Here is a 69,857-nt window from a genome sequence, read left to right on the forward strand (position 1 = left end):
CTCCCCATCCCAGTGCCTAATTTTTCTGCCTGGACTGGTCTCTTCTCTTTCTCCCACTGAGTAAGCGATGCTCTCCTGTTGGCTCTGTGAGACCTTCCCTAGTATTTGCTGCATGGACTTAAAGACTCTGCAGACTCTAAACATAGTTTAAGGGTGGACACAACATCCAGGGAAGGGTGGGGGCTTACAACGGAGGAACTCTGAAGTTTTTTGTAGTGGTGCTATTGCTGCAACCTCAACCCTGCTTCTTAGAGTACTTTGAAGATGGTGAGTGTATATGGATCTTGTTCGTGAGGTGAGTTCTTAAATCCATATTGAGTGTTAGAGTAATTGGTTGGAAATTACTGTTGAAGGAGGGCACAATGGTACTGCCCTGTATGTTGGTGGGAGTTGTCATGAACTTCTAGTAGACAATATTTGCCTATCACCATTTCTTTTCCTTTTACAAAATCAATCAACAACAAATAAAACTGTCTTTCAGATTTGGAGAAGAATAAAACTTGAACTACTGTGAATTGTCTTATCAGTGACATACCAACGTTTCATCTGTTCCAACAATTTAAGAACCTTTTGTTTTACTGTTGTTTGCCTAGATAAGAATACAGATGCTTACATTCTTTGTTTGTTCCCTTTATAAAGGAAATGTGCCCCTGAAGTCATGAACCTGCTCTGAAGGACTCTTCTTTGCATACATGAATAATAGTCCTGAACACTGGGCCAGTAGCATCGCAGTCATTCCCCTATTTCAATGTCCACTTGCAGGTGTCATGCCTTGCACTGTTACCTGTCTTGGTATAGCATCGAGCACTTGGGGTATCACATCCAGGATTTAGGTTACAACTCATAACAGTTGCAGGGTTGGTCACAGTTAATCCACGGCATCTTTGATGCATATTCAAGACTTGCTGCTGTCTTTTGGGAGAGCTACCTTGCAGGGTGATTAAAAACACTGCCTACAGCAGCAGGAATAACTAGCAAGGAACTGTAGTGTGTGAAGTGATGGGGCTGTCACCGGAGACATGCTGTGTTGCTCAACTCCTGCTACATTTCTGTGGATTCCAAGATCAAATTGGCAAACACTTTACTCTTGTGCACCTAATCCACCTTCCTAGTGCTTGGCGAGTCTTAGCAGGTAGTGTCATTTAACTTTGGAGAGCATATAATAACTGATTATAATAGTCTGGCCTTTCACACACCACACCCCCATTTTTATTTATTTATTTATTTATTTATTTATTTATTTATTACTAAAGATAGTATTTTCCTTGCTGCTCCTCCTTCTTCCCTCCTAGTCCCTTTTCCAGGAACTTCACATATTCAGGCACACGACTGAAAGCAGCTGGATAACCATGAATTACACTTTCCTAGTAGCGTGCAGTATTCCCGTTTGTTGGTGCTCTCCTGTTGGCTCAGTTTTAAGATTAAGCCCTGGGATTTCAAGTTCTGTGAGAAGCACCAGACAACTCAGCAGTGCCTGAAGCCATCAGGACAAGGACTCTGTAGCTGTGCGTTCTGCTTTTATTGTACAAAATGTGCTCTGGCGACTGGGGCGTGGTTACTGAAGGACAAAGTGCCTGGAGGGGGGCAGCTACGGGCTTCCTAGGGGTGAATATTTTCTGGAGAGGCAGCTTGGGCTCATGACTCCTGAAGTGCGTTCATCGCCTGGAGCAGGAGTCAGTCATGCCTGAGGAGGGGGAGCGGATGGTGGGGCAAGCACCGGGGAAACTTTTCCTTAGAAAAACGCCAGAAAACTGGCTGAACGCTCGCTGCCACCCTTATCCACAAAATACTCAGTGCGTGTACGTGTACGCTTTGTGTGCAGGTGTATACACGCAGGGTAAGGACACACACAGGGCCCGTTCCCCTCAGCACCATGGCGAGGGAGGGGCCGTTGCTGAGGGGGGCGGCTTCCGCCGGGCCCCGCGTCACTGCCGTGCGCCGCCGGGGGCGGGGGCGAGCGGGGAAACGAGAAACGAAAGCGGCGGGGCCGGGAGCGGCCGCAGGGGACCGGGGGCAGGCGGAGGGGGCCGGGGGGCAGCGGCCGGAGCCCCCCCCGGCTGCACGGAGGAGGAGCCGAGGCCTCGCTGCCCGCTGTCCCGCCGGGGCTGGCTGCTCGCCCTTCGGGGTTTGGCGGTGAGGGGCTGCGAGGGAGCCCCGGGGGGGTCGGGGTTTGGGGTGGAGGTGGGTGTGGGGGTGGCTGAGGGGCTGTGGGGGGGTCTGTGTGGTGCTGAGCGGCTGTGACCCGCTTCTTGCAGGCGAGATGAAGAGGAGGAGCGAGCCTGGCTTCGGCAGCCCGCAGGCGAAGCAGAAGAAGAAGGTGGAGGACCTGGGGCTCACCCTCAGCTCCACCTCGGACGATGAGGCGCAGCTCAGCAATCACACCACGCAAGGTGGGCGACCAGCATGGGTCTAAATCCTCATCTGTGAGGTGTAGAAGGTGGAGGTGAACGACAATTGCATGGTGGATGAGAATTGCATGCCCCAAAGCTGTGCAGTTCTGGCTGTGTGTGGACAGCGTTAGCCTCCTCAGGCTCAGGTGCTACTTCTGGTTTGGAAACTTTCAGCACTAAGGGTCTGTACGGTACCAGAACGTGATGCTGTTTAGGAGATTCTTAATTAAGACTGACTTATTTAATTTAAAGAAAAATTTCTTCTCAGAAAGAGCAGCCAGGCATTGGGACGGGTTGCCCAGGGAGGTGGTGGAGTCACTGTCTCTGGAGGTGTTTAAGGAGAGGTTGGACGTGGTGCTGGGCGACGTGGTTTAGCGGGTGATACTGTTGGTAGGGGAATGGTTGGACCAGATGATCTTGGAGGGCTTTCCCAACCCTAATGATTGCATTTTGGAGGTGTTTAAGAGATATGTGGATAGGGCACTAAGAGACATGGCTTAGTGATGAGACTCGTTAGGTCAGGTTGATGGTAACACTTGATGATCTTGAAGGTCATTTCCAACTAGATAGTTCTATGATAATGCCTCATTGTATTAAAAAAAAAAAAAAGGCAAACCAAAAAAAAACACACCAATATTACTGCCACATTTTTAGCAGATGGAAGAAATTGAGACATATAGAAAGGGTATGTTAGGCTGGGGCTCTTGTGTTGTAGCTCCATCTTTTTTGCTGGTTCAATGTGATTTTTTGTTGTTGCTGTTGTAAGCTGTGGAAGCTTACAGGTATTTGGTTTCAGGAAGAAAAACTGCTTTGGAGTTAACTCAATTGCCTGTTTTTTTTTTTTTTTTTTTTTTTGTTTGTTTGTTGGAGTTTGCTTTCTCACTCGGAGTATTCCAAAGATGAAGAGGGTGCCCTACACAATTGCTATCCCTATTGCAGAGCGCTTTAAACTCTTCCAGGGTAGTGGTGCTTTATGTTGCCTCATACATGTGCCTGCTGCTTCTCGGTCTTGGGATTTCTCTTGGTGATAGTATTAGTGAAAAAGGGCCTGAGCACAGAAAGAAGCCTTCCTCTTGTGAAAACAGAAGGGAATGTGTATGGAAGATGAGTGGTCAGTTTGGGAGGAGGTGTAGTGACAGGGTATGGTGTTTGTATGCCTTGCAAGACCAGAGGTGAATGAGGAGGTAGAGTTGTAGGGTGTCGGAGTTGGGATAGAGACTATCAGGAATTGAATGCAGGATTTAGGCTGAAAAATTCAAACATTTTTTTTTTCTTTTTATTATTGAGTTCAATTATGGGTCAGGATAGGCTGTGAAACTTTATGGAACAAGTCAATGCATTTCAAGGAAGACATTCTGGATAGGTTTAAATGCTTGGCAGTCTGTTACGCCCATTGTGGTTTCAGATGGAAAAAAGTAGGTTGGAAGAGAGAAGTGTTTTGAGATGTATGTATTTACTGATCATGGCCTAGTGAATGTTAAAAGTAAGAAGAGTTGTGAAGGAACTTTCTTGAGGTTTTGTAATGGGTATTGTGTTTGAGGCACATCACGAGACCTGGAAAACAAAAAATGATAATAATAAAAAACAGCTCAAAAGCAGGCATTAAAGACAATTGAAGCTGTGGACTGGAGAAGCAGGAAGCACTAACTGTTCCTAAAGTAAAATCCTTTTTGATCTAGTTCATCTCTAAGAACTTTGTGAAGGAAAGGGAAATGTAGCTTTTATGACAGATGCTTGGAAAGCAAGATGGGCATGTAATATTGCAAACATGCTGTGTCATAGCTTTCTTTGTCTTGAGCTGGAAGTTTCAAAGGTTGGTACTGTAAACTCTAGTACAGAAGTTATCTTAAAGAGTGATAGTTCAGCTGCAGGGGTTCAACACACGTTGAAACAGTTTTAACTACAGCTGCGTATTTCACTGCGATCTCTCACTTTCTGACCTGTTGTAATGACCTTTGCTAATTTTCCAGTTTTTTCCTGTTACTCCACTGATGCTCTGTTATCCATAGCAGGAAAATAGAGATCTGTGCGTTGGGAGAGGAATATTGTGTTTTTTTCTTATATCAGAACAAATTTAAGAAGAATTCAGTCCTTTCTAGGTTATGCCACGCTTTAAACATGTGCAGCTACCTAATTTCTTTTTAAATGATAAACAAGAAAAGGTAAACTCTATTAAAAACTTTATCAACAGCAATTTTCTGCATTATCTCATGGCAAGTTAGGTATATTTCAACCTGTAGTCGTGCAAAGAAGTACAGGGTGATTGTACTAGACCTCTGCGAACAAGGGAGGCTTGAAAGGCAGAGATGCAATGAAGAGCGTGGCTATACTTGTGGTTTGCTGCTCCAGTAGTCTTTATGGCCTGCCCCACTGCTGGTGCTAGACAAATTTCAGGAAGGATGAAGCCGTTGCTTCATCCTCGTTGTGATCACACCACAGGAAAAGGGGGAGAACTCCCTGGGTTGTAGGGCCTCCCTCCCTACTCACCTGCAGGGCAGTCTGAGACAGCTGTGTCACGCCTACCACCTGATTCCTGCCCAGATCCCAGCTACACTCAGAGGAAATATGTTTGGGCATCTCAAGCAAAGCACTATATAGCTCATCCAGGCCTAGCTTCTTAGGCCAAATAGGTCCCAGGGTAGATCTGGGTGTGGGCAGAGCCCAAAGTTTGGTGGTCACAGAGGTTCAGCTGCATCAGTTTTAGGTGGCTTTCAGGTGACAAAAATTGGGTGTGTGCTGTGTGTGGTGTTCCATTTCTGCCTTGATTGGTTCATTGACTTCTTTAACTTCTTCTTTGAACCTTGGTCATTTTTTTTTTTTTTTTAATTAGATTGACGTTCTTTTGCATGAATTTGTATGCATTGGTAAACTTCTAGAGGTGAAAAATGGTCTTTTTTGGTAGTGAACTTGGGGCTTTCGCTGCTGAGGCGGGTGATGGAGTCAGCTGAAGTTTCTTGTGGGGTGCTAAAAAGGATGCAGCTCTGTCTTTCTGCATTATTGGCCATTTTGTAGATGTCTGTGTACTTGATTTTTGTTCAAGTCAGGGTTGCACGTGCCTCTGTAATTAGGTAGGGAAATTAGGAGAATCTAACACTGTGTTATCAAGGTGTCAGAAACTGCCATTTACCCTCAGGAGGGAAGCTCTGGACTGTCTAGGATTATTGTAAAGCTCAGACACAGCACAATGTACTATTGTGGTCGTGCCGTGGCCTCTTGTGCTGCTGGCATAGGGTTTGCCAGGCCCTTTGGGGTACGTGGCATCCATCATCTGAGAGAGGTGGTGTGCAATCCTGAGACAAAAGGGTTGATAACCAAGTGTTGGTTCCATGTGGTATTATATGTTGCACCTGAGTGCTTCCTGTAACACGTTTGAGTTTCTGAAGTGTGCTGTCAGACTCAGTGTTCGTTGAGAGGATTTAATGAGTCACACTGCGTATAGCTCTTGATGTGATTACTTGGTGTCTTGCTTTTCCTCTTTTTTATTTTTTTGGTATTTATTTCTCTTGCTTTTCTTGTTTTCAGAGTCTTCCAGTAGCAGCAGTGGGTCTGAGAGTGAGAGTGATGAAAAAAGACCAGTCTTCAAACAAGACTCTCTTGTGGAGGGTACTTCATCCCGCTACTCAATGTACAACAGTGTCTCCCAAAAGCTCATGGTAGGTCAAAAGAGGTTTGGTCCAAACTATCGAGATCTGATGAGAGCAAACTGAGAAGACCTCAGTCTGTTCTGAGATTTTTTCACTGTGATTTTGACCATCGTTATAGTGAGGTTCTCTGTTTGATCCAGCTAATAAGCAGCTGGGGGAGGCTGAGAGAGATTTGTAGATGGGGATTTGGCTTTTTTAAAAAAAAAATAAAAATGGGGGGGGGGATTAATGTTCCAGGCCTTGGAACAGCGAGGTGAATGTGAAGAGAAAGACTTCTGGTTCAGGCAGTTTGCTGAGCTAGAAAAAGAGAGTCCTGCCTTGTGTTATTTTGCAATTATGTATGGTTGAGTTAACAGATCTAACAGATGCCCTGTAAGAAAGGCCTTTACAAATTGTAGGATTGACATTAATTCCTTTTGGTCTTGGCAGTTGGCTGGGCTGCCCTTGCAGAATTATTACCGTAATTGTTAAGGTATTTCTTTCAAGCAGTGTTGCTCTGGTTTATGTAGGGCCAGAAGTTTCTTGGAAACACATGGAGTTGTGAATTACAGTAACTGTGACAGCTAAACTTTGAAGATGATCATCAACCCCTTCGTTACAGAGTGTTAGCATGGGGAAGAAAGAATTTCTAGGAAGTTTTAAGAAAATTGTAGACTCTTTTTGTCATGGTAGTCCCAAATATGGCAAGTTTTTTCTGGGTTTAAAGGCAGTAGTAGGTTGTAGAGAAGTTTCCTAGAGTCTGTGCTGTTAGAGATGTTTCCCAATGCAAAATTCATCACTGTGGTATTGTGAGCATCCTAATCCTGAGAGCATTGCTATTCCTGACAAGAAAAACAAAAATGTTATCGCCAGGGGCAGCAGGAAAGATGAGGCAGAGTTATGTATGACTTGAAATGTGACAGGAGGTCTAGGATTTGAAGGAGGACTGAACTCAGGTCTCCCTTTGTGCTGTGCTGCTCTCAGAGGAGTGAGGGTCAGCAGTCTTTCCATGCTGGTTAGGTAAGTAAAAGGAAAATAGTTCTTCATTACTAGACGTTCAGAACTGATGTATTGCAGGCTCCGTGGCTGTCACATTGGATGTACATATTTCAAGGACTGCCTTTCCAGGTAGCAAAGGCAATGGGTAAACTCCATGTACCTCTGTATAAAAACTGATGGATATTGTGTTGCTTCTCATGCAGGTTGATAACAAGCAGCGTCTTTGTTGCTTTTCACAGGAGGGAGCATATGGATGATTTATTCATCCAAGCGAAAGTTCTTAAGTCTGTCATTTACTTATTGTTCTGTGGATAAATATTGGAGGGAGTAAAATTGGCTACATTCATGCTTTTTTTTTTTTGTTCTCTTACTGCTAAAAATAATAAATAGAAAAGCTGTTAAAGTAGCAATTAATGAACGTCATCCCTTCAGTTCAAAAAAAAAAAAAAAGGAGTGTGTTTCAGGAGCAGTGTGTCTTGCATCCCTCCTCTGGGTGTTAGGTGAATTTTAACTGATGCTTGCAATGTGTGTGACTGCATATTCACAACAAATAATATTACAACAACATGATGTTTTTCCCTCATGCCAGCATCTTTTGATTTATGAATTTAAAAACCCACTGAATGCAGTGGTGGATGCGTCCTGGCTTCTTGCTACTTCTCCCTTGGAGCAGTCTGTTCCTGAATTTTTCTAATTTGTTCTCTTTTCAAACATCATTCTTTAGATCCATTTTTTTTTATTTTTTTACCTTCCTGCCTCAGTGGAGTGAACTCAGTATTAACTCTTGAAAGCCACAACTGGGATTAAAGTTCTCAGTGGCGCCAAGTCACTTCAGTGCGATGGCTCTTTTCTGGGCTAGTCTTTAATCCCAGTAGCTACATAAATTCAAATCTACTTGCCTCAGTGTGCTCCCTTTGTTTTCTTTGTAGGCCAAGATGGGCTTTCGGGAAGGAGAAGGTCTTGGAAAATACGGCCAAGGCAGGAAGGATATTGTTGAGGCCTCCAATCAGAAAGGAAGGAGAGGCTTTGGGCTGACCCTCAAAGGATTTGATGGGGAGCTGAATATTGATTGGCAGGATGAGCCAGAGGTAAGTATTTACTGTTTTGAATCCCTTTTCCATTGCTGTGTTCAGGATTTGCCCTCTGGGAACGTTTTTTGAGTGCTGATATAACTGCTGCTGTCAAGTGGTAGACCCAGGCCCAACTTTGTCCCCTGACAAAGCACGTCAAAACTTGTTTGATGTCACATTTATTAATGGTCTGGCACCAAATCTTTCAGGTAGAGTGTTGCTGTGATCTGTGTGATTTGTTTCTGAGCTTGTAGTAGAGAATGTGATGGGAAGCTGCTATCAAGCTGTTTTGAATTTACCCTTTTTATGTTGTATGTCATTGTTCTTCATACCTGCGTAGGTGGCTTTTTTGTAAGTATTTTTCCGGGTGTGTTTAGCAGTCCTATCTAAAATGCTGTGATGTTTTATTCCTGTCTCTTGACAAACTCTTCAACAGGGAAGTAAATTGGAAAGTAGAAGTTTGTGTTGTCAAGAAATTAAAGCCCAGTACTGGTGTTATTTGATACAAAACAGCTGCTGTATCCTTGTTTTCAAGAGAAAAAGAAATAAATAACACACAAACAACAAACGGAACACTGAATCCTAAGGAGCTGGTCAAGCGGAGGCTGAGCCAGAAGGTCACAGTCATTGTTAGTGAAGGGCAGCAGTGCTATTGACTGACATGGTGTGCTTTATTGCACTTGGTTCTCCTTTCCTGGTGTAGTTTTCAGCAACTGGAAATAATAGCAGGGGTTATTCCTCCAGAGCCAGGAATCTGAAATCTGTTCTGTAGGCTTGTTGGCTTAGGGCTCGTTCTTCACCGTGTTTCTGCATCTCACAGCAATTCTTACCTATGCTTTGCTCTTGTGGATGATGCTGCTATAACGAATGTAAGAAGGTGAGTAGATCTTAACAGCCTCTCTTTGTGAAAGAGTGGCATCACTCTGGCCTTTACTGCCATAACAATTTCTTCCCAACATCAGAAGGAAATGTTTACATCCTGAATTAAGTCATGGAATGAGGGAGTCTTTCAGAAGGAACTGTGTGAATGGATGTGTAAAACACCATCAGGAAGTTTTTTTTTTTTTTTTTGTCAACTGTCTCCTTTGCAACGTCTCTAAAATGTACCTTGAGAGTACTAGGCTTTAGCTTTATTGGTTGTTTATCAGATGAGAGAATAGTACTACTTTTTTTTTTTTTTTTAATCTGATGAAATGAAATGTATTTTAGGCAAGGAGGAAAAACTATATGGCCCTAAAGTCATGGCATAACCCCCTATGGTAGGATTGGTTGCAAACCTTTTGGGAGCAACTGGTAGTTATATTTTACTAGCAAAATCGTACTTGACTCTTCCTATGTTTTGTTTTTGCAGCCCAGTGCCTACGAGGAGGTGGACTGGTGCCTTGAGTGTACCACGGAAATCCCCGATGCCCAGGAGCTGAAGGAGTGGATGACTGTGGGGAAGGTAGTTTTTTAGATCCCAGTACTTACCAGCCTAAGAAGATGTGGGAATGCTCAGCCTGAACCAATTGCCTTGTCAAAGAGTTGTAGAAAATCTAGCCTGGAGGAAGCCTCTGGAGACTGCTCCTGCAGCTCTCTGCTTCGAGCACATCCAGCTAGATCAGGTTTCTCAGGGCCTTGTTGGGCTGAGTTCTGAATATTTCCAAGTACAAAAAATCTCACAACCGGTTTGAACATCTGCTTCAGTGTTTGCTAACCCAATTAGCAAAACTATCCGTATAGCTAATGGGCATTTATTGCGTTGCACTTTGTGTCTATTGTTTCTTGTCCTATCACTGTGCATCTCTGAGAAGAGCTGAGGTTCACTTTCTCTATTCCCTATTTCTCTATTTAGGTAGATGTAGATAGGAATAGGATCTTGCCTTTGCTGTCTCCATTCTGAACAAGCTTTTCTATCAGTCTGTTATACGTCAGATACTTTTGCACCCTTGTCATCTTGGTGGCCTGTTTGCTGGGCTTGCTCCAGTATGGCAGTATCCGCCTTGTACTGGGGAGTGCTAAGCTGGATAAAGTATTGGTGTGTGGTCTGAAGATGCAGAATAGGAGAGAATTGTTCCTCTAGCTGCACTCCTGCTGATTCCACCTAGAATGTGGCTGACTGACTTCATCCTTCACAAGTTCGTGTTGCCGTATTTGCTAACTGTTGTGCGTTCTCATCCTCCTCCAGAGGAAGATGGTGATTGAAGATGAAACAGAATTCTGTAGCGAAGAGCTTTTACGTAATGTCCTGCGGTGCAAGGTGAGTGCTGCTCCTTAGAGAAGAGTGGAAGTTTGGGGGGAAGCAAATAAAATAAATAATTGAAAGGGTTGAGTAAATGACTGGTGATTGGCAGGAGCTCAGAACAACTTCTGTCACCTCTGTGCCACTGGTGTGACCTAGAATCCTGGTTGCTACTGCCTGTTTGTCAATCTGTTTTGTACCTCAGCCTTCAAAGGGATGAACAAAATCAGTGGTGTTCCTTTCTGGGTTAGTCCAACTGAAAGGCTCTAGGCTTGAAAGAGCTAAGGACCCAAACTCCCTTTTCTCGTGTTACATGTTTCCTCCTAGATTTGATCATGCCCTTGTGAATTGCAGTGTGTGTGTGTGTGTGTATCTGTGAGAGAAATACCTTCATCTGTGACTGCTTTTGAGGTGGCAAACCATGTTATCAGGCTCTGGAGCTATCAGTATAGAATTCTTTGGTGTCACTAAATTTGATTAACAGTTGGGGTGGCTTAGAAGAAGAGTGCTTATTATGTGACAGAAGAAAATTCATAGAGCACTCTAAGGAGTGAGAAGCTTGAGGATGGGAAATGCTTATGCTTACCTATCTCTTGAGCCTATGTCAAGTCCAGGTTGGTTTTATTTCTGTTTGTGCAGAGCGTGTTTGACGAGCTGGATGGCGAAGAAATGCGTAGAGCCCGAACAAGATCCAACCCCTATGAGATGATCCGTGGAGTCTTCTTTCTGAACAGGTCTGCAGAACGTCTGGTTATGCAGCATCTTTCCCATTTATGTCCACTTTCAGCCATGGGAGTCCAGATTGAAACTTAATAGGTCCCTATTTATGTGTTCACAGAGCTGCAATGAAGATGGCAAACATGGACCATGTCTTTGACTACATGTTTACAAACCCGAAGGACTTCCATGGGGTGAGGGCCTCTCTTTAATTTTCAAACAGCTGTGCTTTGTCAGAGTGGAGAAGGTGGAGGGAATGGAGAATCCTTAGGATACTGGCTGGGAAAACAGATGCTTGAAAGACATTACTCTGGCTGAGTAGTGCAGTTGATGGTGTGTGTGGTTTACCTGAGGGGAGCTGTTACTGGGTGAGTAGAATTTCCTCAGTTTCCTTTTGCAGAGGCCCTTGATAAAGGAGCGAGATGCAGAGCTGCTCTACTTTGCTGATGTGTGTGCTGGTCCTGGGGGCTTCTCCGAATACGTCTTGTGGAGGCGGAAGTGGCACGCGAAAGGATTTGGCATGACCTTGAAAGGACCAAATGATTTTAAGCTGGAGGACTTCTATTCTGCTTCCAGTGAGCTCTTTGAACCTTACTACGGTATGTAGTGCCCGCATGAATGTTACCTGATGTTTTTGCTTGTGCTCCAGCTTCTGTGTCAGGAGCGCAGCTGGCATTTGTACCAGCGTGGAGATCTTAGAGAAGCCTGTTTCTAGAGAACCACTTTGCAAAGTAGAGGTGGGCTGTCATCTGAGAACAGGGTTGAGATCGGTGAGCTTGCATATCAAGTCACGTTTCTGCACTTATTTCCATTCTGCCAAGAAGACGTGTGTCCTGTTGGAATCCTTTGTACTTGAGCTTATCTGAGAAGTGCAGAGTGCTTTAAGGTGGCTTGACAATAGTTCCTCCCACTTGACTGATGTAATTCTGAAACACGCTATCTGTGTAGGCTCATGGAGTAGGAAGGGGAGATACAAGGACTGATGCTCTTCCTGCTGCTTATTTCAGGCCGTGTAAAGGAAACTCAAGTGTGACTGTCCTGTAGAGATGGTAGCCAGTTTGATTTTCCACTGGCAGGTTTTTCTTTATCCTGCCACCACTGTGACTCTTGATGTCTGCCACTTTTGACACCTAACCACGAACTCTTAGAGAATGGCTAGTGCTTCAGGATTAGATATGTTAAAGAGAAGGCTTGTGGCAAGGGCAGCAGGGCAGACAAATGCCTTGTTTTAATGCCTGCAGCATTTGGATCTTCATAACTCACTAGTGCTTTTATGGAGAGAAAAAGATACCTAGAGAAATGAATAACCCAATGACTTTGATGCATTTTCTTGATTCCCTTTCTGTCTGTTGCCCTATAAAATCTAGGGAGATGTATACAACTCTCTTCCAGTGACGGGAAGGAAGCAGATTGCTGTGATATTTGTGCTTTGAAGAATAGTAACAAATCCTAGTGTCACTTTGCTTACTGACAGGGAGATTGACGAGGAATTTGGTTATCAAAGTGCTGTCGTGCATCCTGATCTCTGCTGTTTTCTAGTCTTGCAGTTGTTCAGTTAATACAAGCTGTAGTTTTAGAAGATTTATAGGGAGTAATGCCAACTAGAAGTTCAGGCTTCTCTGAAGTCAGAGTTAGTAACCTCTAGGACACAGCTTAGATGAGCTTTCTAAAACACTAGCCTGGGGGACAAGGAGGCTCTCTTTAAAGAGCCTTATGGGAAAATTACAGGCCTTCATGCAAACAAATAGGAATTTCCTTTTTCCTTCTCTTTATAAACCTGTTTGCATGTGAACAATTTTTGGGGCTGTTTTTCTTAACTCCAAATTACATTGTGTTTGGAAGTAGGTGGTTATGTTTCTTTAGAATTATACTAATTGTTCGTAGAAGGTTTCCAAAGCACCATGTGAATTGTTTTGCCTTTGCTGTAAAAAGCATGTTACTAACAGGTGAGCTGTGCAATGGGATTGAATCTTATGTTTTTAGTGGTTTCAGCTATTTGTCATTTCTATTTGGGTGAGAATATTATGTTGTAATGCAGTCAGTTCCTGACTCAGAGGAGGGCAGCGAGTGATTTGTCATTTGTTGTGGCTAATATACAAGTCATCTTTGGAGCGTGGTTATTGTACGGCTTTGTTTAGCCATGACCACAGAAGCTAAATAGTTTTTCTAAATTAGCAACCATCTTTGGTGGTGAGCTAGGGAATATATTAATGCTTAGTCACTTATTGAGGTCTGTGTAGTTTCTGACTAAATGTTAATTGCATCCAATAGATCACCTGTTTGTACTGATCTTTTGTACTGATCTTTGCAAACACGTTAGTAATCATCTCTTCCTTTCCCCTTAGGAGAAGGAGGGATTGATGGAGATGGAGACATTACTCGCCCAGAGAACATTACTGCTTTTCGGAATTTTGTTTTGGACAATACGGATCACAAGGGAGTGCATTTCTTAATGGCTGATGGGGTTGGTCCCTTTCTTTTTCTTCTTGCACTAATGATCAAAACTGGTACCTCATACCTCAGTCTACATATGATACTTGATGTGTCTGCGCTTAAAACATGAAATTCATTAAGGCTTGTCATTAAAATTCCTGGTGGCAGTGTTTTGTATCATTTAAAAAAAGTAAATCATGATTTAACTGTACAGAATTGTTTGCTTGAGCAACAGATTTGTGGAGATGCTAATCACGTGCTATATGCTTTGCAGGGCTTCTCTGTGGAGGGTCAGGAGAATCTGCAAGAAATCCTAAGCAAACAGCTGATGCTTTGTCAGTTTCTTACAGCACTGTCCATCGTCCGGACAGGTATGTTCTGTCTGTTAATCATCTTCCACCTTCTGGCAGTGTGGGTGACATTGCAGAAGGATGCTGTAGAAGTTTATTAACATGGCACGAAGTCTGCTCTGCTGCACAGGATTGAGTGTGTCTGCATTCATTCCAAGACGGTTGTCACAAAGCTAAGAGAACTGAGGCAGAAAACTTAGGCTGTCTATGTCTGTTTTTCTTTTTATTACGAGCAGGAGGTAAAATGCATTAGTTTAAATCTCTTACAATATGTTATGTAGCTGTCTTGGGCTAAGGTCACAGTGTGGTAACAGGATAGTATATCTGAGCTTTATGGTATCAGCTGGCCCAGCTGCTTTCTGATCATTCTAGCTGGCTGGCTGGAACAGAGTGGTACTAATCCAGTTCATCCTTCCCTCTAGTTTGTGGCTTTTCTCCTTTAAATCTGCCATCTCTGATCAAAACCAGCTGATGCCTAATGGTGTTCTAGCTATAACCCGTTACTGCCAAGTGATGGACGTTACAGCTGTATCTGGTTTTGATGGTTCCTCTCTTCTGCAGAATTTAGTTAGCATTTGGCATGGACACGCAAGAGCAGAAGATAGGAATGTTTATCCCATTGTCATTTATCTTGTGTCCTGGGTTCAGAAGTACTTGAGGCAATGATCTGCTTAGCAAGAGTCTTGAACGTGATATGGTGTAAGGAGTAACCTTCCTTAAGACTTTCCTCTCTGAGTAGATACAGCTCTGCCAGACTGACTGCTTGTTTAGGGTATTTGGAAAAGTTGTTTGAAGGCAAAGCGTGGCGTACATGCTTTTCTTTCTAGATGACAAGCTATTCTGTTCAGGTAACATCAATTAGTTTATTCTTCCAGCCTGAAACTTCTTGTTTTGCATAATGGAGCTGCTCTTCTGTTGAGGCTTTTGCGTAGCATACTGCAGTGCCGTAGGGGCATAGTTTAGGCCTGGGAAGGGAGGCTAGGGAGTGGGTAGAAGGTTTGCTGTTGAGAAAGCACAAAGACTGATTTGATCCTGGTCAGAAAACTGCTTTTCCCTTTGTTGTATCGGTACAGAGAAGATGGTTCATGGAGCCACATTGGCCTACTCCTTGGAAAGTGTTCAGATACTGTTTAATTGTACAAAACCACTTACTCTTTCTGCAGAAGAGAAGATTATTGAGGTGCCTGGTATCTTCTTGTTTCTTTATAATCTGCTGGTGTCACTGTGCTTCCTCTCTCTGCTCCAGGAGGACATTTTGTCTGCAAAACCTTTGACCTGTTTACTCCATTCAGTGTGGGGCTTGTTTATCTGCTGTATTGCTGCTTTGAGCGAGTCTGCATCTTTAAACCTGTGACAAGCCGGCCTGCTAACTCGGAGAGGTGAGATTCTTCAGCATGAGGGATTACTACAGAAAATTCGTCCTCTAAATTCAGCGGTAGAGGAATTTAGGCAAATGGAATCTCTGTGACCTCACGCAGTTGGCAACTGCTTTGGAGGAGAAAATGTTTTAGATGCCTACCGAATTGTGATGTTTGACAAGGTAAAGAAGATGTTTGCCAAAGTACACTTGCTTTTCACTGCCCCTACTGAATTCCTTCCGGAGAGAGAAGCAGTGGAACTGAGTATGTAACGCTGTTTTGCATGAATCAACTGAGGTTCCAGTGAAGCCAGAGCATATTATGTGTGTTATTGTACCTGTCAAGTTTAGCAGAATTGATTTACTACTTTAGGGAGATCTGCAGCATTTTTGAACAAGGTTGAATTTCCCAATCATTTTTGGAAAGTGGAAACTGACACATCATGACTTTGTGATAAGTGAGATTTCACCTTCTTGGGGCTGTCTGGGGGAAAGAATTCCTGGGATTTGGGATCCTGTCCTGACAACGGGAGCATGGCAGGAAAGCTGACTGTGTGGAAGGGACAACCCAAATGATTTCTCTGCTCTGCAGGTATGTGATATGCAAAGGATTGAAGCTAGGGACTGAGGACGTGCGGGACTACCTCTTCATGGTGAACATCAGACTCAACCAGCTGCGCAACTCCGATGTGGATGTGAATCTCGTTGTCCCGCTGAACGTGATCAAAGGGGACCAGGATTTCTATGACTACATTGTGCAGTCCAACGAAAAGTGAGTGCCTGTGGGCAAGGAGGGCTGCTGGCTGTAAGGCACGTCAGCCAAAATGGCTTTCTTTTGCAAGCCACTCACGGAGAGGCTTGTTGATGCTGCTACACTGCTCTGCTTTTGCTCCAAGAGGCTTAGCAGAGCAGAGGGGCCCTATGCAGAGAGAGGTTATTACTGTTAGTGACTGTTTGGCTGCTGTGTACCGTCCTCCTGTGTAGACTGGAAAGGAAGGATAGTGCCTAATTCTTGCTGGTGGACTTCTTGTCACTTTGGATCAGTGTCAGCATGAATCAATGATTCTCTCTGAGGATCAGTCAGGCTTCTGCCTGTTGTCCCAGTAATCTTCCATGTAGTTAGATCTTGGTGTAGATAAACTTGCTCCCTGACTGAAATTTTCCATCTCTTTTAGCCACTGCAAAGTTCAGATAAAGGCGCTGGCTAAAATTCGTGCCTTTGTTCAAGACACGTGAGTATATTCCTCTGGCTTTCAGTGCGGGTTGAACTAACCTACTATAAATCAATTGCATTGCCCTTCTTTAATGTGTTCTTAATTTGAGCTGCTACTTTCCTTGGCCTTTAGAACCAGGGAAATTAATAGTGCTTTTAGGTAGCTCAGTTTGTCTCTGCCCTGAGTTGCTTGCAGAAAAGTGTGGGTAGCTGCAGGAGTCCTGAAGGCTGATGGTCTGTCACCCTTATTGAGAAGGCTACCATGCACTGCGTGCCTTCTGATTAACACACGTGGGCCTGCTTCTTAGCAGGGGTGTGGACGTACCATCCTGGCTGGTGTGTTCAATTCTACAGCAGCTGGCTAAGATGGGCATGGTTCTTAATTTTTCAGGGGTGAATCAGAGCATCTAAGTTATGTACCTAGAGTAAACTGAAGCATGGGACATTAATTTCTCAAGTAAAAAGAAACCCTAAAGCTATTGCAATGTATAGCTGTTTCCCCGACGTGACTTTTCTGTTCAGGTGTCACTCAGAGATCACACAACAGAAAGCTGAGTGAGCCTGAGAGCCAGAAATCTTTGTTGAAGAACAAATCCTAACATTAACACTGTTTTTTATGTGGGGAGGGAAGCAGGATTCTCTTATGAGTGTAACCTGGTGAAGACCACTGTGCGTTTGTCATTCCCAAGCCTGACGATGAAAGATGTGAATGTGATGGGGCTGGGATATGCTAATGCTATGAGAGCAAGGAGGTTTCACCATTCTAATAGTCTGCTTCTTTGCTCTTGAGGACGCTGATCGAGCCACGGCAGGCTGAAATCCGAAAGGAGTGTCTCCAGCTATGGGGGGTAAGTAAGCTGCGAAGCAGGGAGATGGTAAAGGTGATGAAATCCTTGCTGTGATGAAATAAGGATGGAGCCAGAGTACAGATAAGCTTTCTAACCAGAGGCTTAATATGTTGTCCTGGGGGAAGGTCAGAGATGATTTGAAGCTTTTCATGTAAGCAAATAGGATGATGCTTGTAGGTTATGTGTATGGCTTAACTGAGGCAGGCATCTGATTTCTCTGCTTTGCTGCAGTTGACAATGTTTGATGGCATACAGAGTGAACTCAGCACCTAGTGGTTTTCATGCAGTAGAGCCCTCCAAAGGGTCTTGTTTTATGAGTCTGCGCTTTCTCTTTCCTGAGTCTTTGACTGTAGTGAGGTCATATATGGCAGTGTTTCATTGAAACGTGGATGGAATCCAGGCTAAAGATTTAGCCTGAAACTTTCTGAAGCTGTCTCAGAGTTTCCTATGAGACACAGTGACACAGTATACCTACATTAAATTTGAAAAACACGTGAGACCTTTTCTTTGCTAGATGAGCTCTCCAGCAACTGAAGTCCCAAGAGCAGGAGTTTCAGGGGGCAAGATGTTCTGTCATGTATTGAAACCAGAAAGGTTCATGTAAACATGCAAAAGAATAACATTTATTATCAATTGTATGATTTTCCTTCAGATTCCTGATCAGGCCCGTGTTGCTCCCTCATCTTCGGATCCCAAGTCCAAGTTCTTTGAGTTGATCCAGGTAAGACTTTACCCAGAAGCTGCTTCTGCTTCTTCTGAGATCTTTTGTATAAATAGGTCTTTTCCCTGCAGGAATTAAGAGAGTAAGAAGTCCTGGATTATTGTGTTATGGAGAAATTGCATTTACCTATCAATAGATAGGTAAATGCAATAAAAAAATATCTGTTGTTGTGTGTCTAACTTGCCTTTTCTATACATTACTCTTTAGGGCACGGACATCGATACCTTCAGTTACAAACCCACTCCTTTGAATTCCAGTACACTGGAAAAAATCCGCCAAGTGTTGGATTACCGGTGTATGGTGGCGGGAAGTGAGCAGAAGTTCCTCTTGGGGCTAGGGGTAAGTCCTGAGAACAGTCAGACTTCACATCTGGGAGTTCTGCTGGTTCATTTCAGTGTTGCTATTTTGCCTTGCAGGTTCATCCCATTCTTTCCTGTCCTCAAAGGCCAGGAAGGATTCTTACTGGCAGTCCTGAATGCTGCTAGTTATTTTATGGTTCTTTCTGCTGACTTCACTGCTTTTCGCTGTAATTAACCCTGTTTTTGTAATTCCAGCCAACACAGAGACCCATACTCTTGCTAGTGTCTCTAATTACTTTCACTGTCCTTTTAAAGGTGTCCTATTTCTGGTTCATTATATAGGTATGAAAAGTTAATGACCGATGAGAAACGGTGTTTTTGTTCTTTTGCTGTAGAGATATCAAGGTTCTTCCTTAAAATTCCCTACAAAGAAACTGCTTGTGATGGCCTAGTACAAAAAGATTCTTTGAGGGATGCTCTGGAGCTGGTCAGAGGTCTCTCTTCCACCCCTACTCTCATGAGGCCTTGGGTGAATCTGACTCTGCCTTCTCTACACAGAAATCACAGATCTACACATGGGATGGTCGCCAGTCAGACCGCTGGACAAAACTGGATTTGAAAACTGAGCTGCCACGAGATACCCTTCTCTCTGTGGAGATTGTTCACGAGCTGAAAGGAGAGGTAGGAAGCTATTCTTTCTCCTGTTAAGTGGCTGCAGATATAATGAGCAGTTTCACTTATTCTCTGTAAGATACTGCAGAATAAATGTTCCATTTGTGCCAGGCATGAGGCTTTTTTTTTCCGTTTGATCTTTAGAGAAACTATTTTAGATTAAGTTCCTTCTTTCTGTCCAGTGCTAGAGAGATGAGCTTTTAACATTGTTTTGAAACCCTGATATGCTGTTGGCCTGCATGTAGCAGCAGGTGACATTGCCACCGAGACTTAATCTGTTCTGTGGCTCTTCAGGTACATGACTGTGCGGTAGTGATCGCAGGCCTTGGAAAAAGATCCTTGAGGTATATTCACAACGTGAGGTGTTGCTGCCTGGGTGTGCAGCTGTCCTCTGGCACCTCAAATGAGGATGCTGTAGTACACTGGGCTCTGTGCTGTGCTACCTGATGAGGCACTATTGTGCCAGAGAGCTGGTGATGGTAGCTGTGGTCCTGCTTTCTCTCCCTCCCTTGAGACAGCTGTGTAGGTGAGATATGCTGGTTCTTGGAGGCTGGCGTGTTACTGTACAATGGGCTGCAGGGAATTGGCATGCTTCTAGTATCTGGAAAGGTGTTCTCTTGCTGGAAGAGAATGATGCATTGCCAAAAAAAAAAAAAAAAAGGAAAGAAAAGCTACAAAATGAAGCTGAAATAGCAACTGACAGTGCGAGTAGTAAGTTTATGTATTACTTTCTGCAGGGGAAAGCGCAGCGAAAAATCAGTGCTATCCACATCCTTGATGTCTTGGTGCTGAATGGCAATGATGTCCGAAACCAGCATTTCAACCAGAGGTATGTAGGCTCTAGAGAAGTTTCTTTCTTGTATGTCAGTGTGACTGAGAAACGTTCACACTAATGGCAGAATGCTGAGCACGGGGAGACAAGTGCATTCATCTGAATTGCTAAATGCACCCAGGTGCATTCAACATTCAGCTGAAACACTGTTGTTGTGATGAACTGTGACTGAACCACCTCGAAGTGATGTGGGTGTAGCCTTCTCTGCCTGTACTGTATCTGTGTGTGAGGGCAGGTCTAGCTCCATTCTTAGTCTGGAGTGAGCCAGGCACAGCATGGATAAACTGAGCACCCTGGGAATATGCATGAGCATCGCTGATAAGTGGCTCAGGGAGAAGGAAAGACCCTCTGTTTTCTTCCTAAGGGGTATGATATCTCTCCTAGTCTTGCTTGCCTACTTAGGCATCAGTGTGTTCAGCAACACACGGGCTTGTAGAGGAGGCTATGGAGACCCATTCCGCACGGATATGGGTCAGTATCCATAATAGTCAGTATCACTGGGCACTGAACTGTGAGGGTGTGGTGAAAAACTGTTTCTCAAGTGCCCATTTGGCAAGCAGTGGAGGCAATCTGCAAGTACTGAAGTGTCTAGTTGGTTATTCAGCTGAAACTGTTACCTTCCTGGTGCACCAGAGATCTAGCTCAATTGCAGGATTCTCTTTCTGTTTTTGTTCAGGATTCAACTGGCGGAGAAGTTTGTCAAAGCTGTTTCCAAACCTAGCCGGCCAGATATGAACCCGATCCGGTGAGTGACTCCTCTTTCCCTCAGCCTTGCAGGCTTTGGTTTTGCTGTGTTTGAGGATGAAGGACTTGAACTTTAAGCTGAAATTCATAGTTGGGTCTCACTGGAAAGAGGCTGTAAGTCCTTTCAATATCTGGGGTGAGGTTGATAGTAGAGAATTTGTGCCCTCCTCTCACACATCAGACATTCATGCTTTCATCATAGGTGGACTGGCCAGCGCTGGTCTCAGATGTGTGCTGATGTCTATCGCACAGCTAGCTTATTGCAGTCTTTTATGTTCTTGTCTGCCCTGAAGGGTCAGCAGAGGTACAGAGAAGCTGACTGTTAGATAAATGCAATGTTGATCAGTGTCTGCAATCTCCAGATGGTTAGCCTGAGGAGGAGGTTTCAGTTACAATGTCAAGAAAGTTTCTAACAAAGCTTTGGTTGCCTCCTGACTTTCGATTTCATTAATTTTGCTATAGCAGATCACGAGAGTGTTGTTGTGCTGGGTATCAGATACATATTGTGGACAAAACAGCTTCTGTCTCAGAAGGCTTTCAGTCTAGCTAGAAGTGCCGTGATATTGCAGGAGAGGCTGGAGTACAGGAAAGAGGATGTTCTGCTTGATGATAGACGAATGGGAACTCAAACTCAGGACAGTCACAATTTCTGGAGGAGCCCGAAGCATTGGCAAGAGCTGAAGATGAAGCAAGAAGGGCTGTAGAAATGGGTCGTAGAAGGGTTCTTTGCTCTCATGAAAAAGTGTTCAAACTGTGCTGTTTGAAGCCTGATGATTATAGCAGCATGTGTGAAACAGGTGGTTGGGATGTCTGATCAGAGGCAATGCTTTTGAAACTTTGTGATTTGTCTTCATCTCAGAACAGAAAAACAAAACACAAAAGCAGTTTGACGTAACAGGATGATGATTCCAAATCATCTTTACTGATTAAAAAAACAAAACTTTTTACCTCAAGGTGGCTAGCGAGTTTTTTGGTGTCCCTCAGGATAACAGTGAAGATCTTTCAGTTTATTTTTACTGCAAGGCCAGCACGCTGAAGCCAGAACCTGCCTGGGGCTGACCTTGGTGAATTTACCTCATGGGAAAACAAAAGCACCTGACTTTCACAATTCTTCCTCTTCTGTATACTGAGCCTGGGGTAAAAATGTACAGCTTCCTTAGCAGTGAGGACACTTGTATGTTGCTCACAGCAACCCATCTGTGAGAAAGCAGATGTCACATTTTTTCAAGCCAGGAGAAATAAAGCGTAAGATTGAGGAGAAAGGTGAACCTTAGTCGTGCTTAGCCACCGCATGCTGTACTGAATGAACTGTTGTTGATTCTTACAGCTGGGACAGAAAAAGAGGACAGTTCAATTTTTTATTTTTTTAATCACATTTTTGTCTTGTTTCTTCTTTCCCGCCCAGAGTAAAAGAAGTGTACAGATTGGAGGAGATGGAGAAGATTTTTGTGAGGTAAGTGGCTGGCTGAAATGAGATGTTTCAGGGCCTATGGAGACTGTCAGCCACCAATGCATGACAGCAGAGGAATGGGAGGGATGTGCTGGTCTGTGCTTGAGGAGTCCTGGAGAAAGATCTTGTAAAGCTCTTGAATCATGCTGCTGAGCTCTAATGCCACAGACTTGGCCAGTGTGCTTTGCAGAGGTAGGAGCAGCAAGTGTGCTTGAGTATTTGTGCAGTGGCTTGAAAGATTTAAGAGGTCATACCTGAAATGGGAACCCCATTTGGATTCAGTGTGGTGGATCACAGATCCTTCATTCCAACACTAGATTTGCTACCTGATCTAGACAGCTCTGGCAGTTTTTTCTAGCCATGCAGGGGAAGCAAGAGATAGGATTTTCCAGGGATGTGGCAATTTCTCCTGTCATATTTTCACTGTGATGTGTGGAAGGGGTGTGCGGGTGTCATATTGTGTGCAAGAGGGCAAAGAAGGAAGAAACGTGTGTGTTTAGCTGTGTTTAGCAATATGTATCACCGTCTTCTCTCTACATTTAGGTTAGAGATGAAAGTCATCAAGAGCTCAGGGGGAATACCCCGGCTATCCTACACAGGCAGGGATGACCGGCACTTTGTACCCACAGGACTCTACATCGTACGGACTGTGAATGGTAGGAAGAGAGAGTCCCTTGCTCTTCATTTTTTTCCTCTGTGCCTTCAAATAAAAAGTAATTGATTAGGCTCACTCCTGCTGTAACTCTGTAAAAAGTGAATGGCAGTGTTCCAATGGCTACAGATTCACTGTTGTAGTGAACATAGCTTAGGTTGGGAAAAGGTTCAGGGTGTTTCTGTGACTGTTTATTCAGCTGCAGTTTGATCTGTTGTGTGGGTAAATCATTTTATTTACAGGACTGCCTTTTTTTTTTTTTTTTTAAGATTATAATTGTTTACCAAGAAGATATTTTCCAGAGTAAAAGTACATGGAAACATCCTGTTTGGAATGTCAATTTTTAAATGCAGGGAGAATGGGATTTTCTCAGTGAATGCAAAAGTTTGGGAGGCAGGTGGTCTTGAGGGAGGAAAAGGAGTAAGAGAAGAATCACTGTTACAGATTCCTTGTCCCTGCTTGCACTATGTATGCATTTATACCACGCTTTTATCCTCATTCCATTTCTGATCTAATCCCTGTGATGCTTTTCTGCAAGATCCCTGGACAATGGCATACAGCAAAAACTCGAAGAGGAAATTCTTCTTCAACAAGATGACCAAGCAAGCAACATACGACCTCCCTTCTGAATCCATCGCGCCCTTTCAGTGAGTACTAGCTGTGGCAATCGCCAGAGCTGAGGCTGTGGAAAGGTGTAGCTGCATCTGGATGTTTAGAAGGGAGTTCAGGTGTGCTCTGCTGTTTTTTTGCAGTTGTTTGCACTGCAAGCACAGCTCAGTCACCAGCAGGGTGTGCTGCATAAACTGATACCTCACAGATTTAGGAAACTGCTGATCCGGAGTTGTCGCTCTGGCTGTTGATTGCTATGAGTAACACAAATAGTCTCACATCCACAGCACAGTGCGAGTGAGTGAACCTCGCTGCGCGCAGGGAGTCCTGCAACTGCAGTTTGTTACATCTCTGAATGCTCAGATCCTTCATTGAAAGTTGCTAATTTAAAAGTCAGTCCCAGTTAGTTTAGCCCAAACTCTGGTATAAGTTTTAGGTAGCCAGAGGTTGTTTAATGGGAGAGTAAGAAAAAAGCGGTATCCCCTTGGGAAAGGATTGTCATTGGACTGTCATTAACACTGGGGGTGCTGAATGCCACCCGTATCCATTGGGTACTAGGCCAAGGCAGCCTCTAAGTACAGCAGATTCTGTGTCTGTGTGGTACATCAGGGCTTGTGGGTGGAGATGTTCTGCACTCTTTGCCCTCTGGTGGTCTCGAGATACCCTCCACTACCAAGGACTGCCTCTGAGTGAGAGCTTGACATGAAAAAGTGCTCCTGATTCTCTTACTTTGAATCTCCTTACCTACTTTTCACTTGCACTCATAATCTTTAAGCTTCCTTTAACCAGCTAAATATGAGAAGGGGCTTAAAACTGTGAAAGCAGAGGCACCTGGTGATTTTTTCCCCCTCCAAGCCTCAAGATGGGGTTAGTTCTGCCTAAGTACTCAGGAATGGGCCAGTATGAACCTTTATGAAAGGCTGAGGACTTAGAGCTCTTGTGTAGGACTCCAGAGGGGAAGTGTTGTGTTGTGGTTAGTGAGCACTAACGTGTCTGTAATTAGCCATTGACATGTGCTCCTGTCGCAGTGCTAGTACTGCTTTGTTAGAACAGGAGCACTAAATAAGCTATGAATATGGTGTCAGTACTTGTTCAAAACCAAAGGCTGCTGTGTCGGCAGTAATTAGCAGCTCTGTTTTCATTATGGCTGGGACTGTGCTGATGCAGGGAGGGAGGACTTGTGCTTGATGGATGGAGTGAGAGATGGCGTTGTAGGACCGGAACTCTCAGCAGCCGAGTAGAGCTTGGTTATTTCACACAGGGGGAAGGAAGGGATGATCATAGCTGCTTTTGTACAGCACGAAGTGCTGCTCATTTGCAAAGCTCTATAGGACAGCTATTACTGATTCTAGTAGGTTCGCAGTGAGTGATTAGACTACTTGCTTCTGCTGGCAGACTTTCTAAATTCTTCATTAAGGCCTTTCCATTGCCTGCAATGACAGTTTCATCCTCCGAAAAACTTGTGGAGGGAAGGGAGGGAGGTTTTCCCTAATGATCTGCCTCCTTCCAGCAAATACCGAACTGAGCCTTGAGTGAAGTTAGAATTAATAAGTTTGCTTCCATGGAAATCTCTTAGGCTAGGAAGTTCCTGTACATTATGGGCCATAAAGCTTGTACGATGAGTGAATGGATGTACTGGCCTTTCTCTAAGGCACCCCTTAGATAGAGTACCTCTGTGTGGCTCCCAGCACAAGAGCAGCTCTGTCTGTAGCGCACTTTGTGGCTAAGATGGTGGCAGGGTTTTCCTTCCCCTCTTCTGCCATACTAATCTTGCTCTCTTCTCTGTCCACAGCGTCTGCCATTACAGCCGCCTCTTCTGGGAGTGGGGGGAAGGTGTCAAAGTGCATGACTCTCAGAAAAGGCAAGATCCAGAGAAGCTGTCAAAGGAGGATGTCCTGTCTTTCATCCAAGCACACTACCCCTAACCCCCTGCCCTCTCGAGGGGCACCGGGTGGGGCTGAGCCCAGCTTGGATTCTTCAGGGACTGACAAGACTGGGGCGACTCCACAGCTATCCTGGTCCTCTCCAGAGACGATTCCCTGGAGGAGATGTAACCAGGAGGCGCTATGCAGAAGGCTCAGGACAAGGCTCTCCCTTGGCAATGTATATAGGAGCGTGACCCAGGCAGTGTGCCTGCTGCTGGAGCACCTATGGTGCCTCCTGGAGTCGAAGCCTAACGCCCTTTTGTCCTGACCTGCTGCGTGCATGAGGCCAAGGGGCTGGCAGCTTTCTTTGCTCCTGTGCAAAAAATATTCAGCGAGGTTTGTGGAGCTCAGTGCGCGTCGGGGCTCTCCAGGCTTGTGCTTCCCTGGCAGTGGGAAAAGGAGCAGAGGAAGGTGGCAGGGCTGGGCTGAAGCAGCCCTGCCTTGTTCCTGGCAGCTGTCCAGCTCCTTGGCCTCGTGAGGGGCCTTCGCTACCCCGTGGAGGGTGGTAATTCCTGGGGGGATGCTAGCTTTGGGGTGCAAGGACATATTCTCCTTGGTATCTCTGACATTTCTGCTGTCGAGGCACTTGGCCGGCCATCGGCAATCCCGGTGTGGTGGTGTCCCACTGGGCAGGAGCCAGCGCGGGTGATGACTGGACTTCCTGGCACCGACGCGATGTTCTGGTGCCACAGGTTTCTCAGACCTCTACAAGTTGCTGTGAAAAGGATTTCCCCCCCTTTCCAGGTCAGTGACTGATCCCGAGGCAGCAGCCTGGGGTTAACTTGTGAGCGTCTGCCTCACGGTACTTGTGAGCCCAAGATGCTTTGGGTCTCGGTACTCAACAACGTGACCCAAATCTTCAGGAAGGAGAGCGGACGTGGGAGGGAAGACAAAGGAAGTTTGCAATCCTGGGGGTCTTTAGAGGAAACGATGGGAGCATAGGACTTTGTTAGGAGACCCAGGGCTTTGGCGAAGAGAGATCTTGACTTTGACCACGTTGGTTAATAGGAAGAAATCTGTCCCCTGACTGTTCCTCTGGAAAGGATACCCGAATTCTGTTCTAGAGCGGGCTTTGACACCCTCCAAGTCTCACCTGGCCCTGGCGCTACACCTGGGGTGAAGGCACAGAGCTGTGATGCTCTCAGCATGAAATTTGTGTTGTAAGCAGACTTCTCAACGTGTTTTTATGCTGGGCTCAAAGTTGTCTTCTGTTGCATGATTTACCTTCAGTTCTGGCTTCCATCGGGCTTTTGCCAGGTCTTCCACGTAGATCAGAAGGTAACTCGCAGCTGACTGCTTTTAGCTAAGCAGTTCCCCTCCTTTTTTGTTTGCTTTTGAACACAGACCGGCAGTAGGGAGGAAACTGATTTATGGGTTGTCTGAACTGTGCCTTAAAGAAAGCTGTAGTTCTTCTTGGGACTACAGCAGTTGCTTAGATTCTTATTTTTCCCCCAAAAAATTGTATGTAGGATTTGACAAAGCTTTATGTAGTAAGACATGCAAGTTCTCATCTGCAGGTTTATTGGTGCATGGGTGCCCTGCACCCCTCCCGAAGAGGCCGTAACAAGGGCGGCACGTTGTGGAAGTCCCACTTTCACGCACCCTACAAGGTCCAGCGTCACGTATAGGTTTTGTCCTCCTTCTCAGCATGCAGTGAACGTCACCCTACAAGCAGGCCATGCTCTCTGAGCTTGGAGCACTTCCGTGTCTTCACAAGCACGTCATTTCCATGCGCCCATGTTTTATTTCTCTGCAGTTTGGTGTAAACGAACGGAACAGCTCCAGCTCCTTGCACCAGACAAATTCGGGTGCAGGCTTGGTATCTGGAGAACCCCAGCCCTCAGTAGGGGAGCAGCACAGGAGCTGGGCTGTTGCTCTGGGGAAACTGGAGGCAAAGGTAGGGCGTGGATGGGTTATGGATAGATGGCTCTGAATGCTGTGCAGGGCAGTGATTCCATTTTTTGTCAAGCTCAAGCATAAAATGATGTGGGTAAAAGGTTCTTCCATGTGGTTGGTCGTTAACCCTCAGACACAGGTCTGCTGGAACAGTTGAGGGGCTGCACGTTGTCACGGGGTCCTGTGGATGACCTGTAGCTGCCCTCTGTTCTCAAGCAGAGACAAAATATAAAGGAGAGGAAGGGTAGGCTTCCCCCCGTGAAGAACAAGAGCTCTGTCACCGGCAGTTTGCTCTGGCAAAGGCACTTCCACGAGGGATGAGGAACTTTCCCTGGGGCCTAGAAAAAAAAACAAAACACACCTCCAACTGCGTGGTTTGCAGACCTGTGCGCAGTTGGCTTTTTAAATCAGTAATTTGAGGTCTGGCGTTTCTGTAGACAGCCTTGAGGCTGTTCTGATGCCAGCAAAGCGTGCTGCTCCCTCTGCTGAGTGTTCCCAACTCCACTCAGGGCTCTGCTCTCCCCTGGGGGCTGGCGGGCAGAAGGGTGACTAGGAAGTGTGCTGCGGAGCTTGGAGGCCTCAGAGGGTGCAAAGGAAATCTCAACAGCTCCAGGCTGCCTTTTATGAATGGCTACTTCTTCTTTGCCCTGTTGCCTCCGGTTCCTCCTGGTTTTAATTTGCTTTTATTTTTATTTTTTGATGCACTGAACCATGATTCTGAGTCCCCCTCCAAGAAGGCAGGCGTGAGGCGCCGTGCTGCTTGCTGCAGGGTGAATTTGGAGGGATTACATTGGGAAGGGGGATGAGGAAGGTCTTGCTGAAGGGAATGTTGATGTACATTAATTGCACAATGTGTTGTTATTAGGCTGTGTATCATTTTGTGTTGATTTCTCTGCTTTTGTTGTCTCTCTTACCAATACAGCCCCTTTAGTTCACAGCAGTGCTTATTTACTTTGTTTCCCACAAAATCTGGGCCAGCAGTTTGCGTTCGCACGGAGACAAAAGTGCCTTGCAGAGTTCAAACTCTGAAGGCAGTCCTGTTCTCCTAAAGGCCTTCCTGACAAGCGCTTCCTCAAGCTTGCAACCAAATACTCAGGCAGCTTCCAGGCCACAGCAGTGCAGTAATCTAAAGCTCAGACCTTGCCAACCAGACACATCTGAGTGCCTAACCCCATCCAGCCTCACTGTGATGGAGAGGGTGCCAGCAGGGAAATGGGAGACAGCGGGATCCCAAAACAGGGGAAGGAAGGAAGAGCTGGAAGCTACACTGTCAAATTACTTTATTTAAAGCCCTCCCCAGGCACTTCCATGCCTGGGAGTTGGTAGTAAAATGTTTTCTGTAGGTGTTGATTCTCAGAGGCATAAAACAGTTACCAGGAGCAGTAGGTAAATCTTCTCAAAGCCCAAGCACCAAGATCTCGAGCTGGCTGCTATGTGCTTGCAGAAGAGATACCAACTTCCATCTGTTTTGATGGAGGTAGGGTTCTCCTGGTCCTGGAAATCAGTGTGGAAGAGGAAACATCTTTGTTTAGCTCGGTTCTGTCTGCAGCCAGCAAGGTCCTCTTCAAAAAGAGCACACTGCCTTCCTGCACCAGGCCTGAGGGGCTTGACTGGATGTTGGGTGTGCCACCTCCACCTGGAGTTATGCTCGACCTGCTTTCCCAGCGTGAGTGTGCTGTGGTGTCTGCTCTGCCTCCTGCACCTCTCAGTTCTCGGAGAAAAAGCTTCCCTACACTGAGGTTTGGAGAGGCCAAACGAGAACAGCACCCTGAAATGCTGATCCTCACCCTTGGGGGGGTGCAGGGGTGAAAAGAGGAAGAGTTCCTTACAGGAGAGCCGTCTGGTCAGCAGGGAGAACTCTCGAGTCATCACATAGTCCAGCAGGCGTAAATGAGAGCGATCAGCAGCGCCATGGCCACAGCGAGGGCAGCGTTCTTGCGATTTTCCTTCCGAAGCACGCTCAGTTCCTTCTCTGTGAAACAAACAAAACCCTTGCCTGTGAACATTCTTCTGTCTCCTTTCAACACAGTCTTACAAGCACCATCTTACCGTGGCCCAGGGGCAACTCTTGGGATCAGTCTCCAAAGCTGCTAGTTCTAAGTTATGCTGGGCAGGAAGGAGCCTAACAAGAGCCCTTCTCATTTGCTAGTGCTCATCCTGCTAATCTCAGTAACTGCTCTTAAGAATGCTTCAGTCCCAGTCCTGTTTGCAAATGACCCCGTTCTGGGACCATACTAAGGGCAGGCTGCTTCATTAGAACAACTGTTTATTCCTTAAGGCAATGAAGAAGAGAAGGGAGGGCATGTAGAGAGCTATTTTTATTCTTTATTTTTTCCTCAGGCATAAGTTCAGGACTCTCAGTCCCATTTCTTGTCCCAGTGCTTAAGCTAACTCTAATACAATGAACTAGCACCGATATTAAGAGAGGCTTTTAGCTCTTTCTGCCCCCAGTCTTTGTGTGGTGCAATGCACACAGCTGCAGAAGTGGTGGCAGGAGGTGACAGAAACCCCAGCACAGCTCTGCCAGCTTCAACTGGCATTGCCATTCCTGGCCTCAAGTGTGTCAGCTGGAGTAAATACAGATTTAATTTGAGGCCCTAGTGATGATCTAAAGGCTGGGTGCAGATGCAGTGTGCTCTGTTCCAGGAGGAGCAGCCCTCACCATCAGGGCAGCCTGTGGGATGGTGGCAGCCACATCCTGACTCTTCTGTTGTCTCTACCGGTAGGCCCTCAGGGAACAGGTTTGAAGCTGTTTAAAATAATTGCTACTCTTCTGGAAAGAGTCCTTTAACATCAATTAAAATTGTAAATTCACTGGCCCTACCTTGGCCTTCAGTTCTCCAAGCCTAAAGAAACACTTGTGCTTCTCTCCCACCTGTGAGCTTTGGGGCTTGCAGTGCTGCAGAACAGGGAGGCTAATTTCACACACAACAGTGGAGAAGTTTTTAAAAGCCGTGCTGTTGGCTAAGATTTTCTAAAGACACATAGTTTAGGGTACATGAAAAGCACATTTTACCCCCCTTTTCAGCTAATACACTATTTTTCCCCTAAGATAACATGCCTCAAGAGGGAAGATCTGGACTCCTAATACACTGACCAGATTTCCCTCCGTTTTGCTCCATTTGGATGAGCATGAATTCAAAGACAGAAGTTAGTGTGGCAGGAACTTGAAGATGAAGCTGAGCTGCAGCACTGATGCCATCCAGCCCAGAGGGACCATTTTTAATGAAGCTCTTACCATAGTTGTCAGCTTTGGTCATTAGTAGGTTTCTCTCTCTCTCCAGTGACTTTCTGTAATGAGAAGAGGAGTTCATTACCTGCGAGGCACAACACAGCCTATTGCTTTGCTCATATGATGGAAGAGAAACTCTGGCCCAGTAGCAGGAATATTTGCTCACAGAGTGTGCCCCTCACCCTTCACGGTGGAGAGGTGACAGTTTGGAAACCCCCAGCTGAGCAAAAAGGATGCAGCAGTTTCAGATGGCTTTTTCCTTTCGAGCTGCTTTGTGTCTCTCCTTTGAGAAGTGTCAGAACAGTGCTCCGTCTGCTGGAGAGCCCCCGACACAGTGCCCCAAAGTGGGGTAAGAAATTCTGCCATGGCTACAAGATGAGGCAGAGTCTGTACAAGCTCTCTGCAGGCTCCTGCTCCTCTGGCACATCTGACAGTCTAACACCTGTTGTCAGACCAAAGACTCAGGACAACAGTAGTTACAAGTAAGTCAGACCCACCCAGCCCTTCCCTGAAACTACACAAGATGATTAATTAATACATTTTAAAATATAACAGTAAACTAAATTGCCTGAAAGCAGTTGCATTTCCATTCCACCAACAGGGACACTCCTCTCAGCCTGTGTGCATACAAACAAAGCTGCACTAACAAATCATCTCATCACTGAGAGCACAGAGAAGGCAGGAAGTGTAATAGTTTGTTGTTCCCCTTGGGGCAGAGCAAGAACCTGCAGTAGGAAGAGATTCCAAACCTGTGTGTACAGCTATTAAATGCGGGATGGCAAGAAAACAAGTTGCATAAGCAGCAGGAGAGGCAAGAAGGGCTCTTAGAGGCAACTGGAAAAAGGAAACGCACAGTGCAGCCAGGAGGATCACAGAATCACAGAATTTCTAGGTTGGAAGAGACCTCAAGATCATCGAGTCCAACCTCTGACCTAACACTAACAGTCCCCACTAAACCATATCCCTAAGCTCTATATCTAAACGTCTTTTAAAGGATGAGAAGACATTTGCCAGCGTTGACTGAGGTGCTACTCAGAAAGCTGCCTCGTGAAGGGGGTCAAGGAAGGTGCTGTGAGAATGAGACAGGAAGAAACTCATAACTGAACTTTGAAGCAGGAAGGCAGAGCTCTCCTTTGTGAACTACGCTGATCACAGTACTTTCTGCTATGGTTTTGGAAATCATCTGGATTAGGGCAACAGAATTTCCATTTCCACCTCATGCAAGTTGTAAATTTTAGAAAAAGTCCCAGAAATCCCTAATCTTAATTCTTTGCTCTAGGCCCCACATTTCAGAGAGAAATCATACAGATGTATTCCATCTTGTCAAGTTACTGCAGCTGTAGGTTTGTTTGATGGCCACTTCAGCAGCAGATGAAGAATACAGATAGTAATCAGAGGAAGGAAAATTTAGGTAATGGACTGGTGAAATGAAGAGCTAGGGATGAATGGGGATATAAAAGTCCAATAAAGGAAGAGGAGCTCAAGAAATAGCATGCAGAGCAAGATAACTGAGTGGAAAGGAGGAGAAAAGAACACAGGCTGAGGCTGGTAAATATCAGGGTGTGGAGAAGTCATCACTGCCAGGATGATTTGTAACTGGGTTCTGCAGGAAAGCAGACAACAGGAACTTTCCCTTCCCTGGCCTATAATTGAACTTCCCAGCCTTTTTGGTGGGAGCAGAGCAACAGGATGCTGGTGACTGGAAGAGTGTCTGCAGGCACAGAGATCTGAGAATCAGCTGGGAGATGCAGGATCTTTTGCTTCGTGCTAGAGAAATATCAGGTTCTGCCTGTGTGTGCTATAAAAGCCAGGTTAGAAGCCAGGTCAGCAGCCAGGTCAGCTGAGCTTTAAAAGCTTACAGCCAGCCTGCTTCCTAGCAGGCCAGGACCCAGCTCTGCTACCAAACAGCCAAGTTTGGGGCACTGCTTGGCTGGGTGCAATACAGGTTTGATAAATCTCTCTATATATATCACTGAACTCACCCTGGCACGTTTCCCACGCAAGCTCCAAGCTGGAAAAAGAGCCTTGTCACATAAACCACACGTTCCCATCCCTCCAAGAACCCTTGCTCAGTCCTGCAGCAGGATGACAGCTAGCTGAAGTGTGCAACTGCAGCTGTGGAAGGAGGTGCTCACCCATTCCCCCATACCTTCCTTCAGGGCTCAGCTTCTCCCTGCGCAGTTTGAGGTCCACCTCCTCCATGCTCTGCCTGCAAAGCGCCAGCTTCTCCTCCAGCCCATCGATCTGAAAAACAAGGTACCAGCTGCTGTGATTTCCTCTCCCAATAACACGGATCCGTCCCCATTGAAGGGTGGCAGGTCAGCCACGCCACTCCTTCCTCCCCAAACAAGGCAGGAGCAGACCCAGCTCTGCGCAGAGATCCCAGCACGGAGCCCACCACCTCCTAGGTCAGCCTGTGCTGTACCCCAGATACAGCCAGGCTCGCTCTAACACTCCCAGCACCTTTTTCAAGATCCAATCCAGTTCCAGCCCATACTAGTTTCTTTGCATGTGGCCCCACAAGCAAAGAGGTGACCCAGGATGTCTTTATGCAACTAAAAATGTATGTCACACCAACTGCCTGGACACCAGAGGGAGAGCACAAATGGCCCCATGAACAGTGACATGGGAAAAAGAAAATGAAATCAAAGGTACTAATCCACAATCACTGCTGCTTCGGGGCTCAGCTCTGTCCTGAGCTCGTTAGCAATCTCACACCTGTTCAGGAAGGCAGGCAGGAGTTATAACATGCAGGATGGGGCACAGGAGGCTCGATATAAAGGAGAGAACATCAGACTGCAACAGGGAGCTCAGCCAGTCAGCTGAACAGTCCCATGGCACGGCACACAGCAGCGCTGGGGACAGGGGCATGGTGAAAAAGGCTCAAACCTTCGCATCTTACTATTTCCGTCTCCCAGGTTGTCTCTGATCTCATTTATCAGCAAGTTCACTTAATGGCAGAGTGAAGTAGGGGTGCCCACCCGATCCAGTCAGGGCGCTGAGCTTTGAGAACGACCACCTCCATCACCAGTTCCACCATCTGCAACTGGCGGTGTCTCTGCTTCCTCCTGTGTTGGAAACCCTCATTTATACCTGGTGAGAGGTACTTTAGCGTGTCACCTAGCTCTTCCTCTGCCAGTACACTTATTACAGTGCCCCATGCCTTCTCTGGCTTAAAAATCATGGTAAGTAATTTAATTTAATGAGAGCTTTGGTTAGTAAGCTGCCAGCCCACCACTGCATTATCCACGCCATTGCACTCCCCATCCTCTCCACCAGAAGCATTCCTTCTGCTCTCACTGGTACGCTCTCTGCCCACGCTGTCACCTTTTCATGAGGAATAACGCAAGGATATTCAGCCCAACTCTGCCAATGCTCTCACTTTCTGCTGACTAAAAATCTCCAGATTCCACACAATGCTTTAAAAGTTGCAGCTGTTTTTACTGCTCTTAAATCAAAACCCAAGTTTGGCTCCCCTGCTGGAGAGCAATCATTTGCTAATAAACCACACGCCCTAGAACTGCACCACCGGTTTTGCTGAGCTGGGGGCACAAGGGACGCAAAATAATAATAATAAAAAAAAAGAGGCAAAGAAGGAGGAACAGATTGCTGAACGAACAAATTATTTTTTTCTCTCTGAAATCCTGCTATTTCTTCAGGCTGGTCTGGGGCATTAGAGGACATAAGGAAGGTTGAGAGTGAGGATTTTCAAATGTTATCTACTCACGGTGCCTCAGTTTCCTTACTTGTAGGTTAAGACAAAAACATCAGCCTCCTGAAGATGGCTCACGTACAGGAAGAGCCCCAGATGATGACCAGAACTACAGGCAGAGCGCTGTCTTAACACACCACTGCCTCATTTGGGATTTAGGGCCTGCTTCTGCATGCTAGGAATCTCTTAGCAGCTAAGCCATGCAAGCAACTCTTCACTGCAGGGCAAGAGAGAGGAAGAGGAAAATAAGCATGGGGAGAAATTAGAAACGCCTGGGAATTACTGATTACTCTCAGGCTGCTGAGAGAATTCCCACGGGAGCCAGAGCCTGTAAAGCTGTAGCAGGAGAACCTAGAAAGGTTCTCCTATCCACGATGGTGGGGCAGAGCTGAAGAGCAGCACGTGGAGAGCTCACCTTCCAACACCTCAGGTTCACATGCTCTACAGCAGGGACGCAGAACTCCACTCCCAGCCATGTCTTTAAGTAGTGCCAATTCGAAGGGGCAAGTGAGACAGGTGCTTAAGGCAGCACTTTGGGGCGCACAGAGCTGCCCCTCTGCTCCCCGTGAGCCGCTCTGGAAACTCAAGTCCCAGCAGCTTTGTACACACACAGCCTCCCTCACTCCAAAGCATGACAAGGTTTTGAGCCATTTCCTCTGAAATCTGCCAATACCTGCTCGCGCTCTGGAGACTTTTTAAAACCAGAGGGACCCAGAGCACATTTCAATCCAAACTGACTTACGCACTTATTACAAATCTTATTTGTCAGGACTACCTTGGGCAGGGAGCCCAAAATGGCTCACATAAAAGGCAGACCAAGAAAAAAAGAAGGAAGCAGCTTTGCTTACAGTGTTGAGCTAGATTAGATCCCTTTTAATACATTCTGTAATGAATTAATAAAAGCTTTCTTTCCAGCAGAAAGGCTAAAAGCACTTTTCAAGAACTGGCATCCACCCTCTGCTTTTATGAATTCCCTAATTAAGACACTGGCACAGAGCCACATCACATATACATTGACATCCAACAGCGTTGGGTAATGAGGATTTTGTCTTCTGACCCTCATAAAACAGATCAAAGCCAAATGAAGAGGTGGGGGCAAAGAAAAAAGCCTTCCCCAAGCAGTCTTCTGATGCCTTGTCACCTGCCAGCACACTTGAACAGTTCTTTTCACAGAAGAATTAGTGGCTCTTGCATCCACAAATTTGGCTGCATTATTAAGAAAAAAGGTTCAGCAGAGACGGATTTTTTGCAATGTTTAAATTTAAATGCTAACACTTCCACCCTTTTCCCTGTTCTCAATACTCTTCCACAGGCACTGATCAGTCTTTGTCAGAAGCAGGATTTGGGCACTATACACGACAATACTTTCTCCAAATACACACCCAATATTTTGGAGCTCAGGCCCTCGCTGAGCACAGGCTGTTCTCTGCACGTAATAGCCCTACCTGCCCCCCCTCCCCAGCTGTCTGAGCCACAAGGGTGTTTTTAGGAGCTACAATACCCCATGGCAAGGAGTTTCAGGCTGGGGGACGAACCAACCCCTCTCTGTTTGTTCTGTCCCTGTCATTTGCTAGCTTCACTTGAAGGCTCTTGTTTTTATACTGAAGAGTGAGCGAACATCCATTCTTTGTTTACAAATTACAAATGGCATACAAAGGATATAGACCTATACTGGGCCCCCTTCAGTCACGTTTTCATGTTTAAAAGGACCTGTCTCCTGAATTGTTTCCTGCACGGAAAATTTCCCCACTTTTGATCATCACTGCCACTCTCAAACTCATTGCACTTTCATTATATTGCTACAAAATCGACCAGAGCCTTCCCAGTTTCCTTTTCCTGATGGATTTCACGAAAACAGTCCTGCACAGCTCAGTGTTGTCAATGGGGCTGCCTGCTGAAGGACTACACAGCTATAAGAAAGCAGAAGCGGTGTGAGTTTGAGCCATCACAACGTTATGGAGACATTTATATCACTTTAAACCAGGTTACATCAATTGCACCTGCAATTTGTAAGTGCGAGCTAATCTGATAAGTGTCCATATAGAAAATTGCATTCATTTAGCATCATGACTCCAGTTAAACAAGCATGACTCTGCCTTACAAAGACAGCCATGCATCACGTCATATTAAGACCCATTTGGAAAGTTTTATCAATCATAGCAGCTCAGAAGGTAACAGGGAGCTGAATGGAAGTTTAAGTTATGGGATCAGCACCTTGGTTGTGAGCACTCTGACACAAACTTCACTGCCTCATCTGCATCATCTCAAAAAAAATATTTCAACTCTCTTTGCTAGGATGAGCAAAGAGGTACTCGGAGAGTCAGCACAGTCCCTTCCAGACTCCCTTTAGCTGTTATGTTTGGGTTTGAGAGCCCAAAAACGCCTGTTTCTCCCCACACGGATGCAGGCAGCGTTAAGCGCAGGAGCAGAGCGACATCCCCTCAGAGCGCCGCCGCTCCCAGCCTGCGGGTGCTCCGCCGCCCCATGTCGCCTCATATCGCCTCCTATCGTCCCATATCGCCTCATATCGCCTCACCTCCCGGGCCACGCTCAGCCCCTCTCGCCTCCTGCCCATGGTCCCGAGCCCTCCCGGCGCCGCGCATGCACTCCCCGCCCGCCCGCCCGGGCTTGGCCACGTCGGCGCGGCCGGCGCCATCTTTGTGAGGGGCCGGGGGAGGGGGAGGCGCCATCTTTGTGAGGGCGTCTCAGGGGGTGGCTTTTGGAAATAAAGGGACGGATGGGGACGTGGTTTTGCTGAATATTCGCTCACCCACAGCTTTAGGTTGCCCTTGGGGCTCCCTTCCCAAATGCTAGCTTTGTGTTAAAGCTTGTGTTTAAAAGCTGGTATAATAAATGAGCAAGAAACACCGCTGAAATGTGTCTGTCGTTGTGGTAGGACATCGCTGCTGCGTGACAGAGCAGCAGAGCTATTTGCTGCCCCAAAGCAGAAGGCTGGGCAGCGGCAGCAACATTTATTAAAAAGAAAGGCTGAATTTTCTTTTCCACTAAACAAACTGCTGACTGAACTTCGGTAGGCTCTCAGGAATGTGTATCCCTGTCATAGGAGGAGTGCTAATACTAAGGCTTAATTTTGGTGTCTAACTTTTCTTTCAAAAAACCCCTCTGTATTTTCCTATGGGAGGTGCATGCATTTGTGATAGCACCAGTTTGATTTTCTTTTTGGAGAAACTGAGGAGTAAGTGCACATTTCTCAGCTTCCAGCTTTGGTGCATGGCTACGTTGTGGGGTCTACACGGGTGAACTTGAAGGAGCCTGAGCTCCCACCTCCCAGGTGAGCCCCAGGTAACTCTTTTCCAAGCAGAGGTCTGTCAGAAGGACGTCAAGAAGCTGAGTTGGACCAAGCCTGCAGCCCTGGGAAAGCAAAGCACTGGGGGAGGGAGAAAGTGGAGAAGCAGGAGGCTGCAATTTTTTTCCCTTCTTAGGCAGAAGACTTGCTTAGTGAGTGTAAATACAATCTTAAAATGCATAGAGGCTTGAAGAAAACCCATCTGTTATGGTTTGCAATGGGATGAAATAGCCATCAGTGCAGCAGAAAGCGTTTTCTCCTACACAAAGGTGAGTATTGATTCAGGGGAGAAGTGTCAATTCTCACATGCCCGCTTCTTCACAGAGACACACACACACCATTTTGCGGGCAGATGAGTGTGACCTTTGCTGTCACATCTTTTGGGAAGACAAAAGGGGAACTGGTTCCTCCCTCACAAGCAAGCCACTGCCGCTGCCATCGCATGCAGGAGATTTTAATTCATGTGTTGTTCCTCCTGGCCCTTCTGAATCCATCAGGCTGATAACCTCATCATGCCGCTCTCCTGGTCTTGGGTCTCCTCGATCTGTCCTGGGCTGGCACCCCCTCTTCAGCCTTTTGGCTGTGTTACATCTTCATTTCCTTTGTAATGTCGTTCAGGTCATCTATGCACTGACACAAGAAAGAAAAACTTCCTTTCCCTCAGCAAACTTTTAATCTTTTCCTTCTTGAGACCCGAAGAACAGATTTGGAAGTTTTTCACGTGCAATGACATAATCTTTTGTATTTTAAAATGTCTACAGACATGAGTATGAATTTGAACTACTCAATATCAAGCAGCTGCTGGCTGGCCACAAGCATATTTAAGCTGGAAATTAGAAGTTTCTAGCTGTGAGAGCAATCAGGTTGCAGAACACGCTTGCTGCAAGAGGGTTAAAAGGAAAAGAATGAAATAGGTTTTATTCATCTCTTGAATGGGATGGTCTAGCACAATGCCTGTTAGAGGAGAGCCCAGGATGTGATGGCATATAGCTGAACACCAAATCGCATATCCAGCAATTAGACTGGATAAGGCCTGGGTGAGACCCTACTCAGGGCCTCTGATTAGGCTACCACCGCTGAGCTGGAGGGGTCACATCCTTGCAGTCAAAATGAGTGATGAAGTGATAGTAGAAACTGTAAAGATTACACATATGTCAGTCTGAAAGGAACATTCAGGGGATTTTCCATCTATGCACCCAGTCAGGATTGGACATACCGGTGGTATCCATGTGAATTTTTGCCTTCCCTGCACTTAACATGCACCAGGGATGCTGCCACCTCCTCGACACCTGTTCCACCATTCATTAACTGATAGCAAGGGAGGTTTCCCTCCTGTTTATAACCTAATTGATCTTGTTGCATCTTGACCTGTTCTCAGCAGATGGGGGGACCAGCATCCTCCTTCAATGATATCCCCCCCTCCTGGTTTCTCCCTGGTTGACTCAACCCTCTTCATTCAACCCCATGCATTTTGCATTGCCTGTACCGTTTGTTACCTTCTTCCAGTCCCAACAAGAACTAAGCCTTTCTGAGACCTTGTGGATACTAAGAATGTGAAAAGGCACTCCCGTGTCTTGTATGCAGTATGCCTTGCTAATATAGCCAAGAATGACGTTTGCCTTTTGGTGCAACACCTTCACAATGGTAATTCATACTTAATTCTTGGTTTCTGTAACTCCTTGATCCATTTCCTCAGTGCTGTGGTCCAGTCACTTCTTCCCCCCTTTTTTTGCTGGTGCATTTAATTTTCATGCATCTCAGTATGGTATTTTGTACCAGCCTTAAGGGATTTTAGCTGACTGATTGTGATATATTTCTTCAATTTGTCAAGGTCTTTTGATTTCCAATGCTGCCTACAGTCGTGTGAGCTCTTCCAGACGTGGGGCAAGCCATGTACTCTAAACATACTTTATTTCATCATCTAAGTTATTGAAGAAGCTGCTTGACAGAACTGGTGTGACGTCTCTGGAACGGGTCTCAGTAAGTCCTCCTGGTCTGACTGCAGACCACTGGTAACTGCTTTCAGAGCGCACACCCATAACAAATATTGTACAGGATTGCTTCAAAAAGCCTTACTACGCATCAAGGTAGCTTTCAGCACTGCACCTGCTCTCTCCACTATTCCAGTTACTGCAACAAAGAAAGAAAGTTAACCGGTTTGATATGATTTGTTCTTGGTTTTCTCTTGGCTGGCTTTTTCTTAGCACCTGATTATTTAATAATTTGTTCCACAATCATCCAGGAGATGGAAAGGTAATGACTGAGGACTGAAGACGCAATGTTTTCACGAAGGTATAGGGACACTTGCTGATTTTTATCAGGGCCATGCTGACTTTGAGGGTAATTTAATAGAACAAGCGTTAAGTCTTCAATGATAATTAAGTCTTTACTAGTAAATTAAACAATGTCAGGAAATGATCCCAGAATACAAACTCAATCATCTATGTGAAGTGTCAGCACATCCCCAGCATGGTTTGGCTTGGTCCCACTAGGACTGTCCCACACAATGTCCAGGCATGATTGAGGAGTTTTGACAGGCAAAGGACCTTTCCCAATAGGCTTTTGCACGAGGTCGCTGTTTCAGAGGCGAAGAGAGTTTAATAATATGGATGTAAGCCGCTCAGTGCTAGTTTGCAGGATGTGTCTAGGAGAATGTTCCTGTGCACTCCTGATTTACTGCCTTCCTACCTCTTTTTGCCTTCTCCGTCTGCAAGATTCACTGTGCTTTGTAAGCACAAATGAATCAGTCCTCTGACAAGCTTGAGAGGAAGCTGAGGCCAGGCACCTCACTTTAGAGACGTGAAGAGTGAGACAATATCTGGCCCTGGCTCCACAGCAAGTAGCTGAGTTAGCGCTGAGTCCAGGGGCCTGATCCTTTATCCTTGGCTATGTCGTGGGGAGCAGTTCTCCATTCCCCAAGCATCTTCTTCTGGTCATGAGGGAGTATCTCAACAGGACGGACCTCCCAGGGACCTTCTGAGCAGAGGTTTCCCCAACACAAGAGTGGGCAAGGGGAGAAAGCAAACAGAGGCGCTGTGAAACGGACCTGAGCTGTAGGGACAGGAAGGGTGAAGAGCTCGGGAACAGCTGACGAACGTCTGCTAAGGCATGCTGAGCCAAAACTGGGCAAATAACCTATCCTTAGGGCTGCCTGCGGCAACTAGGGCTTTGCTTTTCCCCCATATCCTTCCCATAGGACCAACGTATAAATTCCCTCCTTTCTCCCCAGACCCTATAAGCAGGGATGAAACTGCAATTTTGAACCAGGACCAGGGGGCACAGCTTGCGGTGCAGATATACCTGCCCCTAGCGGGGACACTGCAGAATTAAATGCCACCAGGGAACAGAAGAGTGACAGAAAATGTTGTCAGGCTTCCAGAGGCTGAGAGATGCTCCTTCCTGTAGTGTGGGGAGGTTTTTTTTCCTCTTGGAAGATATATATAGAGAGCCCAATGGGCTGCGTCTTCGGTTTGCGTTCTCTGCTCCCACCTTGACGGGCTCCACACACATTCTGGGAACAGCTTGAGACTGTGGAATTAATTAAATGAAATTAATCAAAACAACCTACCCGGAGACAAAACTGGCATTGGTGAAATGCAGAACTGGGCCAAGAAGGGATTCTGCAGCCAGGGTGTTTCTGTTTGGGTGAAATCCCGTGTCCTACGCCCCTTGGTCGAACAAGACGGGCTCTGCGGAGCCGTGCGCCTCATGCAAGACTGCACAGTGCAGTAATTGGAGCGGGAACAGATGGAGTCCTGTTTTTCCCAGAGCCAGACTCTGCGCGTAATCACAGATCCTGCTTTGATGCTGAATGAAGCCGAGCTCCAAAGCGTGCCATGTTAATCTGGGGGATGTGGGAGAACTGGAGCACTGGCCTTTGAAGATGTGATGCCAGAGGGATTCGTAGGGTCCGGTTGGGTCCCACTCTGCAAAGCTGGGAGCTGGGCACCGATTTGCCCAAATGCAGTACTGAAAACTGGAGATGCCCCTCTGCTTTAGTCACTGCCCGTCCCACCAGGATGTGTCAGCCCTGCTTTTCTTATGGCAGGTTACCAGTTCGGAGGCATTTTCCTGGGCCTGCCCCAGCCATTTGTGTTATTTGTCCTACAGAAGCCTTGCTGTCCTGCTGTGAGCGTGCACCATCACACTGAGGGTCTAAAACGTTGCGTGGGCATAGTTCCTATCTACCGAGCAAGGAGAAGAGCACATTTATAGGAAGAAATACATGACAGAGTGTGAAACGCTCAGATATATCGTGGGGATGGGTCCCTTATAAATATCCGAGAACAGACAGAGATGTTTGCTTCCCTACACGCTCACGAGTTGTGTGGTTAGGAGGGCGTTTGCGTCCTCCCAGGTGTCTGCTGAGCTCCGAGGGAACGTGCGGCTCGCTGCCTCTGGTCAAGGGGCTACGAGGGAGCCTGCACATAGCATCATTGCTCCTGCTATCACTTTTGCTTCCTCAGATGATTTCCCATGTGATTGGTGCAGACAGATGCTCCAGAAATGGGAACCTGGCAAGGAATCTGAATGCCCCTCAGTCTGAGATGGCCAAAGAGCCGAAATCAGATGGACAGACACACACATCGCTAGCTGCTAGCCTGCATGTGAAATGAGGTGAGATTTCCTGAGCGGGGATCCAGCTGGCACCCTAACGAAGACTTCCCTTCGTTCTTGCGAGCAGAAAATAAAAAAACAACCCCGATACACCCCCGGCTTCCCCAGGCGTTTCTGTTATATAAGTAGTCCGGGTCTTGATCAGTGTTTCTTTGATGATCCTTGTGCGCCCACATAAATATCCTGTGTGCGCACACACGAAAGCCGTCTATTTATCCATCCCCCGAACCATTTTGCTGGGAGACAGCATGGTCTCCTGAATTTTTTATGGCTCTGCCGAGGTTGGAAACAATCCAGGGGTCAAACACCGCGCTGTATCTCCAGTCACCTTGCCAGTCAGCACGGAGCACGGGTCTCTGATACTTTCTGAATCTCCGATCACCCACAGGGCACTAAATTACAGCTATTACGCCGCAATTCGCTGTACAATTTTATTCTTTGATACACTACCTGCCTTTGTCTGTCTGCATAGCAGCGAGAGCGGTATGCATTATTTACCAGGCTAAGTACACTGCTGCTGCTAGTGCTGGAAAAAAAAAAAAAAAAAAGAAGAAGATAAGAGAACTGGAACAGGCTTGAAATATAAAAAGATGGCACAAACACGGCTTGCTGGGAAATGGTTTCGCTGTTATATAAAACTTCCTGAGGTTTTGCCTGCCTGCGTAGAGATGTAACTGGGGCTGCCAAGGAGGAGCAGAGGTGCTGGGAGCCTGGGCTGACCATTTTGTGGCTTCAAGGGACCTTGTGACAAGTGCTTTGCCTGTTTGCAGGGCGCTGCTTCCTCCCAGGTGGGGCACGGCAGGGTTTTTAGAGGGTCTGCATCCCTCTCGGTTCAGCCAGAAATCCCCCTGTGGCTCCAGGTGAGGTACAACACCGAGCAGGGATCAGGCAGCTGCAGCCAAAGCGGTTTCAAATCTAGTTTGTGGTCAGGAAATGTCACGAGGCTAATGTGGAGGGCTCCAGGCTCTGCTTATTGCAGGGGTGGTTGAAGAGGCACTGGCCTGTACTGCGGCAGGCAGGGCTCTGATTGCTTCCACTTTCCCCAGTGTTTGGGGCCCTGGCTCGCTTTCTCTTCGCCGTGCTTTCCGTCTGAGCTGGCCCTATTATTGCTCAGCAATACCAAGTAGATTGCAGGTTGCTTTCTCCGGTTGGCCCCAAAAGCAGTCCTTACAGGAGATGGGTTTCTGATTGAAATCTTCCCTGTCGATTGCTGCCGGGGTTCTTGGGGCACAGCGTGAACACACTTGTCAAATTGCTAGCAAGTCAGGGCTGTGTTTCCACTGGGCTCAGGCCCCCAGTTCCTTCTGCTTGCTGGCCAATGTGGCACTGCCCCCATTTCCCAAGCTTTGCACATATCAGGCTACCCTGGCTGCATTCATTTCTCTCCCAGGAAGAACAGGACTGCCCCATGCTCCTCGGATGGCCGTGAAACTGGGACTAGGAGGAGGCCAGGTACAACTGGCTGTGGCACTGCTCCAGGCTCAAAGCCTTCGCCTTGGCCGTGAGAGTGGTGTTGGCAGGCAGGAGGAAGACCAGAGCATGGAAGGGAAGGTGGCTGCAACATGAGGCATGTATTTTCTTTTCTAATTTGGGATTTGAGGTGTGCGTGGCGCATGCGGGTGGGGTTTGAATGCTTTCTGATGACTATGCAAAAGGATTCCTCTGTTCCCAGATTTCACAGCCTGGAAGGAGAAGGGAATAAGCCAAACCACTTCCCTCCAACCTTGGAAACGACACCAAGCACACTCCTTCAGAGGTACCGTCAGGGGCTAGGGAGAGGCAGGAGAAGTACCACTGGGACATGGCTGGGACCTGCTGCGTCCTTGCCTTTTCTGGAGAAAATGCTTCGTCCCCAGCAGGCGTTTGGCACATGAAGGCAGCAGGTAGGCCAGCTAAGGTAAGACCCACTCTGCAAACTCTCTGCACTGAGGCAAGGCTCCTTCCAACTCCAAAGGTGCTCAACAGGAGACTTGACTTTTAAATTATCAAGAGCAATTTATTTATTATTTATTTTTTAATGACTTCTCTTGCAGACCCTGCGTGGCTGCCAACGCTGGGAGCAGCAGGGACGCAAAGCTGCCATTTGAAAGACCTGGCAGCGGGGGACTGGCAGCAGAACTGCTCTGGGTGAGCTGCTTGGAGAGGCCTTCAGAGCCGCTCAGTTCAGACACTGGCACTAGTTAATTTCTGCCTCCCGTTGGAGTTTATTATTAAGGGCCTCGAAGCAGACACCTCGCCCCTTTGAAATGTCTCCCGGCTCTCCCTCTCCGGTCTCCATCTCCTGTCACCAGCAGCCCAGGTAGCTCCGGGGAAATGAAGAGAGAAGCTGTGAGTGGCAGATCCACACTCTGGTGAGAGAGCAAACCCCAGGAGCTGGTAGTGGTTCGGTTCAGGAGATGACATCCCAAATGACAGTGCTCCAGGATCAGAGAAGTGGGCGACACCTGCTATGAAAGCAAAATTTCCCCAGCAGGGCGGTAGTTGCAGTTCACAAGGAGCCAACACCTCATTAATTTTCTGCTGTGTGTAAAATAAAGCTGTTAATGATATTTAGTCCTTCTTTTGCACCTTCCCTTTGAGGAGCTTGAAAGCATTTTGCAGGCACTAATTAGTAACGGGTTGCAACTCCTTGGGAAACATGGAAAAAAAAAAAATAATCTGTCTTTCATGCCTAGGGAGACTGAGGCAGAAGGACGATGCGTTTCCTAAGTGATGCCAGGAGAGCACCTCGTTGCCATCAGTAAAGGAAACCCTTCCTGCAATAAATGGTTAACTGTACTCTGCTTTTTCTTCAGGTGGGAAGAGATTCAGCTCTTCTAGCTTCTCTCGGAAAAAAGTCTGTTTTCTATTTAGCCAAATCTTTGTTGGCTAATCTTGTTCAGGCCCGGCACAGGCATGGCAGCTTCTGTGGGAAATGAGCTGGGTAGGGCCTCAGCTCACACCCTAGGGTAAAGGGGTCAGAAACCAGGAGCTCGTCTCTTGCCCAGCTGTGGCCAGCGAGGAATCCGGCAGCCTTTGGGACCTGGGACACGGAGAACGGAGAAACGGAGAAGAAGAACGGAGGCCAGATCCATTGCAAGGCAAGGCAGAGGGAGGGACACCATCAACGCCTCCACCATCAAAGCCCCAGCCTCCCTGAGGCCAAATCACAGCCTCTCTGGAGGTTTCAGCTGCCTGCCTTTGTCTGGGGCTGCAGAAGAAAGCACGAGAAGAGGCACCGCAAGGCGCGGGCTGTAGGCACTGCGAGGGCACCATGCCTGCGCTACCCATTTTACAGAGGTCGACAGACTAAGGGGTTAATTGCTGATGAAAAGCCTCCCCCAGGTAGCTCTTACCCTAAAGTAGCAGCAGCATGGCTGCGGTGTTCTCTGATCCATTAGAGCCTTATCTGGAGCTCTTTATTCATCTTCCAAAATCTCTTTAATTCACGTCTTCCCAGAAGACAAGCAACCCTCGTCTGACTTCATCCTACTTAGTGTATATAATCGCCTGTAGTAATCCACAAAAACACCACTGAAACCTTCCTGCTTGGGTTATAGAAATCCACTTTATCCTCTGTAGGAAGAATGTTTTTATCTCTCTCTGCCTTTTTCTTTAGACAGATTAATAATTTCCCGGGTTTATCACAACCCCCACGGGTGTCGGGCTTTTCCCCACACCTGGTATAAACTGCAGAGCTCTTTGAGGCAAAGTTCAGCATCTCTCCCACTATTTTAATAACACTCCCATCACAAGCAGATGCTTTTTATTTTCTTTGCTTTCTGCTCTGAGGTCCTTCCTGCTTTCCTCCTCTCGTCTCACATAGGCTTGATATCGTGGGTGACCTGTGATGTGATTTGGTGAATCCCTCAGCAATATGGGGCAGCGAGAGCATTTGGGTGCAGGGGTGCTTGGTGTTGGAGAGCAACCAAGCACCCACCACACCCCCAGCCCTGCAGGGACGGGTTGGTTGGTGCCTCACCTAGGAGCACTTGGACCCACACAGCCCTGGGGGCTATCTGCAGGGGGGAGAGAAAGTCGCAGCTAAGCCAGCCTCCCTCTTGTAACGGTATTCACCCACCTGCTTCCTCAGCGTGTTGTGCTGCCTAGGAAATCTTAAAGAAATGTTTTGGGATCCTGGGATGGAAGATGATCCTTATCCTCCAAGTCCCTCTGGAGAGGAGGGATGATGCACCACTGGGAACCTCCAGCTTCAGATAACTGCAGTATTTTATGATTTTGGCTTTCCTATGAAAACACTAAAGGTATGGATGAGGTCAAGCAGTCTAGCTGAAGGCGAGCCAACTCTTCTGTGAAAGAGGGATGCTTTGGTCAAATTTGCAAGCGATAAAGGAGCAGCCTCATCTGGCAGAAAGCAGGCTGAATTCTCCTTTCCTCCGGAGGCATCAGGCATCGCAGGCCTCAGGAACTGGCAGATGGCTGAACAATACAGGGACAGAAATGAAAAGCAGCTAAAATCCCTTCTACCAGCACCTTATCAATGAGTGGCTCAGCTGTCCCTCAGACCAGTGTCTGTCCTCTTTCTCCTGCCAGCACCACGAGCTACAGAGAAGGACACGGCGGCACTATGATGGGGAGCCATGGGCTGGAACACAGCCTGAGCCTAGCAGACGTTTCCCCTCTCCCCTCCCAGCCAGGCAGCCGAGGTCCTGCACTGGGCTGGGAGGAGTTAAAACCCCTTACAGAGAGATTTTATTCTGTCAAGTGTAACGGTGGATATTTTCATTATTCATATCAATGGCTTTTCCTGCTCTGAATGCTGCGAAGCCTCTGTCCTCGGCAAAATCCTGTGGCAGTGAACTTCACAGGTTAATTATTCATTGCGTAAAAATAGTCTCTGCTTTTATCAGTTTGAAACGCATTGCCTTTCGCTCTAATTTTGTGTCCTCTCTTCTTGGACTATTGAACTGTCTGTGTGAAGGAATGATTTACTTCTGCCCTTCCAGCCCTATTTTGTACCTCGTTTTTGCATCGCTTTTAGTTATCCGCTCGGTGCGTCACCCTTACACCCCTTCAGGGTGCCACATCTAGCGAGGAAAGCTGTGCTGCCTGTTGGCATTGCTCGCTGTGCCGGGACCCACTCTGTGAGCCCACTCGTGTCTCATTAGAGTCCTCCGTGGCTGTGCCCCCCTAACACATCACAACGCAACGGGCAGCACCAGAGCAAACTCGTCTTTGAAGTCACGTTGCTGTTAAGACCTTTTTTTTTGGTTGTTGTTTGAGCTTCCTCTTAACTGTTTTATTTATTTATTTTAATACTTAGCAAATGCAGATTCCAGCTTGCTTATTTATTTATTTGTTTATTTATTTTCTATAATCAGGATGTTTGAAATGCGATCGGGACAAAGCAAGCCGAGATGCTCCTGCGATAACGTGCCTCCAGGAGGCGAGGACCTGGAGACTCTCCTTTTCCTACCCATCGAACAGCACGAGGCTTAGGGAAGAAAAGTACAGACTGGTAACAGAGGTTCAACCAGCTTTCCACACATTCCTCCAAGACTGAGGAAAACAGGCACTCCTGTGTGATCTGAAGAGGCAGCAGAGGTACTCTCGTAGTAAAGCTACAGGAAGAGAGGAGATTGCTAAACTCTTCTTGGCTCTTTGATCGTTTGTTAATTCTATTAGCCACACAGGTGCTGGTGCATTTGAAATCTCTCACCAGATTGACCACAGATTGTGTTTTAGCAGTTCTTTGAACCTGGTTTTGATCTTCAATAGCTGCTTACATCTTACTTTTGACGACTTTGCTTTCAAATGGTGCCAGTCACTAGAAGGAGCGTGGATGGAGGCTTTTTGAACATCCGAAAAAACCACCTCACTTCTCCTTTATCTGCTGTTTTGCTGACATGCACAAAGCATCCTATTACATGTGTGAGGCGTGAATGCTTTTGCTGAAGCAGTGTTGGTTTGTTCCTGTTATATCATCACCGCCATCTAGATGTTTTATTCTTTGCACTTTAATTATCTTTTCAGCTAATTTGCCTAGTTCAGAGTAAGGCTCATTGGTCTGTAATTCCCAGGATCACCACTAATGCCAATTTTAAAGATAGATATGCTTTTACTGCCCTCTAATCCTCCTTCAATAGAGTAGCTTATTTTAATGAAATATCATAAGCGTCAGAAGACCTGGATAAACCACTGAGGCTCTGCTTCCTGATCACTGAATTCATTAGGCTGTTCCTGCACCTGTTCTCTCAGTCCTGTACAATCCCTTTTCACATTTTGCTTGAAAAGAGGGATCCTTGGCCAGCTTTCTCCTCTTACTCCCCCAGACAAGTGCTCAGGTGGGTGTTGAGAAGGAGCAATCGCCTCCTTTCCCTACAGGTTCAGGAGCCCAGGTTCAGGAGGCTGAAGAACCTCAGCATGGGCTATGCCAGGGGTAACATGAGAGTCCCTTGTTATCCAGCTTCCCTCAGCACCCTGAAGAGGGTGACACACATGACAGGGGCTTAGAAATGACCTTATGGGTGAATAAAGCCTGGGGAAAATCTCAGTAAAACTGAATCCTGCATGAGGCATAAGAGGAGAGAGGTACAGTGCCTTTTCCCTCACCTCCTCCCATGCTGAACTGCTCTTCTCAACTAGGATTGATTTATCTACATAAGAATGACATTTAAGGGCAATCTGTTCACATTTGGTACATAGCAATTTATAATCCATATCTGCACCTTGTTTAATCCTGCTGCTCTAAAGCAAGTCTTTTTATCATCAGCTGGAAGGCTCGGTAAGTGAAATGATACATCTTTGCTCATTAAAAACACAACTCCCCTTCCCTGTGATGAGTATGTAGCGTAAAACATTTTAGCATCCCATTTGCTTTTCATTTTCTCAAGCTCGCTATCTGTCAAACGAGTCTTTTGCCTCTTAATATACTGATTTTATATGTGTATGTATCTGCCTTTCAGCCTCCTCCATACCTGTAGGCTGCTATATCAGAAATCCAATGGTGGTTTCTAAACAGCGACTCTCATAACCCCCAGCTGAATTCTCTCCTATTTTTTCCTGGTAATGTCACACCTCAGGACTTTAATATATGGATCTGAGGATGGCACTTAAACATATGCTCTGTCTTGCTGGCACACGATAATCCATAATGCCTAAGCACACAGCTAAATCACCCCAAGTTCATCAGCAGTGTCATAGCCACCTACCTCTACAGGTCCAAACCTACCTGGAGAAGGAGCCAAGATGTATTTCATGCTATCTGCTCTGCTCCACAGGAGGCACCTGGCTCATCTAGCTTGGATTTGCTCATGGTTAGGGACGGGATGGAGAAGGCTTCGGTGCTGAGCTGGGTCTCAGTGCTCTCACTGCAGCCAGCAGAGATGAGGACAAGGCAGCCAGTGGAGTTGGGAGGGCAATGCAAAGGGAAGAGCCTATGTCAGGGTGAGCCCCACAGCTCTGCAGCCTGGCAAAGGTGGGATTTAGCTGCCTAAATACAGATGCCTCATGCTGTGTGGGAAGCATTGCCTTGAAGTCTTATGCTGGGTTCAGCCTGGTTTTGAGGTTTGAAATGGAAGAATGGTTATTAATACCAAGTGTTAAGTGGTCGTAGTCATCGCTCAGAAAGCACTGATGCAATCTCAGGGTATGAACTCAGACAGCAGTGTCTGAGTGTCTTCACCCTGCTGCATGATGTCTGTTTGGTTTGGTTGTGGGGAGGAAAAGATTAAAAAAAACTGTGGAGAGCTGTCAAACTTAAAAATGAGAGCCCTTATGAATGCCATTAGAAATACCCATGGTGGTAGGCACTGAACAAGCACAAGGATATTCTTCATTGCTCAACAGGATTTCTAGCAGAGGAGGAAAGGGAAAGAAGAAGACATAAACTAAAGGCACTTTTTGATAACCCCCGTACACGCCAGACACCTCTTCTATATCCATCCACCTAATGTCTACGCAGTCAGTGTCCTGAGGAAATACACTGATGACACAGCTTCTGGAGAGCTGGATCATCGTACAGATACTTTCTGGAAATTCTTTCTATGTGTGCGCAGAAATAATCTGGCAGCAACACGTAAGAAGCCCTGCCTGGGTAGCTAGGGGACAAATGAGGACAGCGTGTTTAATTTTAAGTGTCAACACAACATGCTGTCCTCATTTGTTCCTCAGCCAAGCTACTAGCATCTTTTTCTCTTAATTTGATCTGCTACTCCTAACCTACTTTATTTCTAGCACAACCTTTCGCCACAACAGTTACCCATCTGCCAGCTGAACAGCCTTTCTTCATGCCGGGAATAAAATAAAACGTCTCCTTCTGTGCAGAAGTGCCCCAAAGCCCTAGACCAAGCCTGGGGGTGATGCCTGATGGAAAAGCAGTCCTGGTGCCACCTGGGAGGGTCCCCGAGCATCCTGTACCCACCAGGCACAAGCCCCCGATGCTGCTGCCTTCTCATTCCCACCCTGGACCTTCTCAATTTGCTTTCTGGCCAGAGGCAGCTGTATTTAGCTGTCAGCGTGTTCTCCCTGTTCTGGTGGCCAGCTGAGAGCATCAGGTACCAGAGAGTCAAGCGATCGCATCCAGGGTGGAAGCTGATTTCAAGCTCTGGATGTGATCATTTTGGAAAGCGTGGGTAATTCGCATTTCCAGACACTGGAAGGACTTGCATGCAAATGGCAAGCAGCTGGCGTGCAGCTCTGCTGCGTCTCTCAAGCCGTGAATAACACCAGATTAGAGATTAGCCAAGGCAGTGTCTCTGGTTAATAAAGGCAATAAATGTGCTCTGGGTATGTACATGCCCATGTCTGACCTCTGCTATATTTAAAGCTTTTGAGCAACTTATGAAGGATGGACAAATTAGCCGAGGTAAATGGAAAAGGTCATACAATGAAGTATGGGCTTTGCCCTGGGCAGATGATGGCAGAGCAATTTGATATCTTTCTTTGAGACGACAGCTGATTTTCTGGAAGAAAAGGGGATGTGAGAGATCATTTTATGCTTCAAATACATTTTTGATAAGGTGCCAGTGAGAAACCAGCGGAGCTGAAGGATTTGGGGATCAGTAGCACTGACAAGTAGGGTAAAAACTGTCTCAGGAGGAGATGACAGCAGAGTGTGTTTCACAGGAGCGAACTGACAAGGCTTAAAGGTCTGGCGGAGTTTCTTGGGGATGAACCTTAAGGCTGATGTAGTGTTTTCATTACCGAAAGCATAGATGTCCTCTGGTGGAATCTGCTAGCAGGGCTTGGACCAGGTGCCTCCAGAGGTCCCTGCCAACCTCCACCATCCATCTGAGCGCTTCCAAACAAAAATGTAACCTGGAAAAAGGCTTTGCAAGCATCAGAAAGCAGTGGGGTTCTGCAACAGTTTCCCAGCAGGTATAATGGGGAAAAAAAAATAAAAAATCCAGTGGGATTTGAGAAGGAACTCGTTGACAAGTGAGAGGACATGGTCATTTGCTTGCCAGCTGGAGCAGGGGATTGGGCTCGGGTGTTTCAGTGGCAATCCCGTGCTCTTAAACTGCCAAGGACGAATGCAGCTTTTAGGGCATTTCTCCAAACCCAAAGCCTCAGTGAGGATCCCTTGGTATCAGCAGGTCAGCTCTCTGTTTTATATCCTTTCTTCTTCTGAATTATCATTTTGAAACCCTTGCTGAAAGTTCACTTCTTCCTGTTGGCTTCCCAAATTGGGAAAAGCAAAAAAAAAAAAAAAAAAAGCACAGGCATAGCAGACTTATGATACAATCTTCCCTGCTTTTCTAGGTTGCTGTAAATCTAGGTTTTGGGAAATCAAATGTGTCACTATAATTGGCCTGGGCTGCCTCTCCGATGCTCCCTTCTCGCTGCTGGGGATTTGTGCAGTGTTTCCTGCTGTTGGAGAGTTATCTTTCCCCATCATATACCAAATATCTTTAACCGTGCTCCCTGGGAAAATGTCTCCATTCAGCAGTTTTGCACTGCTGGGCAGCCGGCTAAGAAATACAGCCCCCTGATGGCACGGGCAGCGAACCGAAGCTCCCCACTCTGCAAACTGCACCAGGAAACCTTTGTGTTCCCACCTGAGTTCCCCTGCTCAGGCGTGCTGGCTTCAGGCACTGCTTTGTCTCTGCCTTTCGTTGCTCTCCTGGAGTTGTCAGCAGCCTGCTTTTCTGGCTGAGGGCAGGAATTACAGCTGCAGGGAGCTCCGTGCTCTTCCCTTACAGGGGTTTGGTGCGTCTTCATTCCGTACATCCCTCTTTTTTTCCTGCAAGATGCTCTTTGTTTGCCTGCTGAACCTTGACACATCATGGGGAGCTTCCTCTACTGCTCGGCTTGCATCTCCCAAATCTGGTCTGACGGTGCCCATTCCTTGGATGCCCAAAGCCTCCCTGCACCAAAGCCAGAGGATTTAGGAGCTGGCAGGGTGCCGGCAGGGAGAAGGGTCCTGTGTCACTTGGAGGTGACAGGAGGTGGAGAGGAGAGCCCGGGGGCATCTCCGTGAGCTGGCCCAGAGGAGCGGGCTTCATCCTCCTCCCTCTCCTGGCTGTTCTTCTATGGAGCTGAGTTTTCCAAGAGAGAAAATGCTCTGCAGCAGGTCTGGACATAGCCACCTCGGCCCCTGCCATGAGCCCTAGGCCAGCCACTGCAACCGAGCTCACATTTGCTAGAGGTTTATGAGCACAGGAGGGAGGGAGAGGAAATTCAGGTACCCTCATCAAGGCAAGATGTGACCAGTGCATCCCAGTGCCCAGCCCAGCATGCACATACTGGTCCGAATTACGTCTCATTTCGAGCTAATGGAGGAGCTGTGGCACAGACTTAACCACAAGCCAAAGAGAACAACAAAGCACTGATGTATCTGTCAGATGAGAAGTGTCATTTTTTCCTTCCTTTGGTACGGAGGTGTGTATTTTACTGACAGCTTCAGCAGAAAAAGAACAACAGCGAGATGTTTGTGCTAAGAGACAATAATCCGTGACACGCTGGGGATCTGTGCTCCTCTGCTCTCTGCGTCATAGATAACAGCAATGTCACAGTGCATCTCCCCAGCTGAACAAAAAGCCACCGCAGCAGCGGACCCGAGGCTGCGGCTCAGAGTAATGATGCCATTGCACTTGTGGCTATTACTCAGAGGCGCTCTCCTGCCCATGAATACGCTGCCTGCCTTCAGCTTTCCTGGCTGCGACGGGCGATCTGGCCAGCTGGCGAGGCAAGCTCAGCGAGGCTGAGATGTCAGCTTTCAGCTCAGCTCAGTGCTGCTGAGAACACCCCGAATTGGAGAGACAGAGGGGCTGCCAGCCCCTCCGTGCACCCCAAGAGCAGGCAGGGAGCATCCCGTGAGCCTGGCAGCGCCTGCTACCTGGAGGCAGCTTTCAGGTCCCTGGAGTGAGGGCTGACAGTCCCATTTTGCTGTTCCAGTCCTCCAGTCCATAAAACAGGGATAATGAGTAAGTGAAGAATTGCTTTATTCACTTCTCATCCCCCAGTTTGCAGAGCTGTGCTGCTGTGGGGCTTGTCCAAAATGCTGCCCTAGTGCAGGCAGGTGGCAGTGACAGGCAGAGGGGCACCCAGCAGACTGCTGGTTCCCCTTGTGGAAGGGGCTGGGGCCACCCAGTGCCACAGACCGGTCACGCTGAGCCCATGGGTTCCTCCTCTCTGAAGGAATTGGGCTAAGCTGCTGCTTTTGAAGGCCCAGGAGACTGCAGGGAACGTTTCAAGACTCATTGCACCAAAGCCTCCCTCGCTGCAGAGCTGTGATACGCAAAATATGGAAACAAACCCGGGTTTCGGCTTTTCTAATTACTGCTCAGCGCTTGAGATGTGTCTCTCACATTTCTGGCTGCCACGGGAAGGTGGTGATGTGGAAAGCTGATGTATATTAAAAGAGCACTGATTTGGCTCCTTGTTGCTGCTGGCTCTGCTCCTCCACAGAGCCTGCAGTACACCCTGATTTTCTGTAGATGTTGCTGCACGCCTGCAGTCTCCCGGCGAGGATTTTTTTTGCAGAGGGAAGCCCGCAAGTCCGGAGCACCTGGAGAAGGTTGCACTCCCACTGCTCTGCCCTCCCAGGGCCCCAGAAAGCAAAGATACAGGGCTGGGGGCTGATCTCTGCCGCCTGGCAGCAGGTCTTGAAGGACCAGCCTAGGATGGGTGCTGTGATGGCTGTGATTGAACCTGGGGAGCCAAAAAGTTGAGAGTTTGCTGAAAATTATCAGCCTCCTTGTGCGTGGGGCACGTGTCCGTGTTGCAGTGCCAGTGCCACTGGGCTCCTCGGTACTGGCTCCGCACCGATGGGTGGTGTCTGAGCTAAAAACAAGGCAGCTCTTATTATTTGCCTTCCACCCTGGGCCACCAAAGGCTCTGCAGGTACAGCGCTCCCCGGCGTGTCCCCAGGCATGTGTACCCACCCTTATGGGTAGCCCCGGCTCAGAAGTACAAGGTCTGGAGGCAGAGAGGATTCCTCTGATGACTTTCGGCTGCCTCTGCACAGTTACCTGCCGAGTTACCAGCTGAAATTCACGGTGTGCCAGCCCACGCACTCCCGGTGGCAGGTCCTGCCCTGCGGCTGGTGCCTGAAGCCAGCTTTAGAGATTGATGTGACTGCTCCTGACTGCAGCAGGGTAGGCAGCAGCCAGCCGGGCCCCGGGAACCCGGAGTAAATCCCGGCAGATGGGGAATACTCCTTGTGACAGATGCAGGACCTCAGAAGCAAGGAGCCTTCAGAGACGATTACCCTGAGATGTGATCGGTGCCAGGCACATGCAGAGCGACGGGGGAGGCTCTTGCGTCAGTGCTCCCACTGCCATGTATTGTCAGGCTCCTCAACCCCATGGGACGGGCAAAAAAGAAGTGGGCAGCAGGGACGAGGGCAGCGGGACGAGGAATAATGCTGCTGACAGCTGTTTTTCCCCTCCTAAGACCTGCAGCAAGCTCCATGCTGGGTGACAGGGATGGGGGCTGTACCTCCTCCTTTCTCCATGCTCCTCCTGTTTAAGCCCACCTTGTTTAATTAATGCAAATTTCTGATCTGTGAACGCAGGAGAAATTTCTCATGGGGAAATTGCTTGCGCTGGTTTAAGAAACCAGACAAGAAACATGATGTTGAGTACGAAGAAACAGCCCTGACTGTAAACTACCCAGCAAGAGCTGGAATACAGGACTGACATATTCATACTAGACTGGACCAGTTGGTGCCGATCAACATCACACGACAGGGTTAGCACAAGAGTTCGGCACGTTTGCTTGTAGGTAGTGTTGCTTTTCGATGCTTACGTCCTGAAGTACAAGGTACAGCGTGTGGGGGAAGCTGGAAGTCACTGGTTGTCACTGTACTGGAGCAAGGACAGAGCAGGACTGGGGCTGGTGGTGCTCGGGGTGCTCCCAGACAAGAGCCACGGGGATGCCGCATTCAGGGTGCAGGCTGTGGCTTGCCTTTTAGGATCTGCAGGTTGTCTGGACTCGGATATCACCCTAGAGCTTCATCTTTAGCCAGTCTCCCCTGCATTGATATGCTGCTTTAAAAATGCCCCTCATTTTGGATAACCCCCAAATCTGCCCTGCCTCAGGGGTGCAGCTGGGGCACGAAGGAGGTGAGCAGGGAACGTCCCTGGCACTACACAGATGTCAGGCTGCAGGGCAGGCAGGCCTTGGGCGGGTTGAAAGTGATTTTTTTCTTTCCTAAAGAATACCTTAGGACCTCTAAATCCTGCCCAGAAATCTGCTTTGACAAAGGCCAGCCCTGCCTCCCAGAGTCAGCTCCCTTTAGTTTCTTTGTGCTTCGGAGCAATCTGCTCCTACACACATTGAGAAGCACTTAGCGAGTGACTAAAACAAAGCCTCAGAAAAGGAATAACCTAAGGATTTAATAAACTGCAAACGAAATTATATAAAAAAAATTTCCCAGGCAGTTGAGTTTTCAGTGATTAAGAAAATACAATTTCCTGTAATTAAATCTTAACAAGAAATGTTATTAAAAACACTCTGTCCCGGCTTTTGTAATAATTGCCCATTCCCCCAGAACAGTAAACAGAATTAGAGTCTGCAACACACACTGTAATCCATGTGTCATTTTGATCAAATTTGCCTTAATAACTTTATCCGGAGAGAAAAGTTGAATCACGGTGTCTGAAATGGAAACCCCCGCGCGGCGAATGTGAGACGCGGCTCCTGCTGGGGCGGGTGGCGGTGACAGCCGAGGGGGTGGTGGCACTGTCCGAAGGTGGGTGACGCAGGCAGGCTCTGCTTGGCTCCCTCAGGTGCTGCGGACCCGCAGAGGGAAGCTCTTCCAGATCCTTTCCTGTGGGAAGCCGCTGTTTCTGTCGGTGTTTCTGCTGCTCTGACCTCTGTCCCACGCGGCTGCCCCATGCTCTGTGTGCAGGGACCCTCACCCAAGCACGGTGCAGACACCCAGGGCACCTCTCCTGCTCGTGGCTTTACCCCTCAGCATCTGCATCCCAAACTTCTTGGATGCTCAGGCTTCCAGAGACAGGGCTGCCCCTGTGCACCTCTCCCAGCCCCACCACATCCTCTTATACCCCCGTGGCCTCATCTCATAGACCTCCACACAACACCTGAGTCACCCAGGAGATGCAAGCCCACACTGGTGAGGGTCTCAGCCTCTCAAAGAGGACCTGAAGCCTGACCTACAAACCCCATAAGGTGCTGTACTCACAGGGAAGCACAGGCTCCAAGCAGAAGGGTACATGGAGCCAGCAGCACTCCATCTCCCGGCCCTGCTGGTAGGAACCTAGCTGTGAGAAGGGGACAGATGCTACCAAGGTGGTGCTGGCCAGTCAGCATGGCAAATAGGAGGAGGATAGATGGTTAGATGTCTCTATCTATCTATCTATCTATCTATCTATCTATCTATCTATCTATCTATCTATCTATCTATCTATCTATCTATCTATCTATCTAATCTATCTATCTATCTATCCATCCACCCACCCATCCATCCTTCCATCCATCCACCCATCCATCCATCCATCCATCCATCCATCCATCCATCCATCCATCCATCCATCCATCCATCCATCCATCCATCCATCCATCCATCCATCCATCCATCCATCCATCCATCCTCCATTTCTCACTCCAGCCCTCCTTACTCTATGGTTGCACCAGTCCATCCATCTCCAGCAGAGGACTGTCCCCTTATGCTATTTGATGCTAGCAGCTCCCTCTCTGAGTAGTGTTTCTGCAGTGGCAATCATCACGGTAAAAGCACCACCAGCAAAAGGAAAGGCTCAGAAAGTGCTCTGCGCCTCTGAAATACAGCTGCAAAGTGTTTTCTCTCTCTGAACACCCCAAAACAAGTTGACAACAGATGCTAAGCTGTGGGCTGTGCGGCACCCAGTGGTAGCTCTGCCCTGCAGAAGCTGCGTGCTCCCCCTGGACCCCGTCCTGCATTATTTCAGGGAGGCGGCAGGGCAGGCTCCGCAGCCCACGTACTCCATCAATGCATTTTGCTGGCCAATTTCTTATCTGTCGGAGTCTAAACTGCCTGCTGCTGTCAGAGTGTTTGAACAAACTGCCAAATACTCGCTCCGTGTCACACTGCTGGCATCTGTTGCTTATTCTGGCAATAAACCAGTTTATACTGTCACGATCCAACCCAACAGTTCTCATGAGTCTCTGTGCATGATGGCTCGGGAAGGCAGCCTCCCCTTCGCAAGGATTTTATTAAAAACAGCATTGTGGAGAGGAGCTTCTGTGCTGAGATGGTGGAAGCGGTCGGGGGATTGTTTTTTACAGCACGTTGTGCACTCGGTATTTTATGTGCGTCCTTCCTGCAGGGGATGGCCTTGATTCTTCTCTTCCTTTTGCAGGTGTAAACGAGGAGGCTTTTTAGTGGAGTTACCCTGCTGTGAAGCAGGTGTAAGCGAGAGGAAAATCAAGCCCCATCTAAACAGAATTGGCACAGATAAGGTCTTGGGAGCATGTCGGAGATTGCTGCTTCAGTACCTACTTGAGGAATACTCTCTGTCAACCCAGGCAGCGGGGCCTTTGGCAACAGAAACCAAGTTTAAATAAAAACTTCCTCAGATATTCAGCAGAAAGCAAGGTTACAGCAGTGCCAGGCTTCTAACACCGGCACAGCCTCCATGCCAGGGTGGGATCTGCGCCCTTCCCCGCACCACCAAGCGGCTTGGGTGGGAATCCGGGGGATCCTGTGGCTGGTTTGGGCAGCAAATGGCTTTGGACTGTCCAGAAAAAGACAAATTATTTAAAAATAAACTGTCACGAGTGAATCACACTGCTTTGAAACTCAGCTTCCTCTGTTGTCTCAGCTCAAACCACCTGAAATCTGCAGGGGGTGAGTTGTTTCACTCTCGGCAGGACCATGGCTGCATTTTTAGCTGCTGTGTATGGAAATGTGCTGCAGATCCTCGTCTGGAAGCTGGGGTCCAGGGATCTGGGAAAATTTGTCCATATGGGCATCATCCTGGGGTCCTCCCAGCTGCTCCTTGCCATAAGTCCAGCTCAGGGGGATGAGATACTACAGGTATTTTGCCATATGCCTCTTTGAGACACAGTCCCTTCTCTCTTCCCCCTCCACTGGGGAGGGAGCAGCATGATGTGATCACAAGTAAAAGGCTGGGAGGAAAGGTGTTTGTTCTTGTAGCAGCAGATGCAGACAAGAAAAACTACAGAGCTCGTGTGCCTGGCTCAGTTTCATTAAGGCCTTTAGCTGTAAGCCAATGACAGGAATTGAGTTAAATCACTCAGGTCATGTTTTATTAAAAAAAGGAGAGAGAGATTTTAAGCCATTTTCATGATTTCCCCTCCCTCTGCGTTACTGCGAAATTTTAATTATCTCACTCCGCGCTTTGCACTGATCTTTGGATGTTAAAACTGAGACCTTAAGCTCAGGATCATGCTCTAATTTGGTATGGCTCCTGCACAGCGATGCAGCTCCCTTGGCACGCTGCAATCCTTGAATTCTCCCTCTAATCCTGCCCTGGCTCAAGGAGCAGCAGAGCTCTCTGCTTTGGCCATGGGTATTTTGAGGATCCATCCGTCAGATCCTTCCCCGTCCTAGGAGGCCGTGCAAGCAAAGTGACGCTCTTCAAATCAGCGTGCCCCATAGCTGTATGCATGCAGTTAGTAGTCTTCCCATCCCCCTGGCATTTAGATACCAAACCTTCCTTCCCCTTGAAAATGACTCAAGAACATCTGTCTGGTCCTACACCATCAGGAAGAATGGGAAAACATCTCCTTTTCCCTAAGTGGACCCAAAGCCATGAGGTGCTATGGGAGAATGCTGCTGTTGGCTCAGAGGCTGCGGGCTGGGGAGCTTCTGCTCTCTTTCTCCTCTTCCTCATCTCCAGGGGCAGCATCCAGCGAGCACAGGGGTTGCTGCTCAGCCCTCCTTGGTCTGGACACTCCTCACTCTGGCTGACGGGTGGCCTGGGATGCTCACCGACACCAGGAGCCGATGGGTGCCCACACATCCCACATCTCCGCCCTGCTGGGAGCAAGTAAATTCCAGCATGAGGGTGTGGAGAGCAGGCAGGTGCATGGATATATGAAGCTGCTTCAGGTAAATGTTGCAGGGCTCATTTTCCAGAACCCACAGACAGCCTTTAAAGCACAAATGTGCCTGTCTGCCTCTGTTCGTTTGGATTTTGCTCGGCTGTTTTCTGAAGGCTTTGAATGGGCTCTAAGTTTGTACTGTGTTATGCATGTTCAATAATGCATTTCCTGCTCACAGTGTTTAAATTCTTATCTTCATTGTTATTTATTAAAACATCTCCAGGAATGTCTGGACATTCATGGCTCTGCATCTCAAGTGATTCATTAAAACACCCACTTCCCCTGTCAGAAGCTCCGCTCTTGCATTATATTCAGATCTTCACCACCGAGAGGGTGAAAGGCCCCGTGTGAGGCAGGAGGAAGCCTTTATCCCACCGCACACCCACAGGACAGGGCGCTCCATGCAGTCTCTTGCGGGTGGATGTGAGTGTATGCTTTTCAGCAGTTGCTTACACAAATACCTCCTCTAGCCTTAACGCCGAGCTCCAGCTCTCATGCCCCCATCTTGTCGGCATCTCAATCTCGAGTTCTGGGTTAAAGCTGGGGAGAAACACCAACAAACTGCAAGGAGCCAAGGGGAGGGACACAGATGGCTGTGGGCTGGGGCCGTGGCATGTGCGAGGTCTGGGGAAGTGAGGAGCTATTTGCACAAAACACAACCTATCAAGGAAGACATTTATTCCTTCCCTGTGCCCAGGCTTGCCAGCAGGCTTCCCTGCCTAAATTTTGGTCTCCTGAATGCACTCTGCACCTCGCTGTGATGCAGCTAACACGTCCCTCACCCCAGCCGGGTGTCCCAGAAAGAGCTTCACCAGTCTGGGAATCAGGTCACAGAGTTCCCCCAAATGCCTGGAGGAATGACGGTGCCGTCCCATTCTGTCTCGTTCTTTAAATTCAAGAGCCATCACACAACTCTAGCAGGAGCTGAGCCTGAAAAAAGCTGAAAAGACGTTCCTCTTCCCAGGAAAGGTAATTACTCTGCTGCACTCTTTGCTGCTGGATGTTATGCTAAAGTTCCCATTAAGTCCAAAAGAGGAAAGCCCGCTGGTAGTTACTAAACACAGAGAAATTACCTCTGTTTCGGGAAGTCCCTGTGCTGAAAATGATCAGAGAAGAAGGGAATTAAGAGCAAGCCTTGTGTTTGCCTGCCCAGTTCTGCCTTGGCCACCATAAGGTATGGATGCTGGAGGATCCTGTGCAAATGCTCCTATGGAGGGAATCGTGTCTTCTTCACCACAAAACCTTTCCAAAAAGATATGCTAAAGGTCTTCTGCCAGGCAGCTAGCTAAGACAACAAGCAGCCTGGGTTTCTGTGTTTGCTGGGGGAGTGTGCCACGTGCCTTCCCAGGCAGCTGTGTGGTCTTTTGTTCTTAGATGGTCAGCAGGGAGCTTGAGGGAAGTGACATTTATCTGTAGCTGTGCACACAAGCACTGCTTTGGTTAGCTACAGGAACAGTGGCATTCAAAACACAAACAAAACAAAACAAAAACAAGAAAGAAAAAACTGGGGGTCATTGTGAAATTCATTATTTTTCGGTTTCCCGTTGAAATGAAAAGCAGAAAAGTCATCTCGTGTTGAGTAAATGACTCGATTTGAAAGTAAATGTTCTGCTTAGGGATTTAAAAATAAAAGGTCTAATGGACTATTAGAGATCAGTAAAAATAAATGGTTATTTCAACAAGGAAACCCGAAACAGGTAATTCAGAAAATATTGAAATGGAGCCTTTGAACTTGTCAGGATTTTTCCCCTCAGCTGAAATAATTCGCTGATTTTTGCAGTGTTCCGTGACTTGGCTAAGTCAACACCCAAACATGTATTGCAGTGAGAGACAGTGACCCTGAAAATTGACTCTTTCTCCTGCTCAGGTTCACCCCTAAAATGTACTCCTCCTCCTGCCATGCTGATTTTCAGTTGCTGCTGTTGCGCTGCTGTCCTTGCCGCTGCTGAGCTCTCCAGCTCATCTCTGAGCCTCCCTGGATGGAGGTCTGAAAGAAGCCATTGCGGGGTTGTCTGCTTCATGTCCACTTTCTCCTCCTCCAGGGTCTTTCTGGCTTTGCACCTGAAGCAGCAGGGACTTCAGATACGCTTTCAGCTCCCTGTGACACCACAAGGAGCTCAGCTTGGTCCTTGGACTTTCTTCCTGGCATGGGAAGTGGCACTGCAACAAAGCAAGGGCAGCAAGGCTTGCAGGAACCCTGAGGAGCACCATGGGGTTCAGGAGGGTTTATGACACCTATGGTGTTTGACCTGAGGTCCTGTGGCTGCAAATCCCCAGTACTAAGAGAGGAGAGGGTGGATGCTGGGCATTTATTGGTGACCTTGCACTGCCAGGTGGATGAGGATGCTGTGGAGCAGCGAGGTGCTGTGGATGCAGACACTGGTGCATGGGCGAGGGAAATTTCCACCCCAGCTCCACAGGGTGAACGTGAACCCTGCTGAGCATGGGGAAACGAGACAGGGCAGACCGAGATTTCCCATGCCCTGCCACAGGTGGATCGTGCATCCTCGGGAAAGTGATTTCTTCCCTCGGTGCCTCTGCTCCATCTTCCACAGGCGCATCGCAGAGGGAGTAACCCATTTCCTTGGGGGCTGCGGGCTGTATTCATTAGCTTCCACCAGGAGGGAGGAGATGTTGGGGGAAGGCTCTGGGACGGCGGGGTGGGGATTAATCACTTGCAGGCACCCCCACGCTCAGGGGGAGCCGGGCACTTGCTCAGCCCGGTTCCGCACAAGCAGAGCGAGCGGCTCCTGCCACTGCGCTTCCTCGCAGCCCCCTCCCAGCTCCCAGAGCTGCATGCGAAATTAACACATTTATCACAGGCTGCCTGAAAGTAAATAAATAAATAAATAAATGAAGAGAAAGAGATCAATTCGGAGCGGCCTGTATTTGCAAACACCCGGGCCTGCAGTAATGCAAACAAACAGTTGCGTGAGGACTCCGCCGGCGCTTTTCACCCGCAGCGCTCTGCCAGGATCCAGCGGGCTGCCCCCTGCCTGGCTTCTCCCTGCCCGCCGAGGGCTGAGGCAAAGAGCGCTTGAGCCTCCAGATACTCCAGCAAAAGCTCTTTAAGAAGCGCCAAATATCATCTCGACCAATGGCCCATGAACATCCCCAGCCGTGCCAGTGCCCTCACCCTCTGCGGGACGCTTCCCATGGTAATTTTTGATGTGGTGTCCTCAGTGCTCTGACCCTTGGGAGAAGATAAGTCCTCCTGCAGGAAACTCATCCGAGCAACTGGAAGAAGCTGAGCGTGGCAGCTTTAACTGCTTTGTATCCATCCACCTGACACTGACCACTCTCAGAAACATGGAGTAGTTTTCCCGGGCCATGCTGGGCTTCCCAAAGGATGTGTCCCTCCCACTGGTGCTGTGATGCCCCTACTGAAGCTCATCCCATCCACCTTCACCCCTCTGGCCAGCCACAAGCAGCAGCAGGGTCAGTGCTTCCACGACTGGCCAAAGACGGGTTATTTGTACAGGAGGGGACGCTAAGATGCTCCGGCAGCAGGGAGAGCTGTTTATTTTTAATCCGTGCCAAGCCTTCAGAGCCAACTCCCTTCTCCATGCGTCTTTCTCAGCTCTCCCTCCGTCCCGCCCGCCCTCTTGTTGTCACTGTCGCAGGCTCACAAGGATGATGGATGAAGGGCCTTAAAAGCGGCTGGTTTCACATTTCATCACTGTCACATAACTCGCTCTCCTCTCTCCTGAAACCGCTGCCAGGAACGCCCTTGGCATCCCAAGGTGGGCTCTCCCCTCACCGCAGCCCAGCCGGTGGTGGCCGGTTGGAGGTGAGCGCTGCCATCGTTCTGCGAGGTGCCTGGATGCCTTGAGAGGAGGGATCCATCACAGCCCCCTGCTTCTGGCAGCTGGGGACGGCAGCCTTGACTTTCACCACGGGACGAAGGGGTGGCCCGGGTGCAGCTGAGGCACCCAAACTGGGAGACCTTGGTGGCTGGGGATGGGTGGGTGCAGTGGGCAGGGTGAGGACCAGGGATAACCACACTGGGTCCCCCCATCACCCAGCCCAGAGCCCTCCCTGGGTGCCCCAGCAGGGAGCTACTTGGGGGTGAGGATTCAGGCAGATGTATTTTTGGTCCTGTTTCTCGGGTTTGCTCCGCTTCCAGCGCAAGCAGGTGAAAGGCTCGGTTGCAATCCCCCTGCCAGCAGCTGTGATTGAATGCCTGAACAGGGGAGGGGAGGGAAAGGAGGAGAAGAAAAGAAATGATTGAATAAAAACCAGGCTAAAGTAAAATAAGAATCAGTGTGAAGCAAGAGAAGACATTGTAAATCAAATCCCGCAAAAGGAGGCAGAGAGCAAACACTTCAGCCAGGCCTGAGCCACCACCAGTTATTTATTCAGATAACATATTATTAGTGAGGAGAGACACTCACATCTGATATATATCTCCCAGTCCCAGGGAAATATGAAACGGCAGCTGGCTCTGCTCCTATCAGAACCATTCCAGATGTTTTCAGCTGGTGTCAGACATGCTGCTTGGCATGACAAAGCAAAGGGAAAAAAAAGGAAAGAAAGAAGGAAAAAGAGAAAGAAATGCCGTAATCTTATTTTGAAAGTACAAGAGGAAAACCAAAACAAACAAACAAAAGAAAACAAAACCAGACCACCACGGCTTCTGATATTAAATGTTTCCCCTGGCAGCCTGTGGTGCGGTTGTCATTACTAGCTGAAACAGCAAGAAGGACGGCAGAACACGGGGCTCCTGGCTACCTCTGTTAATCAAGCACCAACTGCTGGTTTAGATATTCTTAAATTATCGCGGGGAACATTTCAAAAGCATCAAGAGCCCAAGACCCCTTCTGAAAAGTGCTTTGCATATCCGATGAGCAACATCTGAGCTCCTCGGTTGCTTCTGAAGATTTTTCCCTGAGTGGTCCCGGCTGAGATGGGAGCACGGGTGTGTTGTGCCAGGTGCTGCAGCCAAACCTGAAGGTTTGGCTGAATGCTGCAAAAGGTGCAGGAGGAACTGCGACCACCTGATTATACAGGTGGGGGATGAAATTATGCAGAGATTAAGTGTGGTGTCCGTATTGCCATATTAGATAACCCGGGGAGCAGAGGTCGGTGCAGCAGTGGGTGTGCCGTGCGGTAGCCGTGAGCCTTGCTGTGCGCTTCCCAAGCAGTCCCACTGCTGCAAGACCAGGCTTTCCGCCTTCTGTCGGGAGGAAGAAGGAGCGAGCCACTAAAGGAGCAGCAAAGATAAACACAAGCAGTGCTGAGGCAAGGCAAACACGGGCTGGGATGCAGCCGGAGCCAGTTTCCATAGCTACTCCCCATCCCTGTGGGGACGGGGCGAAGGCAGTAGCTCCTGGCACTCCGAGCACGGGGAGCAACCAGGGCCTGGGCTGATGCTGGGCTGACCCAACCTGGGCAAGGAGAAAGTCCCCAGCACCCTAAAGGTGGCATGGTGCAGCTCCATGGCTGGGATCCAAGCCCACTGCCTCTGCGGGGTTTTGCTGAGGGATGGGCAAAGCTGCGCGAGTGCAAAGAACATTCAGAGGTTGGTGGTGGGCTTAGTGGGGATGCTTGTGGTGTAGGTATGGGTCTGGGGAGCTTGGGGGAAAGGAGAGCTTCTCTTGGGATTCCTGCTGTGGGATCAGGTTGGTATTTCCAGGATAGCTGGCTGCTCTTATCCCACTGAGACCTAGGCTTAAATCTCTTTAGGGCCACAGGAGGAGCTGCCTGGAGGATCCCATAGGCTGTTCACCCTTCTTGACAGAGTGCCTCTGTGCTCTTGGGTGCCCTGCTCCCAAAGAAAACACCCAAACTCCAGCTGTGCTTTGGGCCCATCTCTGGGATGTCACAGAGCATGCTTTACCTGCACTCAACATGAGTCTCAGCCCCCAAAACCACCTGGAGAGTGGGGCTGTGCTGCAGGATGTCAGGGGAGAAGGGACAAGGGCCTTTCCCTGGCAAGAGGCTGACGTGCAGTGGCACCTGGACCAGTGGCTGGCTTGTCCTCTCAGAAACAGTGACAAGGAGACATTTACATGTGAGTGAGAGAAAAACAGCTTGGAAAACAAACCAGAAGGCCCTGGAAGTTCACCTCGAGCACACCGGTGGCCACCTGCAGCACCATGGCCTGGGGCTTGCCTGCTGGTGGGCACCCCAGCTGCTGTGCTGGGTGCCTCGGAGCAAAGCTTGGCGTCGAGCTGCAGGACAGAAAGTTTGAGGAAACAGAGGCTTAGGGGACGGTGGCAGGCAGCCCCATCCCACAGGATGGGGGTCAGATGGGCTCGGAGGGCTCCGCACCCTCCAGAGGCCGTAGCTGAGAGCCGGGACCGTAACCATGGCAGCAGCAGCTCCTGCATCGCCACACGGCTTGGGGACACGAGAAACAGGAAAAAGACCAAAAAAATAAAATAAAAAAAATTAGAAATTCTAATAATTCTCTAAGCCTGCTGGCGGATCTGGCTTGCTGAATGCCTCTCGCCCCGGCGGGGCCCACCCCTGGGCACCAGTTGCGGATGGGGTTCGCAGAGGATGCCGAGCGCCTGCTCTGGGAAATCAGCACGGCTGGAGGTGGGGAAGGGGCTCCGCTGGCTGCCACGCTCCTGCAGCTCTCATTACACTAATAGGGAGCACGGGGCAGAGGCATGGGTGTCAGCACCCTTGCTGTGCACTTAATAAAGCGCCTGAAGCTCCTCTATACTTTTTTATTAAAAAAGTGTCAGTGTCTCGGTGAAAGGCGGGGAGGGGGGGGAGGACTAAATTGCTGTTAAGCGACATGTTGAGACATGAAATCAAGTGGAAGGCTACGTTTTTAAATTAGTTTTTGACAGTTCTTTCCCCGGTGTCTCACCAATCTGCAGCTCCTGGGAGAAGTTGTCCCCTCCCTCCCCTGTCCCCCTTCACCACGACCTGCGGAGGCTGGGCTGGGGAGGTGGCAGCAGGGCAGGCTCTGCAGGCAGGACAGGGATCTGCTCTGCTGCATTTGGGACCGAACTGTCAAAGCACCTAGGAGGGGTTGGCAGGGAGCAGGGCACCTTTTGGTGTTGCCAATTTTGCTGTGATGGTGACGATGGCTTGGTGATATTCCTCAGTTTCATGGCTCTCCAGGATGCCCAAACCCACTCTTGGTCCATTCACGCAACCCCGACCCCCTCCCTGCTGCCCAGCCCTTGCCAAATTTGTATTTTGCTGGCAAAATGGGGTGCTGCTGGGGGTTTAGATGCATGGGACTCTTCCCATTGTGCTACAAGCAGAGCAAAGCCACGTCTCCGAGAGGCAGACTCATTCGCGTTGCTCCTCACTTACTGCAGGAGCCCAACACCTCTCCCCAGCAGGGATGAAGCAAGGGGCGAGCCCCAAATCCCAGGGTTTGGCTTGCTTCATCTTGTCTGGGATTTATCATAGAAAAAGCAGCTTCACAAGTTTAAAGAGTCAGGGCTTGGAGCTCCATCAGCTGTCGTGGGGAGGACAGCGGTGATGGAGCAGGGAACGGTGGGGATGAAGGGAAGTTCAGGGATAAGCCAGGGGCAGCTCTCAGGCTGCATGCCTAGGTGCTGGGAGCTCATATATAAGGCTTCATCCCCTGCCTGAACCCCTTAAAAGCTTCTCAGGTCAGAGGCATGGACGCAGGCCCCTGCAGGAAGGGAGGCAGGCTGTCATCTCCAATGAGGGGGATGCCAGGAAGAAAGGAAGAGTTTCCTGCCTGACACCCGCGTGCTTCTCCCATCCCTCGCTTCTGTTATGGAGTATTAAAAATTAACCAAACCATGTTCGTCATTAACACGCGTTGCCTTTGTTCTCCAGGCTCCCAGAACCCATTTGCGAGACTTTTGTTATGTATTTTTCAGCACTTTGTCTCTTTAATTGCTTGCTTCTCTCTGACATGCCAGGCTGTGGTTTGCAAGTCAGCTGCAGGGAACAGAGGGGCATTTTTATTGCTTCACACTGGATGTGAGTGAAAGAAAAGGCTCTGCAAGCCCCAGCTAGTGCAGCTGAAGCAGGCTCTCTGGGTACCCGTGATGGATGCTCCTTGCCTACCAGGGACAGCCCGCTCCAGAGTCCTTAATCCCTCGGGGGCAGAGGGATGGAGGGAGTCTTTTCTTAAAATGAGGCTTCCTTTGCTCCACTCCAGCCCTTTTTCTCCCGCTGTTGAGCTGTGTAGATCTTTTTTCTCATGCCGATGTGCAGAGTAGGGCTGGGGTGCTGGTGCTGCTGGGCTGGGGCCCTGGGCAAGCTCAGCGAGGCAGCAGCCACAAGGGCACCTCCTGGAAGAGGTACCCGAGGGGGAAGTAGCAGGGGACGGGGTCTCTGTTTTTGGGAGCAGGGGAGGCTGTTTGGGACTGAGTCCTGCCCTTTGGCAGCTCGGGCAGAGGAGGAAACGAATTTGCCTTTGGGTATGGATGATTAGTAGCACTGCAGTTGGGACTCAGCTCTTTGATCAACAAATAAGCCAAGACACCCAGTTTCTGGGATTAATTCAAAGGCTGCTGACAGCAGTTTGTCAAACCATGCCACGAGGAAGGGCAAGGATAAAAATCTGTTTCTTCTGCCCTGAAACTCTGTCTGTCAGCAGTATCTGGGGTCTCAACTATGTTAGTTCATCTCCCAGCCTTTCTGATCCTAAAGGTGGTAGATCCCCAAAGCATCCATGTTGCAATCAGCCTTGGTGAGGGACTCAGGTCCCACTGAAGGCAATATAAATCTTTCCCTTGACTTCAGCAGGCTTTGGATCAGCTCCTGGCTCACTGTGGTCTCCTCAAGGCAAGGTGCAATGGCACCGTGATGAAAACAGCACCCAGTGGTGGTGATGGCAGCAAGTAGCAGGAGGGGAAAGGCTGGTGTCAGCATTCCCTCCATGAGCTCTAACACCCAACCTGCTGAAATTTAATAATTAAGGAGCTGCTTTCACATGTGTTTTTTTTTTTTTTTTTTTTTTTTTTTTTTTTTTATAGTCTAACAGCATAAAATAAGCCATTCAATAATTAATTGACAAAGCCGAACCACACGTTCCAGCACCCGAGCTGAGGGTGTGGGCTCAGCCTTTGCAGACAAATGAAGTGAGAAGTAATTGCTTGATGAAGAAAAGGAAGATATTAACATCAGATTTGTCAGGTCCCTCGTAGGAATTCATCATAGTGGGTCTGGGGCTTCGAATGGGATTTGTGCTGCTAATTCATCACTAATTAACACTATAAATTGGCCCAGACGTGAGGGGAGGAAGAGAGCTGGGGTGATTTGAGACTTCGAGGAGAGCAAGAAGGAGGGGGGGAGAGAAAACCTTGATTTGTAGGACATGATTCAGAGGGAAGGAGGGAACGGACTGCTGGTGCTGGATGACATCTGGATGTACATGTGTGCCATAGGGGAGGTGTCTAGCAGTGCTGACACCCAAAAGGACGATCCCAATGTGGATGGGGACCCAGTTCCAGTGAAACAGGTCCCAGCTCCGCTCCTGGCTGACTCCAGCCTCCCTCCTGCTCTCCCTTGTAGGGATGTTACGACTGCTGTGGCTGGGGGAGATGAGCCGTTCAGCCTGGCTCTGGTCCTCTGCTGCCCAAACTTTTCTACTCCTGCAGCCAGGAGAAAGCACGAGGTGCACCAGTGAGGGTATCCAGCGCCTCCGATACACAGGCTGAGCATGTAATAGGAGACAAATCCTCCCAGCTGCCACCTCAGGCTGGCAGCTGCACATACAGTAATAGGTGGCACGTCAAAGGTGTCCCGATAAGTTAAGTCTGCCTCAGCAGTGCATCACCGAGCAGAGCTGTGCGAACGCCTGCACAGTCTCCCAAGCATTTCAGCTGCTCTAGCTCCTTACAGCCTCGTTTGATCTGCCTGGTTATGTGGCTTTAACACCAGGTTTTGTCTCTCTGTCTCTGTCAAGTGGTATGTGACTTGGGTCCCCTAATTGTCACCAGGTGGGGCATCTCCACTGGGACAGACAGGGAGGGCTCAGCCAGCCTGCCCCAGTGTCAACTTCTCTGTCAATCTCTCTCCTTTTCTCTTTCCCTTTCTCCCTTTCTCCCCTTCACCCTCTTTCTCTCTTTTTATCTTTCCCTCTTTCTCTCTCTTTCTTTCTCCTATTTTTCTCTGTGACACAGCTCGAAAGTCTTGCTTCCACATGATAAAACCACTAAAACCTTGAAAGTGTTCCCGAGCGGAAATTGTTCTTCCCTGCTCCAAGTTCATTCCCAGGGTAACAGATTAGTGGTGTTTAAGGCTGAAAAGGATCACTGTGTTAATCGATAGATTAAAGAAGATCACAGCCATTAGTGCCAGACTGATTTCCATGCTGCCACTGCATTTTATGTGGCTGCCTCCCAACCTGTGGCATGTTATAGCACTCTGAGTACCTCTGTGGTACCCCAGTCTGATTTGTGCTCTGATCTTACACTATTTGCCTACACCATTGCTATCTCTTATCTCTTTTGATGTTAGTGGATTGGGCGTGATGGTGTGGATGGAGTGCCTGCCAGGCTTGGAGCACCTGAGCCAGCTGCCAGAGTCCTCCCAAGTGGGACTGCCAGGATTTAGATAATGTC

General features: G+C 48.0%; 2 protein-coding genes across 3 annotated transcripts; one reads left to right on the top strand and one right to left on the bottom strand.

The window, feature by feature from the left end:
- Window positions 1–1,946: 1,946 nt before the first annotated feature.
- Window positions 1,947–27,958, top strand: CMTR1 (cap methyltransferase 1). Its single transcript, XM_072035700.1, has 24 exons — window positions 1,947–2,133; window positions 2,256–2,390; window positions 5,913–6,043; window positions 7,942–8,100; window positions 9,434–9,526; window positions 10,250–10,321; window positions 10,943–11,037; window positions 11,142–11,214; window positions 11,421–11,619; window positions 13,366–13,484; window positions 13,728–13,824; window positions 15,050–15,182; window positions 15,753–15,932; window positions 16,336–16,392; window positions 17,164–17,221; window positions 17,874–17,942; window positions 18,150–18,281; window positions 18,800–18,922; window positions 19,651–19,742; window positions 20,422–20,490; window positions 21,895–21,942; window positions 22,483–22,595; window positions 23,130–23,238; window positions 24,993–27,958. The coding sequence occupies exons 2-24, from the start codon at window positions 2,261–2,263 to the stop codon at window positions 25,123–25,125; spliced, it is 2,484 nt and encodes an 827-aa protein (XP_071891801.1). The 5' UTR covers window positions 1,947–2,133; window positions 2,256–2,260; the 3' UTR covers window positions 25,126–27,958.
- Window positions 26,626–36,662, bottom strand: CCDC167 (coiled-coil domain containing 167). Of its 2 annotated transcripts, XM_038176696.2 has the most exons (5): window positions 36,502–36,662; window positions 32,403–32,497; window positions 30,260–30,312; window positions 28,851–28,993; window positions 26,626–27,359 (listed from the first exon to the last, which is right to left on the bottom strand). In XM_038176696.2, the coding sequence occupies exons 1-4, from the start codon at window positions 36,619–36,621 to the stop codon at window positions 28,890–28,892; spliced, it is 372 nt and encodes a 123-aa protein (XP_038032624.1). In that variant the 5' UTR covers window positions 36,622–36,662; the 3' UTR covers window positions 26,626–27,359; window positions 28,851–28,889. The 2 variants fall into 2 exon arrangements, with proteins under 2 accessions (XP_038032624.1, XP_038032623.1); XM_038176695.2 differs by lacking the exon at window positions 26,626–27,359 and having other exon boundaries at window positions 28,285–28,993.
- Window positions 36,663–69,857: the final 33,195 nt, after the last annotated feature.

This window comes from Anas platyrhynchos, chromosome 3 (genome assembly GCF_047663525.1).
Source record: "Anas platyrhynchos isolate ZD024472 breed Pekin duck chromosome 3, IASCAAS_PekinDuck_T2T, whole genome shotgun sequence".
Classification (NCBI taxonomy): domain Eukaryota; kingdom Metazoa; phylum Chordata; class Aves; order Anseriformes; family Anatidae; genus Anas; species Anas platyrhynchos.

Coding starts and splice junctions, on each gene's coding strand:
- CMTR1 (XM_072035700.1), top strand. CDS start 2,261: ATGAAGAGGAGGAGCGAGCCTGGCTTCGGCAGCCCGCAGGCGAAGCAG. Junction 11,038..11,141: donor GGAGTCTTCTTTCTGAACAG/GTCTGCAGAACG, acceptor ATGTGTTCACAG/AGCTGCAATGAAGATGGCAA. Junction 13,485..13,727: donor ATTTCTTAATGGCTGATGGG/GTTGGTCCCTTT, acceptor TATGCTTTGCAG/GGCTTCTCTGTGGAGGGTCA.
- CCDC167 (XM_038176696.2), bottom strand. CDS start 36,621: ATGGCGCCGGCCGCGCCGACGTGGCCAAGCCCGGGCGGGCGGGCGGGG. Junction 30,313..32,402: donor AAGCTGAGCCCTGAAGGAAG/GTATGGGGGAAT, acceptor TTCTCATTACAG/AAAGTCACTGGAGAGAGAGA. Junction 28,994..30,259: donor GACCAAAGCTGACAACTATG/GTAAGAGCTTCA, acceptor TTTGTTTCACAG/AGAAGGAACTGAGCGTGCTT.